Here is a 70,355-nt window from a genome sequence, read left to right as displayed (position 1 = left end):
TGAATTATTTTGGCGGGTTTTTAGAAGATTTAGGTTTGTTTTGATTTGTTTTGATTCTGTTTAGCCCAGTTTTTGATGTCTTTGGATTAGCTTTGGTGGGCTTTATCATGTTTTGTGAGGTTTTTTCGAATGTATTGATCACTTCTGTCTGGTTTTCTATTTTGGCGGGTTTGAAAATATTTTTGGATGAGTTTTGGCGGGTTTGAAAATATTTTGGCTCTTTGCGCAGAGATGACGGTGCTGGTTGCGGTGCGCTCCGGGGCGCTCCTTCTGCGGAAAGATGCCTGGCAGCGGCACTTGGGACAGCTCCGCGTCTCCGTATTCTGTGTTTCTTGCCTTCTGCATCTCAGCAAAATGCTTTCCCACTAGGTCTAGCAAGGAGAAACTGTGGCAGCTGAGTAGATGTAGCCCGGCCCGCCCTTTGAAGTTGACAAGTTCTTGGCATCTCAGAGCCTCAAGGGAAGAGCAAGGTTATCTATGGTAGGCTGGGGCAGAACTAGCAGCAAGCAGAGCAAAGTTGTCCAAGAATAGCTTCCATTGGAATGCTAATGGCAATTGAAGAGGCAGGCCAGTGGCAAGCCACTAGCTTCTAGCAGTTTGAAAGTTGCAGACACAGTGCAGGTGTTGTGCAGCTTCCTTCTTGGCCTCCTAGAAGGTGCCGCGCTCTCTGTCTCTTGCTTGCCAATATGTTGCCGTGTTCCTCTTATTGTTTGGTTTGTTTTGATTTGTTTTGATGATGTTTTGGTGGGTTTTCGGAATGTTTTGGTGGTGTTTTAGAATGTTTTGTTTTCTCTTGTGTTGTTTATATTGTCTTGGCCGGTTTTGGAATGTTTGGATTCCTTTTGGCGGGTTTTCAAATATTTTGGCGGGTATTTGGAATGTTTTGGTTTGCTTTCATTTGTTTTGATTATGTTTTGGCAAGTTATTGAAAGTTTGGATCACTTCTGACTGGTTTTCTAGTATTTTGGCATCTTTTCAGAATGTTTTGATGAGTTTTGGCGGGTTCTAAACTACTTTGTCGGGTTTTTGGAATGTTTCGGTTGGTTATGATTTGTTTTTATGATGTTTTGGCCGGATTTCGGAATATTTTGGCTGGTTTTTGGAATGTTTCGGTTGGTTTATGATTTGTTTTTATGATGTTTTGCAAAGTTTTTTGAATGTTTTGATCAGTTCAGGCTGGTTTTCTAATGTTTTGGCATCTTTTCAGAATGTTTTGATGAGTTTTGCGGGTCTAAATCATTTTGGCGGGATTTTGGAATATTTTGGTTGGTTTTGATTTGTTTTGATGATGTTTTGGCGGGTTTTCGGAATGTTTTGGTTGGGTTTTAGAATGTTTTGTTTTCTCTTGTGTTGTTTATATTGTCTTGGCAGGTTTTGGAATGTTTGGATTCCTTTTGGCGGGTTTTCAAATCTTTTGGCGGGTATTTGGAATGTTTTTTAACGGGTATTCGGAAGGTTTTGATTAGTTTTGACGGGTTTTGAATTATTTTGGCGGGTTTTTAGAAGATTTAGGTTTGTTTTGATTTGTTTTGATTCTGTTTAGCCCAGTTTTTGATGTCTTTGGATTAGCTTTGGTGGGCTTTATCATGTTTTGTGAGGTTTTTTCGAATGTATTGATCACTTCTGTCTGGTTTTCTATTTTGGCGGGTTTGAAAATATTTTTGGATGAGTTTTGGCGGGTTTGAAAATATTTTGGCTCTTTGCGCAGAGATGACGGTGCTGGTTGCGGTGCGCTCCGGGGCGCTCCTTCTGCGGAAAGATGCCTGGCAGCGGCACTTGGGACAGCTCCGCGTCTCCGTATTCTGTGTTTCTTGCCTTCTGCATCTCAGCAAAATGCTTTCCCACTAGGTCTAGCAAGGAGAAACTGTGGCAGCTGAGTAGATGTAGCCCGGCCCACCCTTTGAAGTTGACAAGTTCTTGGCATCTCAGAGCCTCAAGGGAAGAGCAAGGTTATCTATGGTAGGCTGGGGCAGAACTAGCAGCAAGCAGAGCAAAGTTGTCCAAGAATAGCTTCCATTGGAATGCTAATGGCAATTGAAGAGGCAGGCCAGTGGCAAGCCACTAGCTTCTAGCAGTTTGAAAGTTGCAGACACAGTGCAGGTGTTGTGCGATTTCCTTCTTGGCCTCCTAGAAGGTGCCGCGCTCTCTGTCTCTTGCTTGCCAATATGTTGCCGTGTTCCTCTTATTGTTTGGTTTGTTTTGATTTGTTTTGATGATGTTTTGGTGGGTTTTCGGAATGTTTTGGTGGTGTTTTAGAATGTTTTGTTTTCTCTTGTGTTGTTTATATTGTCTTGGCCGGTTTTGGAATGTTTGGATTCCTTTTGGCGGGTTTTCAAATATTTTGGCGGGTATTTGGAATGTTTTGGGTTGCTTTCATTTGTTTTGATTATGTTTTGGCAAGTTATTGAAAGTTTGGATCACTTCTGACTGGTTTTCTAGTATTTTGGCATCTTTTCAGAATGTTTTGATGAGTTTTGGCGGGTTCTAAACTACTTTGTCGGGTTTTTGGAATGTTTCGGTTGGTTATGATTTGTTTTTATGATGTTTTGGCCGGATTTCGGAATATTTTGGCTGGTTTTTGGAATGTTTCGGTTGGTTTATGATTTGTTTTTATGATGTTTTGCAAAGTTTTTTGAATGTTTTGATCAGTTCTGGCTGGTTTTCTAATGTTTTGGCATCTTTTCAGAATGTTTTGATGAGTTTTGCGGGTCTAAATCATTTTGGCGGGTTTTTGGAATATTTTGGTTGGTTTTGATTTGTTTTGATGATGTTTTGGCGGGTTTTCGGAATGTTTTGGTTGGGTTTTAGAATGTTTTGTATTCTCTTGAGTTGTTTTTATTGTGTTGGCAGGTTTTGGAATGTTTGGATTCATTTTTGCGTGTTTTAAAATCTTTTGGCGGGTATTTGGAATGTTTTGGCGGGTATTCGGAAGGTTTTGATTAGTTTTGACGGGTTTTGAATTATTTTGGCGGGTTTTTAGAAGGTTTAGGTTTGTTTTGATTTGTTTTGATTCTGTTTAGCCCAGTTTTTGATGTGTTTGGATTAGCTTTGGTGGGCTTTATCATGTTTTGTGAGGTTTTTTCGAATGTATTGATCACTTCTGTCTGGTTTTCTATTTTGGCGGGTTTGAAAATAGTTTTGGATGAGTTTTGGCGGGTTTGAAAATATTTTGGCTCTTTGCGCAGAGATGACGGTGCCGGTTGCGGTGCGCTGCGGGGCGCTCCTTCTGCGGAAAGACGCCTGGCAGCGGCACTTGGGACAGCTCCGCGTCTCCGTATTCTGCGTTTCTTGCCTTCTGCATCTCAGCAAAATGCTTTCCCACTAGGTCTAGCAAGGAGAAACTGTGGCAGCTGAGTAGATGTAGCCCGGCCCGCCCTTTGAAGTTGACAAGTTCTTGGCATCTCAGAGCCTCAAGGGAAGAGCAAGGTTATCTATGGTAGGCTGGGGCAGAACTAGCAGCAAGCAGAGCAAAGTTGTCCAAGAATAGCTTCCATTGGAATGCTAATGGCAATTGAAGAGGCAGGCCAGTGGCAAGCCACTAGCTTCTAGCAGTTTGAAAGTTGCAGACACAGTGCAGGTGTTGTGCGGCTTCCTTCTTGGCCTCCTAGAAGGTGCCGCGCTCTCTGTCTCTTGCTTGCCAATATGTTGCCGTGTTCCTCTTATTGTTTGGTTTGTTTTGATTTGTTTTGATGATGTTTTGGTGGGTTTTCGGAATGTTTTGGTGGTGTTTTAGAATGTTTTGTTTTCTCTTGTGTTGTTTATATTGTCTTGGCAGGTTTTGGAATGTTTGGATTCCTTTTGGCGGGTTTTCAAATCTTTTGGCGGGTATTTGGAATGTTTTGGGTTGCTTTCATTTGTTTTGATTATGTTTTGGCAAGTTATTGAAAGTTTGGATCACTTCTTACTGGTTTTCTAGTATTTTGGCATCTTTTCAGAATGTTTTGATGAGTTTTGGCGGGTTCTAAACTACTTTGTCGGGTTTTTGGAATGTTTCGGTTGGTTATGATTTGTTTTTATGATGTTTTGGCCGGATTTCGGAATATTTTGGCTGGTTTTTGGAATGTTTCGGTTGGTTTATGATTTGTTTTTATGATGTTTTGCAAAGTTTTTTGAATGTTTTGATCAGTTCTGGCTGGTTTTCTAATGTTTTGGCATCTTTTCAGAATGTTTTGATGAGTTTTGCGGGTCTAAATCATTTTGGCGGGTTTTTGGAATATTTTGGTTGGTTTTGATTTGTTTTGATGATGTTTTGGCGGGTTTTCGGAATGTTTTGGTTGGGTTTTAGAATGTTTTGTATTCTCTTGAGTTGTTTTTATTGTCTTGGCAGGTTTTGGAATGTTTGGATTTGTTTTGGTGGGTTTTAAAATCTTTTGGCGGGTATTTGGAATGTTTTTTAACGGGTATTCGGAAGGTTTTGATTAGTTTTGACGGGTTTTGAATTATTTTGGCGGGTTTTTAGAAGGTTTAGGTTTGTTTTGATTTGTTTTGATTCTGTTTAGCCCAGTTTTTGATGTGTTTGGATTAGCTTTGGTGGGCTTTATCATGTTTTGTGAGGTTTTTTCGAATGTATTGATCACTTCTGTCTGGTTTTCTATTTTGGCGGGTTTGAAAATATTTTTGGATGAGTTTTGGCGGGTTTGAAAATATTTTGGCTCTTTGCGCAGAGATGACGGTGCCGGTTGCGGTGCGCTCCGGGGCGCTCCTTCTGCGGAAAGACGCCTGGCAGCGGCACTTGGGACAGCTCCGCGTCTCCGTATTCTGTGTTTCTTGCCTTCTGCATCTCAGCAAAATGCTTTCCCACTAGGTCTAGCAAGGAGAAACTGTGGCAGCTGAGTAGATGTAGCCCGGCCCGCCCTTTGAAGTTGACAAGTTCTTGGCATCTCAGAGCCTCAAGGGAAGAGCAAGGTTATCTATGGTAGGCTGGGGCAGAACTAGCAGCAAGCAGAGCAAAGTTGTCCAAGAATAGCTTCCATTGGAATGCTAATGGCAATTGAAGAGGCAGGCCAGTGGCAAACCACTAGCTTCTAGCAGTTTGAAAGTTGCAGACACAGTGCAGGTGTTGTGCGGCTTCCTTCTTGGCCTCCTAGAAGGTGCCGCGCTCTCTGTCTCTTGCTTGCCAATATGTTGCCGTGTTCCTCTTATTGTTTGGTTTGTTTTGATTTGTTTTGATGATGTTTTGGTGGGTTTTCGGAATGTTTTGGTGGTGTTTTAGAATGTTTTGTTTTCTCTTGTGTTGTTTATATTGTCTTGGCCGGTTTTGGAATGTTTGGATTCCTTTTGGCGGGTTTTAAAATATTTTGGCGGGTATTTGGAATGTTTTGGTTTGCTTTCATTTGTTTTGATTATGTTTTGGCAAGTTATTGAAAGTTTCGATCACTTCAGACTGGTTTTCTAGTATTTTGGCATCTTTTCAGAATGTTTTGATCAGTTTTGGCGGGTTCTAAACTACTTTGTCGGGTTTTTGGAATGTTTTGGTTGGTTTTGACTTGTTTTTATGATGTTTTGCAAAGTTTTTTGAATGTTTTGATCAGTTCAGGCTGGTTTTCTAATGTTTTGGCATCTTTTCAGAATGTTTTGATGAGTTTTGCGGGTCTAAATCATTTTGGCGGGTTTTTGGAATATTTTGGTTGGTTTTGATTTGTTTTGATGATGTTTTGGCGGGTTTTTGGAATGTTTTGGTTGGGTTTTAGAATGTTTTGTTTTCTCTTGAGTTGTTTATATTGTCTTGGCAGGTTTTGGAATGTTTGGATTCCTTTTGGCGGGTTTTAAAATATTTTGGCGGGTATTTGGAATGTTTTGGCGGGTATTCGGAAGGTTTTGATTTGTTTTGACGGGTTTTGAAATATTTTGGCAGGTTTTTAGAAGGTTTAGATTTGTTTTGATTTCTTTTGATTATGTTTAGCCCAGTTTTTGGTGTGTTTGGATTAGCTTTGGTGGGCCTTACCATGTTTTGTCAGGTTTTTTTGAATGTATTGATCACTTCTGTCTGGTTTTCTATTTTGGCGGGTTTGAAAATATTTTTGGATGTGTTTTGGCGGGTTTGAAAATATTTTGACTCTTTGCGCAGAGATGACGGTGCCGGTTGCGGTGCACTCCGGGGCGCTCCTTCTGCGGAAAGACGCCTGGCAGTGGCACTTGGGACAGCTCCGCGTCTCCGTATTCTGTGTTTCTTGCCTTCTGCATCTCAGCAAAATGCTTTCCCACTAGGTCTAGCAAGGAGAAACTGTGGCAGCTGAGTAGATGTAGCCCGGCCCGCCCTTTGAAGTTGACAAGTTCTTGGCATCTCAGAGCCTCAAGGGAAGAGCAAGGTTATCTATGGTAGGCTGGGGCAGAACTAGCAGCAAGCAGAGCAAAGTTGTCCAAGAATAGCTTCCATTGGAATGCTAATGGCAATTGAAGAGGCAGGCCAGTGGCAAGCCACTAGCTTCTAGCAGTTTGAAAGTTGCAGACACAGTGCAGGTGTTGTGCGATTTCCTTCTTGGCCTCCTAGAAGGTGCCGCGCTCTCTGTCTCTTGCTTGCCAATATGTTGCCGTGTTCCTCCTATTGTTTGGTTTGTTTTGATTTGTTTTGATGATGTTTTGGTGGGTTTTCGGAATGTTTTGGTGGTGTTTTAGAATGTTTTGTTTTCTCTTGTGTTGTTTATATTGTCTTGGCCGGTTTTGGAATGTTTGGATTCCTTTTGGCGGGTTTTCAAATCTTTTGGCGGGTATTTGGAATGTTTTGGTTTGCTTTCATTTGTTTTGATTATGTTTTGGCAAGTTATTGAAAGTTTGGATCACTTCTTACTGGTTTTCTAGTATTTTGGCATCTTTTCAGAATGTTTTGATGAGTTTTGGCGGGTTCTAAACTACTTTGTCGGGTTTTTGGAATGTTTCGGTTGGTTATGATTTGTTTTTATGATGTTTTGGCCGGATTTCGGCATATTTTGGTTGGTTTTTGGAATGTTTCGGTTGGTTTATGATTTGTTTTTATGATGTTTTGCAAAGTTTTTTGAATGTTTTGATCAGTTCTGGCTGGTTTTCTAATGTTTTGGCATCTTTTCAGAATGTTTTGATGAGTTTTGCGGGTCTAAATCATTTTGGCGGGTTTTTGGAATATTTTGGTTGGTTTTGATTTGTTTTGATGATGTTTTGGCGGGTTTTCGGAATGTTTTGGTTGGGTTTTAGAATGTTTTGTATTCTCTTGAGTTGTTTTTATTGTCTTGGCAGGTTTTGGAATGTTTGGATTCATTTTTGCGTGTTTTAAAATCTTTTGGCGGGTATTTGGAATGTTTTTTAACGGGTATTCGGAAGGTTTTGATTAGTTTTGACGGGTTTTGAATTATTTTGGCGGGTTTTTAGAAGGTTTAGGTTTGTTTTGATTTGTTTTGATTCTGTTTAGCCCAGTTTTTGATGTGTTTGGATTAGCTTTGGTGGGCTTTATCATGTTTTGTGAGGTTTTTTCGAATGTATTGATCACTTCTGTCTGGTTTTCTATTTTGGCGGGTTTGAAAATAGTTTTGGATGAGTTTTGGCGGGTTTGAAAATATTTTGGCTCTTTGCGCAGAGATGATGGTGCCGGTTGCAGTGCGCTGCGGGGCGCTCCTTCTGCGGAAAGACGCCTGGCAGCGGCACTTGGGACAGCTCCGCGTCTCCGTATTCTGTGTTTCTTGCCTTCTGCATCTCAGCAAAATGCTTTCCCACTAGGTCTAGCAAGGAGAAACTGTGGCAGCTGAGTAGATGTAGCCCGGCCCGCCCTTTGAAGTTGACAAGTTCTTGGCATCTCAGAGCCTCAAGGGAAGAGCAAGGTTATCTATGGTAGGCTGGGGCAGAACTAGCAGCAAGCAGAGCAAAGTTGTCCAAGAATAGCTTCCATTGGAATGCTAATGGCAATTGAAGAGGCAGGCCAGTGGCAAGCCACTAGCTTCTAGCAGTTTGAAAGTTGCAGACACAGTGCAGGTGTTGTGCGATTTCCTTCTTGGCCTCCTAGAAGGTGCCGCGCTCTCTGTCTCTTGCTTGCCAATATGTTGCCGTGTTCCTCTTATTGTTTGGTTTGTTTTGATTTGTTTTGATGATGTTTTGGTGGGTTTTCGGAATGTTTTGGTGGTGTTTTAGAATGTTTTGTTTTCTCTTGTGTTGTTTATATTGTCTTGGCAGGTTTTGGAATGTTTGGATTCCTTTTGGCGGGTTTTCAAATATTTTGGCGGGTATTTGGAATGTTTTGGTTTGCTTTCATTTGTTTTGATTATGTTTTGGCAAGTTATTGAAAGTTTTGATCACTTCAGACTGGTTTTCTAGTATTTTGGCATCTTTTCAGAATGTTTTGATGAGTTTTGGCGGGTTCTAAACTACTTTGTCGGGTTTTTGGAATGTTTCGGTTGGTTATGATTTGTTTTTATGATGTTTTGGCCGGATTTCGGAATATTTTGGCTGGTTTTTGGAATGTTTCGGTTGGTTTATGATTTGTTTTTATGATGTTTTGCAAAGTTTTTTGAATGTTTTGATCAGTTCAGGCTGGTTTTCTAATGTTTTGGCATCTTTTCAGAATGTTTTGATGAGTTTTGCGAGTCTAAATCATTTTGGCGGGATTTTGGAATATTTTGGTTGGTTTTGATTTGTTTTGATGATGTTTTGGCGGGTTTTCGGAATGTTTTGGTTGGGTTTTAGAATGTTTTGTTTTCTCTTGTGTTGTTTATATTGTCTTGGCAGGTTTTGGAATGTTTGGATTCATTTTGGCGGGTTTTAAAATATTTTGGCGGGTATTTGGAATGTTTTGGTTTGCTTTCATTTGTTTTGATTATGTTTTGGCAAGTTATTGAAAGTTTTGATCACTTCAGACTGGTTTTCTAGTATTTTGGCATCTTTTCAGAATGTTTTGATCAGTTTTGGCGGGTTCTAAACTACTTTGTCGGGTTTTTGGAATGTTTTGGTTGGTTTTGACTTGTTTTTATGATGTTTTGCAAAGTTTTTTGAATGTTTTGATCAGTTCAGGCTGGTTTTCTAATGTTTTGGCATCTTTTCAGAATGTTTTGATGAGTTTTGCGGGTCTAAATCATTTTGGCGGGTTTTTGGAATATTTTGGTTGGTTTTGATTTGTTTTGATGATGTTTTGGCGGGTTTTTGGAATGTTTTGGTTGGGTTTTAGAATGTTTTGTTTTCTCTTGAGTTGTTTATATTGTCTTGGCAGGTTTTGGAATGTTTGGATTCCTTTTGGCGGGTTTTAAAATATTTTGGCGGGTATTTGGAATGTTTTGGCGGGTATTCGGAAGGTTTTGATTTGTTTTGACGGGTTTTGAAATATTTTGGCGGGTTTTTAGAAGGTTTTTTCGAATGTATTGATCACTTCTGTCTGGTTTTCTATTTTGGCGGGTTTGAAAATATTTTTGGATGAGTTTTGGCGGGTTTGAAAATATTTTGGCTCTTTGCGCAGAGATGACGGTGCCGGTTGCGGTGCGCTCCGGGGCGCTCCTTCTGCGGAAAGACGCCTGGCAGTGGCACTTGGGACAGCTCCGCGTCTCCGTATTCTGTGTTTCTTGCCTTCTGCATCTCAGCAAAATGCTTTCCCACTAGGTCTAGCAAGGAGAAACTGTGGCAGCTGAGTAGATGTAGCCCGGCCCGCCCTTTGAAGTTGACAAGTTCTTGGCATCTCAGAGCCTCAAGGGAAGAGCAAGGTTATCTATGGTAGGCTGGGGCAGAACTAGCAGCAAGCAGAGCAAAGTTGTCCAAGAATAGCTTCCATTGGAATGCTAATGGCAATTGAAGAGGCAGGCCAGTGGCAAGCCACTAGCTTCTAGCAGTTTGAAAGTTGCAGACACAGTGCAGGTGTTGTGCGATTTCCTTCTTGGCCTCCTAGAAGGTGCCGCGCTCTCTGTCTCTTGCTTGCCAATATGTTGCCGTGTTCCTCCTATTGTTTGGTTTGTTTTGATTTGTTTTGATGATGTTTTGGTGGGTTTTCGGAATGTTTTGGTGGTGTTTTAGAATGTTTTGTTTTCTCTTGTGTTGTTTATATTGTCTTGGCCGGTTTTGGAATGTTTGGATTCCTTTTGGCGGGTTTTCAAATCTTTTGGCGGGTATTTGGAATGTTTTGGTTTGCTTTCATTTGTTTTGATTATGTTTTGGCAAGTTATTGAAAGTTTGGATCACTTCTTACTGGTTTTCTAGTATTTTGGCATCTTTTCAGAATGTTTTGATGAGTTTTGGCGGGTTCTAAACTACTTTGTCGGGTTTTTGGAATGTTTCGGTTGGTTATGATTTGTTTTTATGATGTTTTGGCCGGATTTCGGCATATTTTGGTTGGTTTTTGGAATGTTTCGGTTGGTTTATGATTTGTTTTTATGATGTTTTGCAAAGTTTTTTGAATGTTTTGATCAGTTCTGGCTGGTTTTCTAATGTTTTGGCATCTTTTCAGAATGTTTTGATGAGTTTTGCGGGTCTAAATAATTTTGGCGGGTTTTTGGAATATTTTGGTTGGTTTTGATTTGTTTTGATGATGTTTTGGCGGGTTTTCGGAATGTTTTGGTTGGGTTTTAGAATGTTTTGTATTCTCTTGAGTTGTTTTTATTGTCTTGGCAGGTTTTGGAATGTTTGGATTCATTTTTGCGTGTTTTAAAATCTTTTGGCGGGTATTTGGAATGTTTTTTAACGGGTATTCGGAAGGTTTTGATTAGTTTTGACGGGTTTTGAATTATTTTGGCGGGTTTTTAGAAGGTTTAGGTTTGTTTTGATTTGTTTTGATTCTGTTTAGCCCAGTTTTTGATGTGTTTGGATTAGCTTTGGTGGGCTTTATCATGTTTTGTGAGGTTTTTTCGAATGTATTGATCACTTCTGTCTGGTTTTCTATTTTGGCGGGTTTGAAAATAGTTTTGGATGAGTTTTGGCGGGTTTGAAAATATTTTGGCTCTTTGCGCAGAGATGACGGTGCCGGTTGCGGTGCGCTCCGGGGCGCTCCTTCTGCGGAAAGACGCCTGGCAGCGGCACTTGGGACAGCTCCGCGTCTCCGTATTCTGTGTTTCTTGCCTTCTGCATCTCAGCAAAATGCTTTCCCACTAGGTCTAGCAAGGAGAAACTGTGGCAGCTGAGTAGATGTAGCCCGGCCCGCCCTTTGAAGTTGACAAGTTCTTGGCATCTCAGAGCCTCAAGGGAAGAGCAAGGTTATCTATGGTAGGCTGGGGCAGAACTAGCAGCAAGCAGAGCAAAGTTGTCCAAGAATAGCTTCCATTGGAATGCTAATGGCAATTGAAGAGGCAGGCCAGTGGCAAGCCACTAGCTTCTAGCAGTTTGAAAGTTGCAGACACAGTGCAGGTGTTGTGCGGCTTCCTTCTTGGCCTCCTAGAAGGTGCCGCGCTCTCTGTCTCTTGCTTGCCAATATGTTGCCGTGTTCCTCTTATTGTTTGGTTTGTTTTGATTTGTTTTGATGATGTTTTGGTGGGTTTTCGGAATGTTTTGGTGGTGTTTTAGAATGTTTTGTTTTCTCTTGTGTTGTTTATATTGTCTTGGCAGGTTTTGGAATGTTTGGATTCCTTTTGGCGGGTTTTCAAATATTTTGGCGGGTATTTGGAATGTTTTGGTTTGCTTTCATTTGTTTTGATTATGTTTTGGCAAGTTATTGAAAGTTTTGATCACTTCAGACTGGTTTTCTAGTATTTTGGCATCTTTTCAGAATGTTTTGATGAGTTTTGGCGGGTTCTAAACTACTTTGTCGGGTTTTTGGAATGTTTCGGTTGGTTATGATTTGTTTTTATGATGTTTTGGCCGGATTTCGGAATATTTTGGCTGGTTTTTGGAATGTTTCGGTTGGTTTATGATTTGTTTTTATGATGTTTTGCAAAGTTTTTTGAATGTTTTGATCAGTTCAGGCTGGTTTTCTAATGTTTTGGCATCTTTTCAGAATGTTTTGATGAGTTTTGCGGGTCTAAATCATTTTGGCGGGATTTTGGAATATTTTGGTTGGTTTTGATTTGTTTTGATGATGTTTTGGCGGGTTTTCGGAATGTTTTGGTTGGGTTTTAGAATGTTTTGTTTTCTCTTGTGTTGTTTATATTGTCTTGGCAGGTTTTGGAATGTTTGGATTCCTTTTGGCGGGTTTTAAAATCTTTTGGCGGGTATTTGGAATGTTTTTTAACGGGTATTCGGAAGGTTTTGATTAGTTTTGACGGGTTTTGAATTATTTTGGCGGGTTTTTAGAAGATTTAGGTTTGTTTTGATTTGTTTTGATTCTGTTTAGCCCAGTTTTTGATGTCTTTGGATTAGCTTTGGTGGGCTTTATCATGTTTTGTGAGGTTTTTTCGAATGTATTGATCACTTCTGTCTGGTTTTCTATTTTGGCGGGTTTGAAAATATTTTTGGATGAGTTTTGGAGGGTTTGAAAATATTTTGGCTCTTTGCGCAGAGATGACGGTGCTGGTTGCGGTGCGCTCCGGGGCGCTCCTTCTGCGGAAAGACGCCTGGCAGCGGCACTTGGGACAGCTCCGCGTCTCCGTATTCTGTGTTTCTTGCCTTCTGCATCTCAGCAAAATGCTTTCCCACTAGGTCTAGCAAGGAGAAACTGTGGCAGCTGAGTAGATGTAGCCCGGCCCACCCTTTGAAGTTGACAAGTTCTTGGCATCTCAGAGCCTCAAGGGAAGAGCAAGGTTATCTATGGTAGGCTGGGGCAGAACTAGCAGCAAGCAGAGCAAAGTTGTCCAAGAATAGCTTCCATTGGAATGCTAATGGCAATTGAAGAGGCAGGCCAGTGGCAAGCCACTAGCTTCTAGCAGTTTGAAAGTTGCAGACACAGTGCAGGTGTTGTGCGATTTCCTTCTTGGCCTCCTAGAAGGTGCCGCGCTCTCTGTCTCTTGCTTGCCAATATGTTGCCGTGTTCCTCTTATTGTTTGGTTTGTTTTGATTTGTTTTTATGATGTTTTGGTGGGTTTTCGGAATGTTTTGGTGGTGTTTTAGAATGTTTTGTTTTCTCTTGTGTTGTTTATATTGTCTTGGCAGGTTTTGGAATGTTTGGATTCCTTTTGGCGGGTTTTCAAATCTTTTGGCGGGTATTTGGAATGTTTTGGGTTGCTTTCATTTGTTTTGATTATGTTTTGGCAAGTTATTGAAAGTTTGGATCACTTCTGACTGGTTTTCTAGTATTTTGGCATCTTTTCAGAATGTTTTGATGAGTTTTGGCGGGTTCTAAACTACTTTGTCGGGTTTTTGGAATGTTTCGGTTGGTTATGATTTGTTTTTATGATGTTTTGGCCGGATTTCGGAATATTTTGGCTGGTTTTTGGAATGTTTCGGTTGGTTTATGATTTGTTTTTATGATGTTTTGCAAAGTTTTTTGAATGTTTTGATCAGTTCTGGCTGGTTTTCTAATGTTTTGGCATCTTTTCAGAATGTTTTGATGAGTTTTGCGGGTCTAAATCATTTTGGCGGGTTTTTGGAATATTTTGGTTGGTTTTGATTTGTTTTGATGATGTTTTGGCGGGTTTTCGGAATGTTTTGGTTGGGTTTTAGAATGTTTTGTATTCTCTTGAGTTGTTTTTATTGTGTTGGCAGGTTTTGGAATGTTTGGATTCATTTTTGCGTGTTTTAAAATCTTTTGGCGGGTATTTGGAATGTTTTGGCGGGTATTCGGAAGGTTTTGATTAGTTTTGACGGGTTTTGAATTATTTTGGCGGGTTTTTAGAAGATTTAGGTTTGTTTTGATTTGTTTTGATTCTGTTTAGCCCAGTTTTTGATGTGTTTGGATTAGCTTTGGTGGGCTTTATCATGTTTTGTGAGGTTTTTTCGAATGTATTGATCACTTCTGTCTGGTTTTCTATTTTGGCGGGTTTGAAAATAGTTTTGGATGAGTTTTGGCGGGTTTGAAAATATTTTGGCTCTTTGCGCAGAGATGACGGTGCCGGTTGCGGTGCGCTGCGGGGCGCTCCTTCTGCGGAAAGACGCCTGGCAGCGGCACTTGGGACAGCTCCGCGTCTCTGTATTCTGCGTTTCTTGCCTTCTGCATCTCAGCAAAATGCTTTCCCACTAGGTCTAGCAAGGAGAAACTGTGGCAGCTGAGTAGATGTAGCCCGGCCCGCCCTTTGAAGTTGACAAGTTCTTGGCATCTCAGAGCCTCAAGGGAAGAGCAAGGTTATCTATGGTAGGCTGGGGCAGAACTAGCAGCAAGCAGAGCAAAGTTGTCCAAGAATAGCTTCCATTGGAATGCTAATGGCAATTGAAGAGGCAGGCCAGTGGCAAGCCACTAGCTTCTAGCAGTTTGAAAGTTGCAGACACAGTGCAGGTGTTGTGCGGCTTCCTTCTTGGCCTCCTAGAAGGTGCCGCGCTCTCTGTCTCTTGCTTGCCAATATGTTGCCGTGTTCCTCTTATTGTTTGGTTTGTTTTGATTTGTTTTGATGATGTTTTGGTGGGTTTTCGGAATGTTTTGGTGGTGTTTTAGAATGTTTTGTTTTCTCTTGTGTTGTTTATATTGTCTTGGCAGGTTTTGGAATGTTTGGATTCCTTTTGGCGGGTTTTCAAATATTTTGGCGGGTATTTGGAATGTTTTGGTTTGCTTTCATTTGTTTTGATTATGTTTTGGCAAGTTATTGAAAGTTTTGATCACTTCAGACTGGTTTTCTAGTATTTTGGCATCTTTTCAGAATGTTTTGATGAGTTTTGGCGGGTTCTAAACTACTTTGTCGGGTTTTTGGAATGTTTCGGTTGGTTATGATTTGTTTTTATGATGTTTTGGCCGGATTTCGGAATATTTTGGCTGGTTTTTGGAATGTTTCGGTTGGTTTATGATTTGTTTTTATGATGTTTTGCAAAGTTTTTTGAATGTTTTGATCAGTTCTGGCTGGTTTTCTAATGTTTTGGCATCTTTTCAGAATGTTTTGATGAGTTTTGCGGGTCTAAATCATTTTGGCGGGTTTTTGGAATATTTTGGTTGGTTTTGATTTGTTTTGATGATGTTTTGGCGGGTTTTCGGAATGTTTTGGTTGGGTTTTAGAATGTTTTGTATTCTCTTGAGTTGTTTTTATTGTCTTGGCAGGTTTTGGAATGTTTGGATTTGTTTTGGTGGGTTTTAAAATCTTTTGGCGGGTATTTGGAATGTTTTTTAACGGGTATTCGGAAGGTTTTGATTAGTTTTGACGGGTTTTGAATTATTTTGGCGGGTTTTTAGAAGGTTTAGGTTTGTTTTGATTTGTTTTGATTCTGTTTAGCCCAGTTTTTGATGTGTTTGGATTAGCTTTGGTGGGCTTTATCATGTTTTGTGAGGTTTTTTCGAATGTATTGATCACTTCTGTCTGGTTTTCTATTTTGGCGGGTTTGAAAATATTTTTGGATGAGTTTTGGCGGGTTTGAAAATATTTTGGCTCTTTGCGCAGAGATGACGGTGCCGGTTGCGGTGCGCTGCGGGGCGCTCCTTCTGCGGAAAGACGCCTGGCAGCGGCACTTGGGACAGCTCCGCGTCTCCGTATTCTGTGTTTCTTGCCTTCTGCATCTCAGCAAAATGCTTTCCCACTAGGTCTAGCAAGGAGAAACTGTGGCAGCTGAGTAGATGTAGCCCGGCCCGCCCTTTGAAGTTGACAAGTTCTTGGCATCTCAGAGCCTCAAGGGAAGAGCAAGGTTATCTATGGTAGGCTGGGGCAGAACTAGCAGCAAGCAGAGCAAAGTTGTCCAAGAATAGCTTCCATTGGAATGCTAATGGCAATTGAAGAGGCAGGCCAGTGGCAAGCCACTAGCTTCTAGCAGTTTGAAAGTTGCAGACACAGTGCAGGTGTTGTGCAGCTTCCTTCTTGGCCTCCTAGAAGGTGCCGCGCTCTCTGTCTCTTGCTTGCCAATATGTTGCCGTGTTCCTCTTATTGTTTGGTTTGTTTTGATTTGTTTTGATGATGTTTTGGTGGGTTTTCGGAATGTTTTGGTGGTGTTTTAGAATGTTTTGTTTTCTCTTGTGTTGTTTATATTGTCTTGGCCGGTTTTGGAATGTTTGGATTCCTTTTGGCGGGTTTTCAAATATTTTGGCGGGTATTTGGAATGTTTTGGTTTGCTTTCATTTGTTTTGATTATGTTTTGGCAAGTTATTGAAAGTTTGGATCACTTCTGACTGGTTTTCTAGTATTTTGGCATCTTTTCAGAATGTTTTGATCAGTTTTGGCGGGTTCTAAACTACTTTGTCGGGTTTTTGGAATGTTTTGGTTGGTTTTGACTTGTTTTTATGATGTTTTGCAAAGTTTTTTGAATGTTTTGATCAGTTCAGGCTGGTTTTCTAATGTTTTGGCATCTTTTCAGAATGTTTTGATGAGTTTTGCGGGTCTAAATCATTTTGGCGGGTTTTTGGAATATTTTGGTTGGTTTTGATTTGTTTTGATGATGTTTTGGCGGGTTTTTGGAATGTTTTGGTTGGGTTTTAGAATGTTTTGTTTTCTCTTGAGTTGTTTATATTGTCTTGGCAGGTTTTGGAATGTTTGGATTCCTTTTGGCGGGTTTTAAAATATTTTGGCGGGTATTTGGAATGTTTTGGCGGGTATTCGGAAGGTTTTGATTTGTTTTGACGGGTTTTGAAATATTTTGGCAGGTTTTTAGAAGGTTTAGATTTGTTTTGATTTCTTTTGATTATGTTTAGCCCAGTTTTTGGTGTGTTTGGATTAGCTTTGGTGGGCCTTACCATGTTTTGTCAGGTTTTTTTGAATGTATTGATCACTTCTGTCTGGTTTTCTATTTTGGCGGGTTTGAAAATATTTTTGGATGTGTTTTGGCGGGTTTGAAAATATTTTGACTCTTTGCGCAGAGATGACGGTGCCGGTTGCGGTGCACTCCGGGGCGCTCCTTCTGCGGAAAGACGCCTGGCAGTGGCACTTGGGACAGCTCCGCGTCTCCGTATTCTGTGTTTCTTGCCTTCTGCATCTCAGCAAAATGCTTTCCCACTAGGTCTAGCAAGGAGAAACTGTGGCAGCTGAGTAGATGTAGCCCGGCCCGCCCTTTGAAGTTGACAAGTTCTTGGCATCTCAGAGCCTCAAGGGAAGAGCAAGGTTATCTATGGTAGGCTGGGGCAGAACTAGCAGCAAGCAGAGCAAAGTTGTCCAAGAATAGCTTCCATTGGAATGCTAATGGCAATTGAAGAGGCAGGCCAGTGGCAAGCCACTAGCTTCTAGCAGTTTGAAAGTTGCAGACACAGTGCAGGTGTTGTGCGATTTCCTTCTTGGCCTCCTAGAAGGTGCCACGCTCTCTGTCTCTTGCTTGCCAATATGTTGCCGTGTTCCTCCTATTGTTTGGTTTGTTTTGATTTGTTTTGATGATGTTTTGGTGGGTTTTCGGAATGTTTTGGTGGTGTTTTAGAATGTTTTGTTTTCTCTTGTGTTGTTTATATTGTCTTGGCCGGTTTTGGAATGTTTGGATTCCTTTTGGCGGGTTTTCAAATCTTTTGGCGGGTATTTGGAATGTTTTGGTTTGCTTTCATTTGTTTTGATTATGTTTTGGCAAGTTATTGAAAGTTTGGATCACTTCTTACTGGTTTTCTAGTATTTTGGCATCTTTTCAGAATGTTTTGATGAGTTTTGGCGGGTTCTAAACTACTTTGTCGGGTTTTTGGAATGTTTCGGTTGGTTATGATTTGTTTTTATGATGTTTTGGCCGGATTTCGGCATATTTTGGTTGGTTTTTGGAATGTTTCGGTTGGTTTATGATTTGTTTTTATGATGTTTTGCAAAGTTTTTTGAATGTTTTGATCAGTTCTGGCTGGTTTTCTAATGTTTTGGCATCTTTTCAGAATGTTTTGATGAGTTTTGCGGGTCTAAATCATTTTGGCGGGTTTTTGGAATATTTTGGTTGGTTTTGATTTGTTTTGATGATGTTTTGGCGGGTTTTCGGAATGTTTTGGTTGGGTTTTAGAATGTTTTGTATTCTCTTGAGTTGTTTTTATTGTCTTGGCAGGTTTTGGAATGTTTGGATTCATTTTTGCGTGTTTTAAAATCTTTTGGCGGGTATTTGGAATGTTTTTTAACGGGTATTCGGAAGGTTTTGATTAGTTTTGACGGGTTTTGAATTATTTTGGCGGGTTTTTAGAAGGTTTAGGTTTGTTTTGATTTGTTTTGATTCTGTTTAGCCCAGTTTTTGATGTGTTTGGATTAGCTTTGGTGGGCTTTATCATGTTTTGTGAGGTTTTTTCGAATGTATTGATCACTTCTGTCTGGTTTTCTATTTTGGCGGGTTTGAAAATAGTTTTGGATGAGTTTTGGCGGGTTTGAAAATATTTTGGCTCTTTGCGCAGAGATGACGGTGCCGGTTGCGGTGCGCTGCGGGGCGCTCCTTCTGCGGAAAGACGCCTGGCAGCGGCACTTGGGACAGCTCCGCGTCTCCGTATTCTGTGTTTCTTGCCTTCTGCATCTCAGCAAAATGCTTTCCCACTAGGTCTAGCAAGGAGAAACTGTGGCAGCTGAGTAGATGTAGCCCGGCCCGCCCTTTGAAGTTGACAAGTTCTTGGCATCTCAGAGCCTCAAGGGAAGAGCAAGGTTATCTATGGTAGGCTGGGGCAGAACTAGCAGCAAGCAGAGCAAAGTTGTCCAAGAATAGCTTCCATTGGAATGCTAATGGCAATTGAAGAGGCAGGCCAGTGGCAAGCCACTAGCTTCTAGCAGTTTGAAAGTTGCAGACACAGTGCAGGTGTTGTGCGGCTTCCTTCTTGGCCTCCTAGAAGGTGCCGCGCTCTCTGTCTCTTGCTTGCCAATATGTTGCCGTGTTCCTCTTATTGTTTGGTTTGTTTTGATTTGTTTTGATGATGTTTTGGTGGGTTTTCGGAATGTTTTGGTGGTGTTTTAGAATGTTTTGTTTTCTCTTGTGTTGTTTATATTGTCTTGGCAGGTTTTGGAATGTTTGGATTCCTTTTGGCGGGTTTTAAAATATTTTGGCGGGTATTTGGAATGTTTTGGTTTGCTTTCATTTGTTTTGATTATGTTTTGGCAAGTTATTGAAAGTTTTGATCACTTCAGACTGGTTTTCTAGTATTTTGGCATCTTTTCAGAATGTTTTGATGAGTTTTGGCGGGTTCTAAACTACTTTGTCGGGTTTTTGGAATGTTTCGGTTGGTTATGATTTGTTTTTATGATGTTTTGGCCGGATTTCGGAATATTTTGGCTGGTTTTTGGAATGTTTCGGTTGGTTTATGATTTGTTTTTATGATGTTTTGCAAAGTTTTTTGAATGTTTTGATCAGTTCAGGCTGGTTTTCTAATGTTTTGGCATCTTTTCAGAATGTTTTGATGAGTTTTGCGGGTCTAAATCATTTTGGCGGGATTTTGGAATATTTTGGTTGGTTTTGATTTGTTTTGATGATGTTTTGGCGGGTTTTCGGAATGTTTTGGTTGGGTTTTAGAATGTTTTGTTTTCTCTTGTGTTGTTTATATTGTCTTGGCAGGTTTTGGAATGTTTGGATTCCTTTTGGCGGGTTTTAAAATCTTTTGGCGGGTATTTGGAATGTTTTTTAACGGGTATTCGGAAGGTTTTGATTAGTTTTGACGGGTTTTGAATTATTTTGGCGGGTTTTTAGAAGATTTAGGTTTGTTTTGATTTGTTTTGATTCTGTTTAGCCCAGTTTTTGATGTCTTTGGATTAGCTTTGGTGGGCTTTATCATGTTTTGTGAGGTTTTTTCGAATGTATTGATCACTTCTGTCTGGTTTTCTATTTTGGCGGGTTTGAAAATATTTTTGGATGAGTTTTGGCGGGTTTGAAAATATTTTGGCTCTTTGCGCAGAGATGACGGTGCCGGTTGCGGTGCGCTGCGGGGCGCTCCTTCTGCGGAAAGACGCCTGGCAGCGGCACTTGGGACAGCTCCGCGTCTCCGTATTCTGTGTTTCTTGCCTTCTGCATCTCAGCAAAATGCTTTCCCACTAGGTCTAGCAAGGAGAAACTGTGGCAGCTGAGTAGATGTAGCCCGGCCCGCCCTTTGAAGTTGACAAGTTCTTGGCATCTCAGAGCCTCAAGGGAAGAGCAAGGTTATCTATGGTAGGCTGGGGCAGAACTAGCAGCAAGCAGAGCAAAGTTGTCCAAGAATAGCTTCCATTGGAATGCTAATGGCAATTGAAGAGGCAGGCCAGTGGCAAGCCACTAGCTTCTAGCAGTTTGAAAGTTGCAGACACAGTGCAGGTGTTGTGCGGCTTCCTTCTTGGCCTCCTAGAAGGTGCCGCGCTCTCTGTCTCTTGCTTGCCAATATGTTGCCGTGTTCCTCTTATTGTTTGGTTTGTTTTGATTTGTTTTGATGATGTTTTGGTGGGTTTTCAGAATGTTTTGGTGGTGTTTTAGAATGTTTTGTTTTCTCTTGTGTTGTTTATATTGTCTTGGCAGGTTTTGGAATGTTTGGATTCCTTTTGGCGGGTTTTCAAATCTTTTGGCGGGTATTTGGAATGTTTTGGGTTGCTTTCATTTGTTTTGATTATGTTTTGGCAAGTTATTGAAAGTTTGGATCACTTCTTACTGGTTTTCTAGTATTTTGGCATCTTTTCAGAATGTTTTGATGAGTTTTGGCGGGTTCTAAACTACTTTGTCGGGTTTTTGGAATGTTTCGGTTGGTTATGATTTGTTTTTATGATGTTTTGGCCGGATTTCGGAATATTTTGGCTGGTTTTTGGAATGTTTCGGTTGGTTTATGATTTGTTTTTATGATGTTTTGCAAAGTTTTTTGAATGTTTTGATCAGTTCTGGCTGGTTTTCTAATGTTTTGGCATCTTTTCAGAATGTTTTGATGAGTTTTGCGGGTCTAAATCATTTTGGCGGGTTTTTGGAATATTTTGGTTGGTTTTGATTTGTTTTGATGATGTTCTGGCGGGTTTTCGGAATGTTTTGGTTGGGTTTTAGAATGTTTTGTATTCTCTTGAGTTGTTTTTATTGTCTTGGCAGGTTTTGGAATGTTTGGATTTGTTTTGGTGGGTTTTAAAATCTTTTGGCGGGTATTTGGAATGTTTTTTAACGGGTATTCGGAAGGTTTTGATTAGTTTTGACGGGTTTTGAATTATTTTGGCGGGTTTTTAGAAGGTTTAGGTTTGTTTTGATTTGTTTTGATTCTGTTTAGCCCAGTTTTTGATGTGTTTGGATTAGCTTTGGTGGGCTTTATCATGTTTTGTGAGGTTTTTTCGAATGTATTGATCACTTCTGTCTGGTTTTCTATTTTGGCGGGTTTGAAAATATTTTTGGATGAGTTTTGGCGGGTTTGAAAATATTTTGGCTCTTTGCGCAGAGATGACGGTGCCGGTTGCGGTGCGCTGCGGGGCGCTCCTTCTGCGGAAAGACGCCTGGCAGCGGCACTTGGGACAGCTCCGCGTCTCCGTATTCTGTGTTTCTTGCCTTCTGCATCTCAGCAAAATGCTTTCCCACTAGGTCTAGCAAGGAGAAACTGTGGCAGCTGAGTAGATGTAGCCCGGCCCGCCCTTTGAAGTTGACAAGTTCTTGGCATCTCAGAGCCTCAAGGGAAGAGCAAGGTTATCTATGGTAGGCTGGGGCAGAACTAGCAGCAAGCAGAGCAAAGTTGTCCAAGAATAGCTTCCATTGGAATGCTAATGGCAATTGAAGAGGCAGGCCAGTGGCAAGCCACTAGCTTCTAGCAGTTTGAAAGTTGCAGACACAGTGCAGGTGTTGTGCAGCTTCCTTCTTGGCCTCCTAGAAGGTGCCGCGCTCTCTGTCTCTTGCTTGCCAATATGTTGCCGTGTTCCTCTTATTGTTTGGTTTGTTTTGATTTGTTTTGATGATGTTTTGGTGGGTTTTCGGAATGTTTTGGTGGTGTTTTAGAATGTTTTGTTTTCTCTTGTGTTGTTTATATTGTCTTGGCCGGTTTTGGAATGTTTGGATTCCTTTTGGCGGGTTTTCAAATATTTTGGCGGGTATTTGGAATGTTTTGGTTTGCTTTCATTTGTTTTGATTATGTTTTGGCAAGTTATTGAAAGTTTGGATCACTTCTGACTGGTTTTCTAGTATTTTGGCATCTTTTCAGAATGTTTTGATGAGTTTTGGCGGGTTCTAAACTACTTTGTCGGGTTTTTGGAATGTTTCGGTTGGTTATGATTTGTTTTTATGATGTTTTGGCCGGATTTCGGAATATTTTGGCTGGTTTTTGGAATGTTTCGGTTGGTTTATGATTTGTTTTTATGATGTTTTGCAAAGTTTTTTGAATGTTTTGATCAGTTCAGGCTGGTTTTCTAATGTTTTGGCATCTTTTCAGAATGTTTTGATGAGTTTTGCGGGTCTAAATCATTTTGGCGGGTTTTTGGAATATTTTGGTTGGTTTTGATTTGTTTTGATGATGTTTTGGCGGGATTTCGGAATGTTTTGGTTGGGTTTTAGAATGTTTTGTTTTCTCTTGTGTTGTTTATATTGTCTTGGCAGGTTTTGGAATGTTTGGATTCCTTTTGGCGGGTTTTAAAATCTTTTGGCGGGTATTTGGAATGTTTTTTAACGGGTATTCGGAAGGTTTTGATTAGTTTTGACGGGTTTTGAATTATTTTGGCGGGTTTTTAGAAGATTTAGGTTTGTTTTGATTTGTTTTGATTCTGTTGAGCCCAGTTTTTGATGTGTTTGGATTAGCTTTGGTGGGCTTTATCATGTTTTGTGAGGTTTTTTCGAATGTATTGATCACTTCTGTCTGGTTTTCTATTTTGGCGGGTTTGAAAATATTTTTGGATGAGTTTTGGCGGGTTTGAAAATATTTTGGCTCTTTGCGCAGAGATGACGGTGCCGGTTGCGGTGCGCTGCGGGGCGCTCCTTCTGCGGAAAGACGCCTGGCAGCGGCACTTGGGACAGCTCCGCGTCTCCGTATTCTGTGTTTCTTGCCTTCTGCATCTCAGCAAAATGTTTTCCCACTAGGTCTAGCAAGGAGAAACTGTGCCAGCTGAGTAGATGTAGCCCGGCCCGCCCTTTGAAGTTGACAAGTTCTTGGCATCTCAGAGCCTCAAGGGAAGAGCAAGGTTATCTATGGTAGGCTGGGGCAGAACTAGCAGCAAGCAGAGCAAAGTTGTCCAAGAATAGCTTCCATTGGAATGCTAATGGCAATTGAAGAGGCAGGCCAGTGGCAAACCACTAGCTTCTAGCAGTTTGAAAGTTGCAGACACAGTGCAGGTGTTGTGCAGCTTCCTTCTTGGCCTCCTAGAAGGTGCCGCGTTCTCCGTCTCTTGCTTGCCAATATGTTGCCGTGTTCCTCTTATTTTTTGGTTGGTTTTGAATTGTTTTTATGATGTTTTGGCGGGTTTTCAGAATGTTTTGGTGGTGTTTTAGAATGTTTTGTTTTCTCTTGTGTTGTTTATATTGTCTTGGCAGGTTTTGGAATGTTTGGATTCCTTTTGGCGGGTTTTCAAATATTTTGGCGGGTATTTGGAATGTTTTGGGTTGCTTTCATTTGTTTTGATTATGTTTTGGCAAGTTATTGAAAGTTTGGATCACTTCTGACTGGTTTTCTAGTATTTTGGCATCTTTTCAGAATGTTTTGATGAGTTTTGGCGGGTTCTAAACTACTTTGTCGGGTTTTTGGAATGTTTCGGTTGGTTATGATTTGTTTTTATGATGTTTTGGCCGGATTTCGGAATATTTTGGCTGGTTTTTGGAATGTTTCGGTTGGTTTATGATTTGTTTTTATGATGTTTTGCAAAGTTTTTTGAATGTTTTGATCAGTTCTGGCTGGTTTTCTAATGTTTTGGCATCTTTTCAGAATGTTTTGATGAGTTTTGCGGGTCTAAATCATTTTGGCGGGTTTTTAGAAGGTTTAGATTTGTTTTGATTTGTTTTGATGATGTTTTGGCGGGTTTTCGGAATGTTTTGGTTGGGTTTTAGAATGTTTTGTATTCTCTTGAGTTGTTTTTATTGTCTTGGCAGGTTTTGGAATGTTTGGATTCCTTTTGGCGGGTTTTAAAATATTTTGGCGGGTATTTGGAATGTTTTTTAACGGGTATTCGGAAGGTTTTGATTAGTTTTGACGGGTTTTGAATTATTTTGGCGGGTTTTTAGAAGATTTAGGTTTGTTTTGATTTGTTTTGATTCTGTTTAGCCCAGTTTTTGATGTCTTTGGATTAGCTTTGGTGGGCTTTATCATGTTTTGTGAGGTTTTTTTGAATGTATTGATCACTTCTGTCTGGTTTTCTATTTTGGCGGGTTTGAAAATATTTTTGGATGAGTTTTGGCGGGTTTGAAAATATTTTGGCTCTTTGCGCAGAGACGACGGTGCCGGTTGCGGTGCGCTCCGGGGCGCTCCTTCTGCGGAAAGACGCCTGGCAGCGGCACTTGGGACAGCTCCACGTCTCCGTATTCTGCGTTTCTTGCCTTCTGCATCTCAGCAAAATGCTTTCCCACTAGGTCTAGCAAGGAGAAACTGTGGCAGCTGAGTAGATGTAGCCCGGCCCGCCCTTTGAAGTTGACAAGTTCTTGGCATCTCAGAGCCTCAAGGGAAGAGCAAGGTTATCTATGGTAGGCTGGGGCAGAACTAGCAGCAAGCAGAGCAAAGTTGTCCAAGAATAGCTTCCATTGGAATGCTAATGGCAATTGAAGAGGCAGGCCAGTGGCAAGCCACTATCTTCTAGCAGTTTGAAAGTTGCAGACACAGTGCAGGTGTTGTGCGATTTCCTTCTTGGCCTCCTAGAAGGTGCCGCGCTCTCTGTCTCTTGCTTGCCAATATGTTGCCGTGTTCCTCTTATTGTTTGGTTTGTTTTGATTTGTTTTTATGATGTTTTGGCGGGTTTTCGGAATGTTTTGGTGGTGTTTTAGAATGTTTTGTTTTCTCTTGTATTGTTTATATTGTCTTGGCAGGTTTTGGAATGTTTGGATTTGTTTTGGCGGGTTTTAAAATCTTTTGGCGGGTATTTGGAATGTTTTGGTTTGCTTTCATTTGTTTTGATTATGTTTTGGCAAGTTATTGAAAGTTTCGATCACTTCAGACTGGTTTTCTAGTATTTTGGCATCTTTTCAGAATGTTTTGATCAGTTTTGGCGGGTTCTATAATATTTTGTCGGGTTTTTGGAATGTTTTGGTTGGTTTTGAGTCGTTTTTATTTTGATTTTGCGGGTTTTCAGAATGTTTTGGTTGGTTTTGATTTCTTTTAAATATTATTTTGTGGGTTTTGGAATGTTTTGATTTGTTTTGTCTAGTTTAAAATATTTTGGCATGTATTTGGAAGGTTTTGTTTGTTTTCATTTTTTTTGGTTATGTTTTGGCAAGGTTTTTTTTTGGTTTGATCAGTTCTGGCTGGGTTTCTAATATGTTGGCCGATTTTCAGAATGTTTTGATCAGTTTTGGCGAGTTTTAAGATATTTTAGAGGTTGTTTATAATATTGTGGTTTCTTTAGATTGTTTTTACTATATTTTGGCGGGTTTTTTTGAATGTTTCGATCACTTCTGGCTGGTTTTATATTTTGGCGTGTTTTTAGAATTTTTAATATTTTGGCTCTTCTCGCAGAGATTATGGTGCCAGTTTCGGGGCGCTTCGTGGCGCTTCTGTGGCATGACGCCTGGCAGTAGTACTTATGTTCTAATGCTCTGTATCCAGGTGCAATGTGCCTCCAGACGCCACTGTGTCTACTTTGACAGTGCCACGTGCCTCCTGTAAACTGACATCAGGAACATAGGCACATGAGTTTTTTTTTCCCAGGGAAAATGGTCGCGTCCCTGTCCATGGGAAAGAGTTCTGGAGTCAATGGCTGCCTGCTGAAATTCCAAAGATCACAGGATGCCTCCCAGATGCAGCTGCCACCAAATGCAACCTTGGCTGTGTTGCAGTCCATTTTGGGAGGGGGCACCCCGGGGAGTTACCGGAGGGCCCCCTAGGCTGTGAGTGCACTGGCAGCAGCAGGCAGGCAAGGAGATTCCACAGGGATTCTGAGGGTGCAGATTAAATGAGGGTTTATTGGGGGTCCCATCCCCGGGAACAGCACGGTTTCTGAGGGAAAAAGGGGGAAGGGGGAGGGGGAAGGAGGGGGAGCCTAGGGGAGGGAAGGGCCAACAGGGTAGGAAGGCGAATAGGGAGGAAAGGATAAGAGAGCAACTGGTCTCACTCGCACGGTTTATAAGGCAGATTGAAAGTGGGCACGGAATGAGACTTGGATTACAGATACAGGATGCCAAAGGATTACAGATACGGGATGCTCCAGGACAGGACCACAGGCTTGGGATAGACAATAACTTTTGGAGGGGTGAGACAGAGAATACCGTTTAAATAAAATGCAATACTACATGGATGGTTTGACAGTGCCAAGTGTCTCCTGCAAATTGACATCAGGAACCTGGACTGGTAAGTTTTGTTTCCCAGTTAAAAGGGCCAGCAGTTGTGTAAAACGGCCAGTGGCAGGGAGTGGCCTGCTGCCTGCTGAAATTCCAAAGGTAGGAGGATGCCGCCAGGACACAAAGTGCAAACATCAGCAAGTCTGGCTGGTATGACAGTAATACGTGCCTCCTGCGAACTATCAGGAAACTGGGCGGATGAGTTTTATTTCCCAGGGAAAAGGGCCAGCATTTGGGCCCAACCACCAGTGGCCCAGACAGGCCGGATGCCTGCTGAAATTCCAAAAGTCGCAGGATGCCACCCAGACCAATGTGCCACCATCAGCAATGGTGGCTGGTTTGAAAGATCCAAGTGCCTCCTGCAAACTGACATCAGGAACCTGGCCTGGTGACTTTTGTTTCTCTGGGGAAAGTCCATCATTCATGTCCAGGGCCCTGTGGCCTGGAGTGGCCGGCTGCCTGCTGAAATTCCGCACGGATGATGATACCTCCCAGATGCAAGGTGCCCCCAGAGGCAACTGTGGCTGGTTTGACAGTGCCAAGTGCCACCTGCAAACTGACATCAGGAACCTGGCCTGCTGACTTTTGTTTCTCTGGGGAAAGGCCACGGTTCATGTCCAGGGCCTTGCGGCCCGGAGTTGCCGGCTTCCTGCTGAAATTCCGCAAGGATCAGGATAACTCCAGGACCGAAAGTACCACCACAGGAAACTGTGGCTAGTTTGACAGTGCCAAGTGCCTCCTGCAAACTGACATCAGGAACCTGGCCTGGTGACTTTTGTTTCTCTGGGGAAAAGCCATGGATCACGTCCAGGGCCTGGTGGCCCGGAGTGGCCGACTGCCTGCTGAAATTCCTCACGGTGGAGGATTCCGCCTAGATGCAAGGTGCCGCCACTGGCAACTGTGGCTGGTTTGACAGTGCCAAGTGCCTCCTGCAAACTGACATCAGGAACCTGGCCTGGTGAATTTTGTTTCCCTGGGGAAAGGCCACCATTCATGGCCAGGGCAGTGTGGCCCGGAGTGGCCGGATGCCTGCTGAAATTCCGAATGGATCCGTATACCGCCGAGATGCAAGGTGCCCCCAGAGGCAACAGTGGCTGGTTTGACAGTGCCATGTGCCTCCTGCAAACTGATATCGGGAACCTGGCCTGGTGACTTTTGTTTCTCTGGGGAAAGGCCATCATTCTTGTTCGAGGCCTGCAGGCCCGGATTGGCCGGCTGCCTGCTGAAATTCCGAACGGATCAGGATACCGCCGAGATTCAAGGTGCCCCCACAGGCAACTGTGGCTGGTTTGACAGTGCCAAGTGCCTCCTGCAAACTGACATCAGGAACCTGGCCTGGTGACTTTTGTTTCTCTGGGGAAAGGCAATGGTTCCTCTCCAGGGCCCGGTGGCTCGAGTGGCCGGCTGCCTGCTGAAATTCCGAAGGGATCAGAATACCGCCTAGATGGAAGGTGCCGCCACAGGCAACAGTGGCTGGTTTGACAGTGCCAAGTGCCTCCTGCAAACTGACATCAGGAACCTGGCCTGGTGACTTTTGTTTCTCTGATGAAAGGCCACCGTTCATGGCCCTAACCGGGTGGCCCAGAGTGGCCGGCTGCCTGCTGAAATTCCGAACGGATCAGGATACCTCCGAGATTCAAGGTGCTCCCACAGGCAACTGTGGCTGGTTTGACAGTGCCAAGTGCCTCCTGCAAACAGATATCGGGAAACTGGCCTGGCGACTTTTGTTTCTCTGATGAAAGGCCATCATTCTAGTTCGAGGCCTGCAGGCCCGGATTGGCCGGCTGCCTGCTGAAATTCCGAACGGATCAGGATACCGCCGAGATTCAAGGTGCCCCCACAGGCAACTGTGGCTGGTTCGACAGTGCCAAGTGCCTCCTGCAAACTGATATCGGGAACCTGGCCTGGTGACTTTTGTTTCTCTGGGGAAAGGCCATCATTCTTGTTCGAGGCCTGCAGGCCCGGATTGGCCGGCTGCCTGCTGAAATTCTGCACGGATCAGGATACCTCCCAGATGAAATGTGCCCACACAGGCACCTGTGGCTGGTTTGACAGTGCCAAGTGCCCCCTGCAAACTGATATCGGGAACCTGGCCTGGTGACTTTTGTTTCTCTGGGGAAAGGCCATCATTTTTGTTCGAGGCCTGCTGGCCCGGATTGGCCGGCTGCCTGGTGAATTTCCGCACAGTTGAGGATACCTCCCAGATGCAACATGCTCCCACAGGCAACTGCGGCTGGTTTGACAGTGCCAAGTGCCTCCTGCAAACTGACATCAGGAACCTGGCCTGGTGACTTTTGTTTCTCTGGGGAAATGCCATGGTTCCTCTCCAGGGCCCGGTGGCTCGAGTGGCCGGCTGCCTGCTGAAATTCCGCACGGATCAGGATATCTCCCAGATGCGAGGTGCTCCCACAGGCAACTGTGGCTGGTTTGACAGTGCCAAGTGCCTCCTGCAAACTGACATCAGGAACGTGGCCTGGTGATTTTTGTTTCTCTTTGGAAAGGCCATTGTTCGTGTGCAGGGCAAGCTTCCCGGAGTGGCTGGCCGCCTGCTGAAATTCAGCACGGATCAGGGTACCTACGAGACAGATAGTACCACCACAGGCAACAGTGGCTGGTTTGACAGTGCCAAGTGCCTGCTGCAAACTGACATCAGGAACCCGGCCTGGTGACTTTTGTTTCTCTGGGGAAAGGCCATGGTTCGTGTCCAGTGCCCGGTGGCCTGGAGTGGCCAGCTCCCTGCTGAAATTCCGCATGGATCAGAATACCGCCGAGATGTAAGGTGCCGCCACAGGCAACAGTGGCTGGTTTGACAGTGCCAAGTGCCTCCTGCAAACTGACATCAGGAACCTGGCCTGGTGATTTTTGTTTCTCTTTGGAATGACCATTGTACGTCTCCAGGGCCTGGTGGCCCGGAGAGGCCGGCTGCCAGCTGAAATTCCGCACGGTTGAGGTTACGCCCCAGATGCAAGGTGCCCCCACAGGCAACTGTGGCTGGTTTGACAGTGCCAAGTGCCTCCTGCAAACTGACATCAGGTACCTGGCCTGGTGAGTTTTGTTTCCCAGGGAAAAGGGTCAGGGTTCATGTTGAGGGGCAAGGGGCATGGAATGGACAACTGCCTGCTGAAATTCCAAAGGTGGCAGGATGCATCTCAGACGCAAGGTGCCACCAGAGGCAACTGCGGCTGGACTGACAGTGTCACGTGCCTCCTGCAAACGGACATCAAGAACCAGGGATGATCAGTTTTGTTCCCCAGCAAAAAGGTCCACTGTTTTTTGCAAGGTGCCAATGGCGCAGGATGGCCAGCTGCCTCCAAAAATTCCGAATGTCGCATGATGCCTCCCAGACGAAGGTACCAACATGAGCAACTGTGGCTGGTTTGACAGTGCCAAGTGCCTCCTGCAAACTGACATCAGGCATCTGGCCTGGTCAGATTTGTTTCCAAGGCAAAAGGCCCAGTGTTCGTTTGCAGGTGACAGTGGCCCAGAGTGGCTGACTGACTACCAAAATTCCGAACATCGCAGGATGCCTCCGAGCGGCAAGCTGCCAGAAAATGCAACTGTGGCTGATTTTTACAGTGAAAAGTGCCTCCTGCAAACAGACAACAGGAACCTGGCCTGGTGACTTTTGTTTCTCTGGGGAAAGGCCATGGTTCGTGTCCAGTGTCCGGGGGCCTGGAGTGGCCGGCTGCCTGCTGAAATTCCGCACGGATGAGGATACATCCCAGATGCAAGTTGCCCCCACAGGCAACTGTGGCTGGTTTGACACTGCCAAGTGCCACCTGTAAACTGACATCAGGAACCTGGCCTGGTGACTTTTGTTTCTCTGGGGAAAGTCCATCATTCATGTCCAGGGCCCTGTGGCCTGGAGTGGCCGGCTGCCTGCTGAAATTCCGCACGGATGATGATACCTCCCAGATGCAAGGTGCCCCCAGAGGCAACTGTGGCTGGTTTGACAGTGCCAAGTGCCACCTGCAAACTGACATCAGGAACCTGGCCTGCTGACTTTTGTTTCTCTGGGGAAAGGCCACGGTTCATGTCCAGGGCCTTGCGGCCCGGAGTTGCCGGCTTCCTGCTGAAATTCCGCAAGGATCAGGATAACTCCAGGACCGAAAGTACCACCACAGGAAACTGTGGCTAGTTTGACAGTGCCAAGTGCCTCCTGCAAACTGACATCAGGAACCTGGCCTGGTGACTTTTGTTTCTCTGGGGAAAAGCCATGGATCACGTCCAGGGCCTGGTGGCCCGGAGTGGCCGACTGCCTGCTGAAATTCCTCACGGTGGAGGATTCCGCCTAGATGCAAGGTGCCGCCACTGGCAACTGTGGCTGGTTTGACAGTGCCAAGTGCCTCCTGCAAACTGACATCAGGAACGTGGCCTGGTGATTTTTGTTTCTCTTTGGAAAGGCCATTGTACGTGTGCAGGGCAAGCTTCCCGGAGTGGCTGGCCGCCTGCTGAAATTCAGCACGGATCAGGGTACCTACGAGACAGATAATACCACCACAGGCAACAGTGGCTGGTTTGACAGTGCCAAGAGCCTGCTGCAAACTGACATCAGGAACCCGGCCTGGTGACTTTTGTTTCTCTGGGGAAAGGCCATGGTTCGTGTCCAGTGCCCGGTGGCCTGGAGTGGCCAGCTCCCTGCTGAAATTCCGCATGGATCAGAATACCGCCGAGATGTAAGGTGCCGCCACAGGCAACAGTGGCTGGTTTGACAGTGCCAAGTGCCTCCTGCAAACTGACATCAGGAACCTGGCCTGGTGATTTTTGTTTCTCTTTGGAATGACCATTGTACGTGTCCAGGGCCTGGTGGCCCGGAGAGGCCGGCTGCCAGCTGAAATTCCGCACGGTTGAGGTTACGCCCCAGATGCAAGGTGCCCCCACTGGCAACTGTGGCTGGTTTGACAGTGCCAAGTGCCTCCTGCAAACTGACATAAGCAACCTGGCCTGGTGAATTTTGTTTCCCTGGGGAAAGGCCACCATTCATGGCCAGGGCAGTGTGGCCCGGAGTGGCCGGCTGCCTGCTGAAATTCCGAATGGATCCGTATACCGCCGAGATGCAAGGTGCCCACACAGGCAACAGTGGCTGGTTTGACAGTGCCATGTGCCTCCTGCAAACTGATATCGGGAACCTGGCCTGGTGACTTTTGTTTCTCTGGGGAAAGGCCATCATTCTTGTTCGAGGCCTGCAGGCCCGGATTGGCCGGCTGCCTGCTGAAATTCCGAACGGATCAGGATACCGCCGAGATTCAAGGTGCCCCCACAGGCAACTGTGGCTGGTTTGACAGTGCCAAGTGCCTCCTGCAAACTGACATCAGGAACCTGGCCTGGTGACTTTTGTTTCTCTGGGGAAAGGCAATGGTTCCTCTCCAGGGCCCGGTGGCTCGAGTGGCCGGCTGCCTGCTGAAATTCCGAAGGGATCAGAATACCGCCTAGATGGAAGGTGCCGCCACAGGCAACAGTGGCTGGTTTGACAGTGCCAAGTGCCTCCTGCAAACTGACATCAGGAACCTGGCCTGGTGACTTTTGTTTCTCTGATGAAAGGCCACCGTTCATGGCCCTAACTGGGTGGCCCAGAGTGGCCGGCTGCCTGCTGAAATTCCGAACGGATCAGGATACCTCCGAGATTCAAGGTGCTCCCACAGGCAACTGTGGCTGGTTTGACAGTGCCAAGTGCCTCCTGCAAACAGATATCGGGAAACTGGCCTGGCGACTTTTGTTTCTCTGATGAAAGGCCATCATTCTAGTTCGAGGCCTGCAGGCCCGGATTGGCCGGCTGCCTGCTGAAATTCCGAACGGATCAGGATACCGCCGAGATTCAAGGTGCCCCCACAGGCAACTGTGGCTGGTTCGACAGTGCCAAGTGCCTCCTGCAAACTGACATCAGGAACCTGGCCTGGTGACTTTTGTTTCTCTGGGGAAAAGCCATGGATCACGTCCAGGGCCTGGTGGCCCGGAGTGGCCGACTGCCTGCTGAAATTCCTCACGGTGGAGGATTCCGCCTAGATGCAAGGTGCCGCCACTGGCAACTGTGGCTGGTTTGACAGTGCCAAGTGCCTCCTGCAAACTGACATAAGCAACCTGGCCTGGTGAATTTTGTTTCCCTGGGGAAAGGCCACCATTCATGGCCAGGGCAGTGTGGCCCGGAGTGGCCGGATGCCTGCTGAAATTCCGAATGGATCCGTATACCGCCGAGATGCAAGGTGCCCCCAGAGGCAACAGTGGCTGGTTTGACAGTGCCATGTGCCTCCTGCAAACTGATATCGGGAACCTGGCCTGGTGACTTTTGTTTCTCTGGGGAAAGGCCATCATTCTTGTTCGAGGCCTGCAGGCCCGGATTGGCCGGCTGCCTGCTGAAATTCCGAACGGATCAGGATACCGCCGAGATTCAAGGTGCCCCCACAGGCAACTGTGGCTGGTTTGACAGTGCCAAGTGCCTCCTGCAAACTGACATCAGGAACCTGGCCTGGTGACTTTTGTTTCTCTGGGGAAAGGCAATGGTTCCTCTCCAGGGCCCGGTGGCTCGAGTGGCCGGCTGCCTGCTGAAATTCCGAAGGGATCAGAATACCGCCTAGATGGAAGGTGCCGCCACAGGCAACAGTGGCTGGTTTGACAGTGCCAAGTGCCTCCTGCAAACTGACATCAGGAACCTGGCCTGGTGACTTTTGTTTCTCTGATGAAAGGCCACCGTTCATGGCCCTAACTGGGTGGCCCAGAGTGGCCGGCTGCCTGCTGAAATTCCGAACGGATCAGGATACCTCCGAGATTCAAGGTGCTCCCACAGGCAACTGTGGCTGGTTTGACAGTGCCAAGTGCCTCCTGCCAACAGATATCGGGAAACTGGCCTGGCGACTTTTCTTTCTCTGATGAAAGGCCATCATTCTAGTTCGAGGCCTGCAGGCCCGGATTGGCCGGCTGCCTGCTGAAATTCCGAACGGATCAGGATACCGCCGAGATTCAAGGTGCCCCCACAGGCAACTGTGGCTGGTTCGACAGTGCCAAGTGCCTCCTGCAAACTGATATCGGGAACCTGGCCTGGTGACTTTTGTTTCTCTGGGGAAAGGCCATCATTCTTGTTCGAGGCCTGCAGGCCCGGATTGGCCGGCTGCCTGCTGAAATTCTGCACGGATCAGGATACCTCCCAGATGAAATGTGCCCACACAGGCACCTGTGGCTGGTTTGACAGTGCCAAGTGCCCCCTGCAAACTGATATCGGGAACCTGGCCTGGTGACTTTTGTTTCTCTGGGGAAAGGCCATCATTTTTGTTCGAGGCCTGCTGGCCCGGATTGGCCGGCTGCCTGGTGAATTTCCGCACAGTTGAGGATACCTCCCAGATGCAACATGCTCCCACAGGCAACTGCGGCTGGTTTGACAGTGCCAAGTGCCTCCTGCAAACTGACATCAGGAACCTGGCCTGGTGACTTTTGTTTCTCTGGGGAAAGGCCATGGTTCCTCTCCAGGGCCCGGTGGCTCGAGTGGCCGGCTGCCTGCTGAAATTCCGCACGGATCAGGATATCTCCCAGATGCGAGGTGCTCCCACAGGCAACTGTGGCTGGTTTGACAGTGCCAAGTGCCTCCTGCAAACTGACATCAGGAACGTGGCCTGGTGATTTTTGTTTCTCTTTGGAAAGGCCATTGTACGTGTGCAGGGCAAGCTTCCCGGAGTGGCTGGCCGCCTGCTGAAATTCAGCACGGATCAGGGTACCTACGAGACAGATAGTACCACCACAGGCAACAGTGGCTGGTTTGACAGTGCCAAGTGCCTGCTGCAAACTGACATCAGGAACCCGGCCTGGTGACTTTTGTTTCTCTGGGGAAAGGCCATGGTTCGTGTCCAGTGCCCGGTGGCCTGGAGTGGCCAGCTCCCTGCTGAAATTCCGCATGGATCAGAATACCGCCGAGATGTAAGGTGCCGCCACAGGCAACAGTGGCTGGTTTGACAGTGCCAAGTGCCTCCTGCAAACTGACATCAGGAACCTGGCCTGGTGATTTTTGTTTCTCTTTGGAATGACCATTGTACGTGTCCAGGGCCTGGTGGCCCGGAGAGGCCGGCTGCCAGCTGAAATTCCGCACGGTTGAGGTTACGCCCCAGATGCAAGGTGCCCCCACAGGCAACTGTGGCTGGTTTGACAGTGCCAAGTGCCTCCTGCAAACTGACATCAGGTACCTGGCCTGGTGAGTTTTGTTTCCCAGGGAAAAGGGTCAGGGTTCATGTTGAGGGGCAAGGGGCATGGAATGGACAACTGCCTGCTGAAATTCCAAAGGTGGCAGGATGCATCTCAGACGCAAGGTGCCACCAGAGGCAACTGCGGCTGGACTGACAGTGTCACGTGCCTCCTGCAAACGGACATCAAGAACCAGGGATGATCAGTTTTGTTCCCCAGCAAAAAGGTCCACTGTTTTTTGCAAGGTGCCAATGGCGCAGGATGGCCAGCTGCCTCCAAAAATTCCGAATGTCGCATGATGCCTCCCAGACGAAGGTACCAACATGAGCAACTGTGGCTGGTTTGACAGTGCCAAGTGCCTCCTGCAAACTGACATCAGGCATCTGGCCTGGTCAGATTTGTTTCCAAGGCAAAAGGCCCAGTGTTCGTTTGCAGGTGACAGTGGCCCAGAGTGGCTGACTGACTACCAAAATTCCGAACATCGCAGGATGCCTCCGAGCGGCAAGCTGCCAGAAAATGCAACTGTGGCTGATTTTTACAGTGAAAAGTGCCTCCTGCAAACAGACAACAGGAACCTGGCCTGGTGACTTTTGTTTCTCTGGGGAAAGGCCATGGTTCGTGTCCAGTGTCCGGGGGCCTGGAGTGGCCGGCTGCCTGCTGAAATTCCGCACGGATGAGGATACATCCCAGATGCAAGTTGCCCCCACAGGCAACTGTGGCTGGTTTGACACTGCCAAGTGCCACCTGTAAACTGACATCAGGAACCTGGCCTGGTGACTTTTGTTTCTCTGGGGAAAGGCCACGGTTCATGTCCAGGGCCTTGCGGCCCGGAGTTGCCGGCTTCCTGCTGAAATTCCGCAAGGATCAGGATAACTCCAGGACCGAAAGTACCACCACAGGAAACTGTGGCTAGTTTGACAGTGCCAAGTGCCTCCTGCAAACTGACATCAGGAACCTGGCCTGGTGACTTTTGTTTCTCTGGGGAAAAGCCATGGATCACGTCCAGGGCCTGGTGGCCCGGAGTGGCCGACTGCCTGCTGAAATTCCTCACGGTGGAGGATTCCGCCTAGATGCAAGGTGCCGCCACAGGCAACTGTGGCTGGTTTGACAGTGCCAAGTGCCTCCTGCAAACTGACATCAGCAACCTGGCCTGGTGAATTTTGTTTCGCTGGGGAAAGGCCACCATTCATGGCCAGGGCAGTGTGGCCCGGAGTGGCCGGATGCCTGCTGAAATTCCGAATGGATCCGTATACCGCCGAGATGCAAGGTGCCCCCAGAGGCAACAGTGGCTGGTTTGACAGTGCCATGTGCCTCCTGCAAACTGATATCGGGAACCTGGCCTGGTGACTTTTGTTTCTCTGGGGAAAGGCCATCATTCTTGTTCGAGGCCTGCTGGCCCGGATTGGCTGGCTGCCTGCTGAATTTCCGCACAGTTGAGGATGCCTCCCAGATGCAAGGTGCTCCCAGAGGCAACTGTGGCTGGTTTGACAGTGCCAAGCGCCTCCTGCAAACTGACATCAGGAACCTGGCCTGGTGACTTTTGTTTCTCTGGGGAAAGGCAATGGTTCCTCTCCAGGGCCCGGTGGCTCGAGTGGCCGGCTGCCTGCTGAAATTCCGAAGGGATCAGAATACCGCCTAGATGGAAGGTGCCGCCACAGGCAACAGTGGCTGGTTTGACAGTGCCAAGTGCCTCCTGCAAACTGACATCAGGAACGTGGCCTGGTGACTTTTGTTTCTCTGATGAAAGGCCACCGTTCATGTCCCTAACCGGGTGGCCCAGAGTGGCCGGCTGCCTGCTGAAATTCCGAACGGATCAGGATACCGCCGAGATTCAAGGTGCCCCCACAGGCAACTGTGGCTGGTTTGACAGTGCCAAGTGCCTCCTGCAAACTGATATCGGGAACCTGGCCTGGTGACTTTTGTTTCTCTGGGGAAAGGCCATCATTCTTGTTCGAGGCCTGCAGGCCCGGATTGGCCGGCTGCCTGCTGAAATTCTGCACGGATCAGGATACCTCCCAGATGAAATGTGCCCACACAGGCACCTGTGGCTGGTTTGACAGTGCCAAGTGCCTCCTGCAAACTGACATCAGGAACCTGGCCTGGTGACTTTTGTTTCTCTGGGGAAAGGCCATGGTTCCTCTCCAGGGCCCGGTGGCTCGAGTGGCCGGCTGCCTGCTGAAATTCCGCACGGATCAGGATATCTCCCAGATGCGAGGTGCTCCCACAGGCAACTGTGGCTGGTTTGACAGTGCCAAGTGCCTCCTGCAAACTGACATCAGGAACGTGGCCTGGTGATTTTTGTTTCTCTTTGGAAAGGCCATTGTACGTGTGCAGGGCAAGCTTCCCGGAGTGGCTGGCCGCCTGCTGAAATTCAGCACGGATCAGGGTACCTACGAGACAGATAGTACCACCACAGGCAACAGTGGCTGGTTTGACAGTGCCAAGTGCCTGCTGCAAACTGACATCAGGAACCCGGCCTGGTGACTTTTGTTTCTCTGGGGAAAGGCCATGGTTCGTGTCCAGTGCCCGGTGGCCTGGAGTGGCCAGCTCCCTGCTGAAATTCTGCATGGATCAGAATACCGCCGAGATGTAAGGTGCCGCCACAGGCAACAGTGGCTGGTTTGACAGTGCCAAGTGCCTCCTGCAAACTGACATCAGGAACCTGGCCTGGTGATTTTTGTTTCTCTTTGGAATGACCATTGTACGTGTCCAGGGCCTGGTGGCCCGGAGAGGCCGGCCGCCAGCTGAAATTCCGCACGGTTGAGGTTACGCCCCAGATGCAAGGTGCCCCCACAGGCAACTGTGGCTGGTTTGACAGTGCCAAGTGCCTCCTGCAAACTGACATCAGGAACCTGGCCTGGTGACTTTTGTTTCTCTGGGGAAAGGCCATGTTTCGTGTCCATTGTCCGGTGGCCTGGAGTGGCCGGCTGCATGCTGAAATTTCGCACGGATGAGGATATATCCCAGATGCAATTTGCCCCCACAGGCAACTGTGGCTGGTTTGACAGTGCCAAGTGCCTCCTGTAAACTGACATCAGGAACCTGGCCTGGTGACTTTTGTTTCTCTGGGGAAAGGCCACGGTTCATGTCCAGGGCCTTGCGGCCCGGAGTGGCCAGCTGCCTGCTGAAATTCCGCACGGTTGAGGATACCTCCCAGATGCAAGGTGCCCCCAGAGGCAACTGTGGCTGGTTTGACAGTGCCAAGTGCCTCCTGCAAACTGACATCAGGAACCTGGCCTGGTGACTTTTGTTTCTCTATGGAATGGCCATCATTCTTTTCCGGGGCCCAGAGTGGCCGGAGTGTCCGGCTGCCTGCTGAAATTCCACACGGTTGAGGATACCTCCCAGATGCAAGGTGTCCCCACAGGCAACTGTGGCTTGTTTGACAGTGCCAAGTGCCTCCTGCCAACTGACATCAGGAACCTGGCCTGGTGACTTTTGTTTCTCTGGGGAAAGGCCATCGTTCATCTCCAGGGCCCGCTGGCCCGGAGTGGCCGGCTGCCTGCTGAAATTCCGCATGGATCAGGATGCCTCCCAGATGAAAAATGCCCCCAGGGGCAACTGCGTCTGGTTTGACAGTGCCAAGTGCCTCCTGCAAACTGACATCAGGAACCTGGCCTGGTGACTTTTGTTTCTCTGGGGATTGGCCATCATTCTTGTCCGGGGCACGGTGGCCCGGAGTGGCCGGCTGCCTGCTGAAATTCCGCAAGGATCACGATACCTTCTAGACCGAAAGTACCAAACAAGGCAACTGCGTCTGGTTTGACAGTGCCAAGTGCCTCCTGCAAACTGACGTCAGGAACGTGGCCTGGTGACTTTTGTTTCTCTGGGGAAAGGCCATGGTTCGTGTCCAGTGCCCTGTGTCCTGGAGTGGCTGGCTGCCTGCTGAAATTCCGCACGGATGATGATACCTCCCAGATGCAAGGTGCCCCCACAGGCAACTGCGGCTGGTTTGACAGTGCCAAGTGCCTCCTGCAAACTGACATCAGAACCTGGCCTGGTGACTTTTGTTTCTCTGGGGAAAGGCCATCATTCTTTTCCATGGCCTTGCGGCCCGGAGCTGCCGGCTCCCTGCTGAAATTCAGCACGGATCAGGATACCTCCCAGACAGATGGTACCACCCAAGGCAAATGTGGCTGGTTTGACAGTGCCAAGTGCCTCCTGCAAACTGACATCAGGAACCTGGCCTGGTGACTTTTGTTTCTCTGGGGAAAGGCCATCGATCCTCTCTAGGGCCCGGTGGCCCGGAGTGGCCGGCTGCCTGCTGAAATTCCGAAGGGATCAGAATACCACCTTGATGTAAGGTGCGGCCACAGGCAACAGTGGCTGGTTTGACAGTGCCAAGTGCCTCCTGCAAACTGACATCAGCAACCTGGCCTGGTGGCTTTTGTTTCTCTGGGTAAAGGCCATGGTTCATGTCCAGGGCCTGGTGGCCAGGAGTGGCCGGCTGCCTGCTGAAATTCTGCATGGATCAGGATGCCTCCCAGATGAATAATGCCCCCAGAGGAAACTGTGGCTGGTTTGACAGTGCCAAGTGCCTCCTGCAAACTGACATCAGGAACCTGGCCTGTTGACTTTTGTTTCTCTGGGTATTGGCCATCATTCTTGTCCGGGGCACGGTGGACCGGGGTGGCTGGCTGCCTGCTGAAATTCCGCACGGTTGAGGATACCTCCCACATGCAAGGTGCCCCCACAGTCAACTGTGGCTGGTTTGACAGTGCCAAGTGCCTCCTGCAAACTGACATCAGGAACCTGGCCAGGTGACTTTTGTTTCTCTGGGGAAAGGCCATGGTTCATGTCCAGGGCCTGGTGGCCCGGAGTGGCCGGCTGCCTGCTGAAATTCCGCATGGATCAGGATGCCTCCCAGAGGAAAAATGTCCCCAGAGGAAACTGCGTCAGGTTTGACAGTGCCAAGTGCCTCCTGCAAACTGACATCAGGAAACTGGCCTGGTGACTTTTGTTTCTCTGGGGAAAGGGCATCATTCTTGTCCGGGGCCCAGAGTGGCCGGAGTAGCCGGCTGCCTGCTGAAATTTCTCACGGTTGAGGATACCTCCCAGATGCAAGGTGTCCCACAGGAAACTGTGGCTGGTTTGACAGTGCCAAGTGCCTCCTGCAAACTGACATCAGGAACCTGGCCTGGTGACTTTTGTTTCTCTGGGGAAAAGCCATGGTCCATGTCCAGGGCCTGGTGGCCCGGATTGGCCGGCTGCCTCCTGAAATTCTGCAAGGATCAGGATACATCCCAGACCGAAAGTACCAAACAAGGCAACTGTGCTTGGTTTGACAGTGCCAAGTGCCTCCTGCAAACTGACGTCAGGAACCTGGCCTGGTGACTTTTGTTTCTCTGGGGAAAGGCCATGGTTCGTGTCCAGTGCCCTGAGGCCTGGAGTGGCTGGCTGCCTGCTGAATTTCCGCACGGTTGAGGATACCTCCCAGATGCAAGGTGCCCCCACAGTCAACTGTGGCTGGTTTGACAGTGCCAAGTGCCTCCTGCAAACTGACATCAGGAACCTGGCCAGGTGACTTTTGTTTCTCTGGGGAAAGGCCATGGTTCATGTCCAGGGCCTGGTGGCCCGGAGTGGCCGGCTGCCTGCTGAAATTCCGCATGGATCAGGATGCCTCCCAGAGGAAAAATGTCCCCAGAGGAAACTGCATCAGGTTTGACAGTGCCAAGTGCCTCCTGCAAACTGACATCAGGAAACTGGCCTGGTGACTTTTGTTTCTCTGGGGAAAGGGCATCATTCTTGTCCGGGGCCCAGAGTGGCCGGAGTAGCCGGCTGCCTGCTGAAATTTCTCACGGTTGAGGATACCTCCCAGATGCAAGGTGTCCCACAGGAAACTGTGGCTGGTTTGACAGTGCCAAGTGCCTCCTGCAAACTGACATCAGGAACCTGGCCTGGTGACTTTTGTTTCTCTGGGGAAAAGCCATGGTCCATGTCCAGGGCCTGGTGGCCCGGATTGGCCGGCTGCCTCCTGAAATTCTGCAAGGATCAGGATACATCCCAGACCGAAAGTACCAAACAAGGCAACTGTGCCTGGTTTGACAGTGCCAAGTGCCTCCTGCAAACTGACGTCAGGAACCTGGCCTGGTGACTTTTGTTTCTCTGGGGAAAGGCCATGGTTCGTGTCCAGTGCCCTGAGGCCTGGAGTGGCTGGCTGCCTGCTGAAATTCCTCACGGTTGAGGATACCTCCCAGATGCAAGGTGCCCCCACAGGCAACTGTGGTTGGTTTGACAGTGCCAAGTGCCTCCTGCAAACTGACATCAGGAACCTGGCCTGGTGACTTCTGTTTCTCTGATGAAAGGCCACTGTTCATGGCCCTGACCGGGTGGCCCGGAGTGGACGGTTGCCTGCTGTAATTCCGAACGGATCAGGATACCGCTGAAATTCAAGCTGCTCCCACAGGCAACAGTGGCCTGTTTGACAGTGCCAAGTGCCTCCTGCAAACAGATATCGGGAACCTGGCCTCGTGACTTTTGTTTCTCTGGGGAAAGGCCATCATTCTAGTTCGAGGCCTGCAGGCCAGGGTTGGCCGGCTGCCTGCTGAAATTCCGAACGGATCAGGGTACCGCCGAGATTCAAGGTGCTCCCACAGGCAACTGTGGCTGGTTTGACAGTGCCAAGTGCCTCCTGCAAACTGACATCAGGAACCTGGCCTGGTAACTTTTGTTTCTCTGGGGAAAGGCCACCTTTCATGGCCAGGGCAGTGTGGCCCGGAGTGGCCGGATTCCTGCTGAAATTCCGAACGGATCCGTATACCGCCGAGATGAAAGGTGCCGCCACAGGCAACTGCGGCTGGTTTGACAGTGCCAAGTGCCTCCTGCAAACTGATATCGGGAACCTGGCCTGCTGAGTTTTGTTTCTCAGGGGAAAGGCCATCATTCTTGTCCGGGGCACGGTGGCCGGGAGTGGCCGGCTGCCTGCTGAAATTCCGCACGGATGATGATACCTCCCAGACGCAAGGTACCCCCACAGGCAACTGCGTCTGGTTTGACAGTGCCAAGTGCCTCCTGCAAACAGATATCGGGAAACTGGCCTGGCGACTTTTGTTTCTCTGATGAAAGGCCATCATTCTAGTTCGAGGCCTGCAGGCCCGGATTGGCCGGCTGCCTGCTGAAATTCCGAACGGATCAGGATACCGCCGAGATTCAAGGTGCCCCCACAGGCAACTGTGGCTGGTTCGACAGTGCCAAGTGCCTCCTGCAAACTGACATCAGGAACCTGGCCTGGTGACTTTTGTTTCTCTGGGGAAAAGCCATGGATCACGTCCAGGGCCTGGTGGCCCGGAGTGGCCGACTGCCTGCTGAAATTCCTCACGGTGGAGGATTCCGCCTAGATGCAAGGTGCCGCCACTGGCAACTGTGGCTGGTTTGACAGTGCCAAGTGCCTCCTGCAAACTGACATAAGCAACCTGGCCTGGTGAATTTTGTTTCCCTGGGGAAAGGCCACCATTCATGGCCAGGGCAGTGTGGCCAGGAGTGGCCGGATGCCTGCTGAAATTCCGAATGGATCCGTATACCGCCGAGATGCAAGGTGCCCCCAGAGGCAACAGTGGCTGGTTTGACAGTGCCATGTGCCTCCTGCAAACTGATATCGGGAACCTGGCCTGGTGACTTTTGTTTCTCTGGGGAAAGGCCATCATTTTTGTTCGAGGCCTGCTGGCCCGGATTGGCCGGCTGCCTGCTGAAATTCCGAACGGATCAGGATACCGCCGAGATTCAAGGTGCCCCCACAGGCAACTGTGGCTGGTTTGACAGTGCCAAGTGCCTCCTGCAAACTGACATCAGGAACCTGGCCTGGTGACTTTTGTTTCTCTGGGGAAAGGCAATGGTTCCTCTCCAGGGCCCGGTGGCTCGAGTGGCCGGCTGCCTGCTGAAATTCCGAAGGGATCAGAATACCGCCTAGATGGAAGGTGCCGCCACAGGCAACAGTGGCTGGTTTGACAGTGCCAAGTGCCTCCTGCAAACTGACATCAGGAACCTGGCCTGGTGACTTTTGTTTCTCTGATGAAAGGCCACCGTTCATGGCCCTAACTGGGTGGCCCAGAGTGGCCGGCTGCCTGCTGAAATTCCGAACGGATCAGGATACCTCCGAGATTCAAGGTGCTCCCACAGGCAACTGTGGCTGGTTTGACAGTGCCAAGTGCCTCCTGCCAACAGATATCGGGAAACTGGCCTGGCGACTTTTCTTTCTCTGATGAAAGGCCATCATTCTAGTTCGAGGCCTGCAGGCCCGGATTGGCCGGCTGCCTGCTGAAATTCCGAACGGATCAGGATACCGCCGAGATTCAAGGTGCCCCCACAGGCAACTGTGGCTGGTTCGACAGTGCCAAGTGCCTCCTGCAAACTGATATCGGGAACCTGGCCTGGTGACTTTTGTTTCTCTGGGGAAAGGCCATCATTCTTGTTCGAGGCCTGCAGGCCCGGATTGGCCGGCTGCCTGCTGAAATTCTGCACGGATCAGGATACCTCCCAGATGAAATGTGCCCACACAGGCACCTGTGGCTGGTTTGACAGTGCCAAGTGCCCCCTGCAAACTGATATCGGGAACCTGGCCTGGTGACTTTTGTTTCTCTGGGGAAAGGCCATCATTTTTGTTCGAGGCCTGCTGGCCCGGATTGGCCGGCTGCCTGGTGAATTTCCGCACAGTTGAGGATACCTCCCAGATGCAACATGCTCCCACAGGCAACTGCGGCTGGTTTGACAGTGCCAAGTGCCTCCTGCAAACTGACATCAGGAACCTGGCCTGGTGACTTTTGTTTCTCTGGGGAAAGGCCATGGTTCCTCTCCAGGGCCCGGTGGCTCGAGTGGCCGGCTGCCTGCTGAAATTCCGCACGGATCAGGATATCTCCCAGATGCGAGGTGCTCCCACAGGCAACTGTGGCTGGTTTGACAGTGCCAAGTGCCTCCTGCAAACTGACATCAGGAACGTGGCCTGGTGATTTTTGTTTCTCTTTGGAAAGGCCATTGTACGTGTGCAGGGCAAGCTTCCCGGAGTGGCTGGCCGCCTGCTGAAATTCAGCACGGATCAGGGTACCTACGAGACAGATAGTACCACCACAGGCAACAGTGGCTGGTTTGACAGTGCCAAGTGCCTGCTGCAAACTGACATCAGGAACCCGGCCTGGTGACTTTTGTTTCTCTGGGGAAAGGCCATGGTTCGTGTCCAGTGCCCGGTGGCCTGGAGTGGCCAGCTCCCTGCTGAAATTCCGCATGGATCAGAATACCGCCGAGATGTAAGGTGCCGCCACAGGCAACAGTGGCTGGTTTGACAGTGCCAAGTGCCTCCTGCAAACTGACATCAGGAACCTGGCCTGGTGATTTTTGTTTCTCTTTGGAATGACCATTGTACGTGTCCAGGGCCTGGTGGCCCGGAGAGGCCGGCTGCCAGCTGAAATTCCGCACGGTTGAGGTTACGCCCCAGATGCAAGGTGCCCCCACAGGCAACTGTGGCTGGTTTGACAGTGCCAAGTGCCTCCTGCAAACTGACATCAGGTACCTGGCCTGGTGAGTTTTGTTTCCCAGGGAAAAGGGTCAGGGTTCATGTTGAGGGGCAAGGGGCATGGAATGGACAACTGCCTGCTGAAATTCCAAAGGTGGCAGGATGCATCTCAGACGCAAGGTGCCACCAGAGGCAACTGCGGCTGGACTGACAGTGTCACGTGCCTCCTGCAAACGGACATCAAGAACCAGGGATGATCAGTTTTGTTCCCCAGCAAAAAGGTCCACTGTTTTTTGCAAGGTGCCAATGGCGCAGGATGGCCAGCTGCCTCCAAAAATTCCGAATGTCGCATGATGCCTCCCAGACGAAGGTACCAACATGAGCAACTGTGGCTGGTTTGACAGTGCCAAGTGCCTCCTGCAAACTGACATCAGGCATCTGGCCTGGTCAGATTTGTTTCCAAGGCAAAAGGCCCAGTGTTCGTTTGCAGGTGACAGTGGCCCAGAGTGGCTGACTGACTACCAAAATTCCGAACATTGCAGGATGCCTCCGAGCGGCAAGCTGCCAGAAAATGCAACTGTGGCTGATTTTTACAGTGAAAAGTGCCTCCTGCAAACAGACAACAGGAACCTGGCCTGGTGACTTTTGTTTCTCTGGGGAAAGGCCATGGTTCGTGTCCAGTGTCCGGGGGCCTGGAGTGGCCGGCTGCCTGCTGAAATTCCGCACGGATGAGGATACATCCCAGATGCAAGTTGCCCCCACAGGCAACTGTGGCTGGTTTGACAGTGCCAAGTGCCACCTGTAAACTGACATCAGGAACCTGGCCTGGTGACTTTTGTTTCTCTGGGGAAAGTCCATCATTCATGTCCAGGGCCCTGTGGCCTGGAGTGGCCGGCTGCCTGCTGAAATTCCGCACGGATGATGATACCTCCCAGATGCAAGGTGCCCCCAGAGGCAACTGTGGCTGGTTTGACAGTGCCAAGTGCCACCTGCAAACTGACATCAGGAACCTGGCCTGCTGACTTTTGTTTCTCTGGGGAAAGGCCACGGTTCATGTCCAGGGCCTTGCGGCCCGGAGTTGCCGGCTTCCTGCTGAAATTCCGCAAGGATCAGGATAACTCCAGGACCGAAAGTACCACCACAGGAAACTGTGGCTAGTTTGACAGTGCCAAGTGCCTCCTGCAAACTGACATCAGGAACCTGGCCTGGTGACTTTTGTTTCTCTGGGGAAAAGCCATGGATCACGTCCAGGGCCTGGTGGCCCGGAGTGGCCGACTGCCTGCTGAAATTCCTCACGGTGGAGGATTCCGCCTAGATGCAAGGTGCCGCCACTGGCAACTGTGGCTGGTTTGACAGTGCCAAGTGCCTCCTGCAAACTGACATAAGCAACCTGGCCTGGTGAATTTTGTTTCCCTGGGGAAAGGCCACCATTCATGGCCAGGGCAGTGTGGCCCGGAGTGGCCGGATGCCTGCTGAAATTCCGAATGGATCCGTATACCGCCGAGATGCAAGGTGCCCCCAGAGGCAACAGTGGCTGGTTTGACAGTGCCATGTGCCTCCTGCAAACTGATATCGGGAACCTGGCCTGGTGACTTTTGTTTCTCTGGGGAAAGGCCATCATTCTTGTTCGAGGCCTGCTGGCCCGGATTGGCTGGCTGCCTGCTGAATTTCCGCACAGTTGAGGATGCCTCCCAGATGCAAGGTGCTCCCAGAGGCAACTGTGGCTGGTTTGACAGTGCCAAGCGCCTCCTGCAAACTGACATCAGGAACCTGGCCTGGTGACTTTTGTTTCTCTGGGGAAAGGCAATGGTTCCTCTCCAGGGCCCGGTGGCTCGAGTGGCCGGCTGCCTGCTGAAATTCCGAAGGGATCAGAATACCGCCTAGATGGAAGGTGCCGCCACAGGCAACAGTGGCTGGTTTGACAGTGCCAAGTGCCTCCTGCAAACTGACATCAGGAACCTGGCCTGGTGACTTTTGTTTCTCTGATGAAAGGCCACCGTTCATGGCCCTAACCGGGTGGCCCAGAGTGGCCGGCTGCCTGCTGAAATTCCGAACGGATCAGGATACCGCCGAGATTCAAGGTGCCCCCACAGGCAACTGTGGCTGGTTTGACAGTGCCAAGTGCCTCCTGCAAACTGACATCAGGAACGTGGCCTGGTGATTTTTGTTTCTCTTTGGAAAGGCCATTGTACGTGTGCAGGGCAAGCTTCCCGGAGTGGCTGGCCGCCTGCTGAAATTCAGCACGGATCAGGGTACCTACGAGACAGATAGTACCACCACAGGCAACAGTGGCTGGTTTGACAGTGCCAAGTGCCTGCTGCAAACTGACATCAGGAACCCGGCCTGGTGACTTTTGTTTCTCTGGGGAAAGGCCATGGTTCGTGTCCAGTGCCCGGTGGCCTGGAGTGGCCAGCTCCCTGCTGAAATTCCGCATGGATCAGAATACCGCCGAGATGTAAGGTGCCGCCACAGGCAACAGTGGCTGGTTTGACAGTGCCAAGTGCCTCCTGCAAACTGACATCAGGAACCTGGCCTGGTGATTTTTGTTTCTCTTTGGAATGACCATTGTACGTGTCCAGGGCCTGGTGGCCCGGAGAGGCCGGCTGCCAGCTGAAATTCCGCACGGTTGAGGTTACGCCCCAGATGCAAGGTGCCCCCACAGGCAACTGTGGCTGGTTTGACAGTGCCAAGTGCCTCCTGCAAACTGACATCAGGTACCTGGCCTGGTGAGTTTTGTTTCCCAGGGAAAAGGGTCAGGGTTCATGTTGAGGGGCAAGGGGCATGGAATGGACAACTGCCTGCTGAAATTCCAAAGGTGGCAGGATGCATCTCAGACGCAAGGTGCCACCAGAGGCAACTGCGGCTGGACTGACAGTGTCACGTGCCTCCTGCAAACGGACATCAAGAACCAGGGATGATCAGTTTTGTTCCCCAGCAAAAAGGTCCACTGTTTTTTGCAAGGTGCCAATGGCGCAGGATGGCCAGCTGCCTCCAAAAATTCCGAATGTCGCATGATGCCTCCCAGACGAAGGTACCAACATGAGCAACTGTGGCTGGTTTGACAGTGCCAAGTGCCTCCTGCAAACTGACATCAGGCATCTGGCCTGGTCAGATTTGTTTCCAAGGCAAAAGGCCCAGTGTTCGTTTGCAGGTGACAGTGGCCCAGAGTGGCTGACTGACTACCAAAATTCCGAACATCGCAGGATGCCTCCGAGCGGCAAGCTGCCAGAAAATGCAACTGTGGCTGATTTTTACAGTGAAAAGTGCCTCCTGCAAACAGACAACAGGAACCTGGCCTGTTGACTTTTGTTTCTCTGGGGAAAGGCCATGGTTCGTGTCCAGTGTCCGGGGGCCTGGAGTGGCCGGCTGCCTGCTGAAATTCCGCACGGACGAGGATACATCCCAGATGCAAGTTGCCCCCACAGGCAACTGTGGCTGGTTTGACACTGCCAAGTGCCACCTGTAAACTGACATCAGGAACCTGGCCTGGTGACTTTTGTTTCTCTGGGGAAAGTCCATCATTCATGTCCAGGGCCCTGTGGCCTGGAGTGGCCGGCTGCCTGCTGAAATTCCGCACGGATGATGATACCTCCCAGATGCAAGGTGCCCCCAGAGGCAACTGTGGCTGGTTTGACAGTGCCAAGTGCCACCTGCAAACTGACATCAGGAACCTGGCCTGCTGACTTTTGTTTCTCTGGGGAAAGGCCACGGTTCATGTCCAGGGCCTTGCGGCCCGGAGTTGCCGGCTTCCTGCTGAAATTCCGCAAGGATCAGGATAACTCCAGGACCGAAAGTACCACCACAGGAAACTGTGGCTAGTTTGACAGTGCCAAGTGCCTCCTGCAAACTGACATCAGGAACCTGGCTTGGTGACTTTTGTTTCTCTGGGGAAAAGCCATGGATCACGTCCAGGGCCTGGTGGCCCGGAGTGGCCGACTGCCTGCTGAAATTCCTCACGGTGGAGGATTCCGCCTAGATGCAAGGTGCCGCCACAGGCAACTGTGGCTGGTTTGACAGTGCCAAGTGCCTCCTGCAAACAGACATCAGCAACCTGGCCTGGTGAATTTTGTTTCGCTGGGGAAAGGCCACCATTCATGGCCAGGGCAGTGTGGCCCGGAGTGGCCGGATGCCTGCTGAAATTCCGAATGGATCCGTATACCGCCGAGATGCAAGGTGCCCCCAGAGGCAACAGTGGCGGGTTTGACAGTGCCATGTGCCTCCTGCAAACTGATATCGGGAACCTGGCCTGGTGACTTTTGTTTCTCTGGGGAAAGGCCATCATTCTTGTTCGAGGCCTGCTGGCCCGGATTGGCTGGCTGCCTGCTGAATTTCCGCACAGTTGAGGATGCCTCCCAGATGCAAGGTGCTCCCACAGGCAACTGTGGCTGGTTTGACAGTGCCAAGCGCCTCCTGCAAACTGACATCAGGAACCTGGCCTGGTGACTTTTGTTTCTCTGGGGAAAGGCAATGGTTCCTCTCCAGGGCCCGGTGGCTCGAGTGGCCGGCTGCCTGCTGAAATTCCGAAGGGATCAGAATACCGCCTAGATGGAAGGTGCCGCCACAGGCAACAGTGGCTGGTTTGACAGTGCCAAGTGCCTCCTGCAAACTGACATCAGGAACCTGGCCTGGTGACTTTTGTTTCTCTGATGAAAGGCCACCGTTCATGGCCCTAACCGGGTGGCCCAGAGTGGCCGGCTGCCTGCTGAAATTCCGAACGGATCAGGATACCGCCGAGATTCAAGGTGCCCCCACAGGCAACTGTGGCTGGTTTGACAGTGCCAAGTGCCTCCTGCAAACTGATATCGGGAACCTGGCCTGGTGACTTTTGTTTCTCTGGGGAAAGGCCATCATTCTTGTTCGAGGCCTGCAGGCCCGGATTGGCCGGCTGCCTGCTGAAATTCTGCACGGATCAGGATACCTCCCAGATGAAATGTGCCCACACAGGCACCTGTGGCTGGTTTGACAGTGCCAAGTGCCTCCTGCAAACTGATATCGGGAACCTGGCCTGGTGACTTTTGTTTCTCTGGGGAAAGGCCATCATTTTTGTTCGAGGCCTGCTGGCCCGGATTGGCTGGCTGCCTGGTGAATTTCCGCACAGTTGAGGATACCTCCCAGATGCAACATGCTCCCACAGGCAACTGCGGCTGGTTTGACAGTGCCAAGTGCCTCCTGCAAACTGACATCAGGAACCTGGCCTGGTGACTTTTGTTTCTCTGGGGAAAGGCCATGGTTCCTCTCCAGGGCCCGGTGGCTCGAGTGGCCGGCTGCCTGCTGAAATTCCGCACGGATCAGGATATCTCCCAGATGCGAGGTGCTCCCACAGGCAACTGTGGCTGGTTTGACAGTGCCAAGTGCCTCCTGCAAACTGACATCAGGAACGTGGCCTGGTGATTTTTGTTTCTCTTTGGAAAGGCCATTGTACGTGTGCAGGGCAAGCTTCCCGGAGTGGCTGGCCGCCTGCTGAAATTCAGCACGGATCAGGGTACCTACGAGACAGATAGTACCACCACAGGCAACAGTGGCTGGTTTGACAGTGCCAAGTGCCTGCTGCAAACTGACATCAGGAACCCGGCCTGGTGACTTTTGTTTCTCTGGGGAAAGGCCATGGTTCGTGTCCAGTGCCCGGTGGCCTGGAGTGGCCAGCTCCCTGCTGAAATTCCGCATGGATCAGAATACCGCCGAGATGTAAGGTGCCGCCACAGGCAACAGTGGCTGGATTGACAGTGCCAAGTGCCTCCTGCAAACTGACATCAGGAACCTGGCCTGGTGATTTTTGTTTCTCTTTGGAATGACCATTGTACGTGTCCAGGGCCTGGTGGCCCGGAGAGGCCGGCCGCCAGCTGAAATTCCGCACGGTTGAGGTTACGCCCCAGATGCAAGGTGCCCCCACAGGCAACTGTGGCTGGTTTGACAGTGCCAAGTGCCTCCTGCAAACTGACATCAGGAACCTGGCCTGGTGACTTTTGTTTCTCTGGGGAAAGGCCATGTTTCGTGTCCATTGTCCGGTGGCGTGGAGTGGCCGGCTGCATGCTGAAATTTCGCACGGATGAGGATATATCCCAGATGCAATTTGCCCCCACAGGCAACTGTGGCTGGTTTGACAGTGCCAAGTGCCTCCTGTAAACTGACATCAGGAACCTGGCCTGGTGACTTTTGTTTCTCTGGGGAAAGGCCACGGTTCATGTCCAGGGCCTTGCGGCCCGGAGTGGCCAGCTGCCTGCTGAAATTCCGCACGGTTGAGGATACCTCCCAGATGCAAGGTGCCCCCAGAGGCAACTGTGGCTGGTTTGACAGTGCCAAGTGCCTCCTGCAAACTGACATCAGGAACCTGGCCTGGTGACTTTTGTTTCTCTGGGGAATGGCCATCATTCTTTTCCAGGGCCCAGAGTGGCCGGAGTGTCCGGCTGCCTGCTGAAATTCCACACGGTTGAGGATACCTCCCAGATGCAAGGTGTCCCCACAGGCAACTGTGGCTTGTTTGACAGTGCCAAGTGCCTCCTGCCAACTGACATCAGGAACCTGGCCTGGTGACTTTTGTTTCTCTGGGGAAAGGCCATCGTTCATCTCCAGGGCCCGCTGGCCCGGAGTGGCCGGCTGCCTGCTGAAATTCCGCATGGATCAGGATGCCTCCCAGATGAAAAATGCCCCCAGGGGCAACTGCGTCTGGTTTGACAGTGCCAAGTGCCTCCTGCAAACTGACATCAGGAACCTGGCCTGGTGACTTTTGTTTCTCTGGGGATTGGCCATCATTCTTGTCCGGGGCACGGTGGCCTGGAGTGGCCGGCTGCCTGCTGAAATTCCGCAAGGATCACGATACCTTCTAGACCGAAAGTACCAAACAAGGCAACTGCGTCTGGTTTGACAGTGCCAAGTGCCTCCTGCAAACTGACGTCAGGAACGTGGCCTGGTGACTTTTGTTTCTCTGGGGAAAGGCCATGGTTCGTGTCCAGTGCCCTGTGTCCTGGAGTGGCTGGCTGCCTGCTGAAATTCCGCACGGATGATGATACCTCCCAGATGCAAGGTGCCCCCACAGGCAACTGCGGCTGGTTTGACAGTGCCAAGTGCCTCCTGCAAACTGACATCAGAACCTGGCCTGGTGACTTTTGTTTCTCTGGGGAAAGGCCATCATTCATGTCCATGGCCTTGCGGCCCGGAGCTGCCGGCTCCCTGCTGAAATTCAGCACGGATCAGGATACCTCCCAGACAGATGGTACCACCCAAGGCAAATGTGGCTGGTTTGACAGTGCCAAGTGCCTCCTGCAAACTGACATCAGGAACCTGGCCTGGTGACTTTTGTTTCTCTGGGGAAAGGCCATCGATCCTCTCTAGGGCCCGGTGGCCCGGAGTGGCCGGCTGCCTGCTGAAATTCCGAAGGGATCAGAATACCACCTTGATGTAAGGTGCGGCCACAGGCAACAGTGGCTGGTTTGACAGTGCCAAGTGCCTCCTGCAAACTGACATCAGCAACCTGGCCTGGTGGCTTTTGTTTCTCTGGGTAAAGGCCATGGTTCATGTCCAGGGCCTGGTGGCCAGGAGTGGCCGGCTGCCTGCTGAAATTCTGCATGGATCAGGATGCCTCCCAGATGAATAATGCCCCCAGAGGAAACTGTGGCTGGTTTGACAGTGCCAAGTGCCTCCTGCAAACTGACATCAGGAACCTGGCCTGTTGACTTTTGTTTCTCTGGGTATTGGCCATCATTCTTGTCCGGGGCACGGTGGACCGGGGTGGCTGGCTGCCTGCTGAAATTCCGCACGGTTGAGGATACCTCCCACATGCAAGGTGCCCCCACAGTCAACTGTGGCTGGTTTGACAGTGCCAAGTGCCTCCTGCAAACTGACATCAGGAACCTGGCCAGGTGACTTTTGTTTCTCTGGGGAAAGGCCATGGTTCATGTCCAGGGCCTGGTGGCCCGGAGTGGCCGGCTGCCTGCTGAAATTCCGCATGGATCAGGATGCCTCCCAGAGGAAAAATGTCCCCAGAGGAAACTGCGTCAGGTTTGACAGTGCCAAGTGCCTCCTGCAAACTGACATCAGGAAACTGGCCTGGTGACTTTTGTTTCTCTGGGGAAAGGGCATCATTCTTGTCCGGGGCCCAGAGTGGCCGGAGTAGCCGGCTGCCTGCTGAAATTTCTCACGGTTGAGGATACCTCCCAGATGCAAGGTGTCCCACAGGAAACTGTGGCTGGTTTGACAGTGCCAAGTGCCTCCTGCAAACTGACATCAGGAACCTGGCCTGGTGACTTTTGTTTCTCTGGGGAAAAGCCATGGTCCATGTCCAGGGCCTGGTGGCCCGGATTGGCCGGCTGCCTCCTGAAATTCTGCAAGGATCAGGATACATCCCAGACCGAAAGTACCAAACAAGGCAACTGTGCTTGGTTTGACAGTGCCAAGTGCCTCCTGCAAACTGACGTCAGGAACCTGGCCTGGTGACTTTTGTTTCTCTGGGGAAAGGCCATGGTTCGTGTCCAGTGCCCTGAGGCCTGGAGTGGCTGGCTGCCTGCTGAAATTCCTCACGGTTGAGGATACCTCCCAGATGCAAGGTGCCCCCACAGTCAACTGTGGCTGGTTTGACAGTGCCAAGTGCCTCCTGCAAACTGACATCAGGAACCTGGCCAGGTGACTTTTGTTTCTCTGGGGAAAGGCCATGGTTCATGTCCAGGGCCTGGTGGCCCGGAGTGGCCGGCTGCCTGCTGAAATTCCGCATGGATCAGGATGCCTCCCAGAGGAAAAATGTCCCCAGAGGAAACTGCATCAGGTTTGACAGTGCCAAGTGCCTCCTGCAAACTGACATCAGGAAACTGGCCTGGTGACTTTTGTTTCTCTGGGGAAAGGGCATCATTCTTGTCCGGGGCCCAGAGTGGCCGGAGTAGCCGGCTGCCTGCTGAAATTTCTCACGGTTGAGGATACCTCCCAGATGCAAGGTGTCCCACAGGAAACTGTGGCTGGTTTGACAGTGCCAAGTGCCTCCTGCAAACTGACATCAGGAACCTGGCCTGGTGACTTTTGTTTCTCTGGGGAAAAGCCATGGTCCATGTCCAGGGCCTGGTGGCCCGGATTGGCCGGCTGCCTCCTGAAATTCTGCAAGGATCAGGATACATCCCAGACCGAAAGTACCAAACAAGGCAACTGTGCCTGGTTTGACAGTGCCAAGTGCCTCCTGCAAACTGACGTCAGGAACCTGGCCTGGTGACTTTTGTTTCTCTGGGGAAAGGCCATGGTTCGTGTCCAGTGCCCTGAGGCCTGGAGTGGCTGGCTGCCTGCTGAAATTCCTCACGGTTGAGGATACCTCCCAGATGCAAGGTGCCCCCACAGGCAACTGTGGTTGGTTTGACAGTGCCAAGTGCCTCCTGCAAACTGACATCAGGAACCTGGCCTGGTGACTTCTGTTTCTCTGATGAAAGACCACTGTTCATGGCCCTGACCGGGTGGCCCGGAGTGGACGGTTGCCTGCTGTAATTCCGAACGGATCAGGATACCGCTGAAATTCAAGCTGCTCCCACAGGCAACAGTGGCCTGTTTGACAGTGCCAAGTGCCTCCTGCAAACAGATATCGGGAACCTGGCCTCGTGACTTTTGTTTCTCTGGGGAAAGGCCATCATTCTAGTTCGAGGCCTGCAGGCCAGGGTTGGCCGGCTGCCTGCTGAAATTCCGAACGGATCAGTGTACCGCCGAGATTCAAGGTGCTCCCACAGGCAACTGTGGCTGGTTTGACAGTGCCAAGTGCCTCCTGCAAACTGACATCAGGAACCTGGCCTGGTAACTTTTGTTTCTCTGGGGAAAGGCCACCTTTCATGGCCAGGGCAGTGTGGCCCGGAGTGGCCGGATTCCTGCTGAAATTCCGAACGGATCCGTATACCGCCGAGATGAAAGGTGCCGCCACAGGCAACTGCGGCTGGTTTGACAGTGCCAAGTGCCTCCTGCAAACTGATATCGGGAACCTGGCCTGCTGAGTTTTGTTTCTCAGGGGAAAGGCCATCATTCTTGTCCGGGGCACAGTGGCCGGGAGTGGCCGGCTGCCTGCTGAAATTCCGCACGGATGATGATACCTCCCAGACGCAAGGTACCCCCACAGGCAACTGCGTCTGGTTTGACAGTGCCAAGTGCCTCCTGCAAACTGACATCAGGAACCTGGCCCGGTGACTTTTGTTTCTCTGGGGAAAGGCCACGGTTCATGTCCAGGGCCTGTTAGCCCGGAGCTGCCAGCTCTCTGCTGAAATTCCGCACGGATCAGGATACCTCCCAGACAGATGGTACCACCACAGGCAACTGTGGCTGGTTTGACAGTGCCAAGTGCCTCCTGCAAACTGACATCAGGAACCTGGCCAGGTGACTTTTGTTTCTCTGGGGAAAGGCCATCGATCCTCTCTAGGGCCCGGTGGCTCGGAGTGGCCGGCTGCCTGCTGAAATTCCGAAGGGATCAGAATACCGCCTAGATGTAAGGTGCGGCCACAGGCAACAGTGGCTGGTTTGACAGTGCCAAGTGCCTCCTGCAAACTGACATCAGGAACCTGGCCTGGTGACTTTTGTTTCTCTGGGGAAAGGCCATCATTCTTGTTCGAGGCCTGCTGGCCCGGATTGGCTGGCTGCCTGCTGAATTTCCGCACAGTTGAGGATGCCTCCCAGATGCAAGGTGCTCCCAGAGGCAACTGTGGCTGGTTTGACAGTGCCAAGCGCCTCCTGCAAACTGACATCAGGAACCTGGCCTGGTGACTTTTGTTTCTCTGGGGAAAGGCAATGGTTCCTCTCCAGGGCCCGGTGGCTCGAGTGGCCGGCTGCCTGCTGAAATTCCGAAGGGATCAGAATACCGCCTAGATGGAAGGTGCCGCCACAGGCAACAGTGGCTGGTTTGACAGTGCCAAGTGCCTCCTGCAAACTGACATCAGGAACCTGGCCTGGTGACTTTTGTTTCTCTGATGAAAGGCCACCGTTCATGGCCCTAACCGGGTGGCCCAGAGTGGCCGGCTGCCTGCTGAAATTCCGAACGGATCAGGATACCGCCGAGATTCAAGGTGCCCCCACAGGCAACTGTGGCTGGTTTGACAGTGCCAAGTGCCTCCTGCAAACTGACATCAGGAACGTGGCCTGGTGATTTTTGTTTCTCTTTGGAAAGGCCATTGTACGTGTGCAGGGCAAGCTTCCCGGAGTGGCTGGCCGCCTGCTGAAATTCAGCACGGATCAGGGTACCTACGAGACAGATAGTACCACCACAGGCAACAGTGGCTGGTTTGACAGTGCCAAGTGCCTGCTGCAAACTGACATCAGGAACCCGGCCTGGTGACTTTTGTTTCTCTGGGGAAAGGCCATGGTTCGTGTCCAGTGCCCGGTGGCCTGGAGTGGCCAGCTCCCTGCTGAAATTCCGCATGGATCAGAATACCGCCGAGATGTAAGGTGCCGCCACAGGCAACAGTGGCTGGTTTGACAGTGCCAAGTGCCTCCTGCAAACTGACATCAGGAACCTGGCCTGGTGATTTTTGTTTCTCTTTGGAATGACCATTGTACGTGTCCAGGGCCTGGTGGCCCGGAGAGGCCGGCTGCCAGCTGAAATTCCGCACGGTTGAGGTTACGCCCCAGATGCAAGGTGCCCCCACAGGCAACTGTGGCTGGTTTGACAGTGCCAAGTGCCTCCTGCAAACTGACATCAGGTACCTGGCCTGGTGAGTTTTGTTTCCCAGGGAAAAGGGTCAGGGTTCATGTTGAGGGGCAAGGGGCATGGAATGGACAACTGCCTGCTGAAATTCCAAAGGTGGCAGGATGCATCTCAGACGCAAGGTGCCACCAGAGGCAACTGCGGCTGGACTGACAGTGTCACGTGCCTCCTGCAAACGGACATCAAGAACCAGGGATGATCAGTTTTGTTCCCCAGCAAAAAGGTCCACTGTTTTTTGCAAGGTGCCAATGGCGCAGGATGGCCAGCTGCCTCCAAAAATTCCGAATGTCGCATGATGCCTCCCAGACGAAGGTACCAACATGAGCAACTGTGGCTGGTTTGACAGTGCCAAGTGCCTCCTGCAAACTGACATCAGGCATCTGGTCTGGTCAGATTTGTTTCCAAGGCAAAAGGCCCAGTGTTCGTTTGCAGGTGACAGTGGCCCAGAGTGGCTGACTGACTACCAAAATTCCGAACATCGCAGGATGCCTCCGAGCGGCAAGCTGCCAGAAAATGCAACTGTGGCTGATTTTTACAGTGAAAAGTGCCTCCTGCAAACAGACAACAGGAACCTGGCCTGGTGACTTTTGTTTCTCTGGGGAAAGGCCATGGTTCGTGTCCAGTGTCCGGGGGCCTGGAGTGGCCGGCTGCCTGCTGAAATTCCGCACGGATGAGGATACATCCCAGATGCAAGTTGCCCCCACAGGCAACTGTGGCTGGTTTGACACTGCCAAGTGCCACCTGTAAACTGACATCAGGAACCTGGCCTGGTGACTTTTGTTTCTCTGGGGAAAGGCCACGGTTCATGTCCAGGGCCTTGCGGCCCGGAGTTGCCGGCTTCCTGCTGAAATTCCGCAAGGATCAGGATAACTCCAGGACCGAAAGTACCACCACAGGAAACTGTGGCTAGTTTGACAGTGCCAAGTGCCTCCTGCAAACTGACATCAGGAACCTGGCCTGGTGACTTTTGTTTCTCTGGGGAAAAGCCATGGATCACGTCCAGGGCCTGGTGGCCCGGAGTGGCCGACTGCCTGCTGAAATTCCTCACGGTGGAGGATTCCGCCTAGATGCAAGGTGCCGCCACAGGCAACTGTGGCTGGTTTGACAGTGCCAAGTGCCTCCTGCAAACTGACATCAGCAACCTGGCCTGGTGAATTTTGTTTCGCTGGGGAAAGGCCACCATTCATGGCCAGGGCAGTGTGGCCCGGAGTGGCCGGATGCCTGCTGAAATTCCGAATGGATCCGTATACCGCCGAGATGCAAGGTGCCCCCAGAGGCAACAGTGGCTGGTTTGACAGTGCCATGTGCCTCCTGCAAACTGATATCGGGAACCTGGCCTGGTGACTTTTGTTTCTCTGGGGAAAGGCCATCATTCTTGTTCGAGGCCTGCTGGCCCGGATTGGCTGGCTGCCTGCTGAATTTCCGCACAGTTGAGGATGCCTCCCAGATGCAAGGTGCTCCCAGAGGCAACTGTGGCTGGTTTGACAGTGCCAAGCGCCTCCTGCAAACTGACATCAGGAACCTGGCCTGGTGACTTTTGTTTCTCTGGGGAAAGGCAATGGTTCCTCTCCAGGGCCCGGTGGCTCGAGTGGCCGGCTGCCTGCTGAAATTCCGAAGGGATCAGAATACCGCCTAGATGGAAGGTGCCGCCACAGGCAACAGTGGCTGGTTTGACAGTGCCAAGTGCCTCCTGCAAACTGACATCAGGAACGTGGCCTGGTGACTTTTGTTTCTCTGATGAAAGGCCACCGTTCATGGCCCTAACCGGGTGGCCCAGAGTGGCCGGCTGCCTGCTGAAATTCCGAACGGATCAGGATACCGCCGAGATTCAAGGTGCCCCCACAGGCAACTGTGGCTGGTTTGACAGTGCCAAGTGCCTCCTGCAAACTGATATCGGGAACCTGGCCTGGTGACTTTTGTTTCTCTGGGGAAAGGCCATCATTCTTGTTCGAGGCCTGCAGGCCCGGATTGGCCGGCTGCCTGCTGAAATTCTGCACGGATCAGGATACCTCCCAGATGAAATGTGCCCACACAGGCACCTGTGGCTGGTTTGACAGTGCCAAGTGCCTCCTGCAAACTGATATCGGGAACCTGGCCTGGTGACTTTTGTTTCTCTGGGGAAAGGCCATCATTTTTGTTCGAGGCCTGCTGGCCCGGATTGGCTGGCTGCCTTGTGAATTTCCGCACAGTTGAGGATACCTCCCAGATGCAACATGCTCCCACAGGCAACTGCGGCTGGTTTGACAGTGCCAAGTGCCTCCTGCAAACTGACATCAGGAACCTGGCCTGGTGACTTTTGTTTCTCTGGGGAAAGGCCATGGTTCCTCTCCAGGGCCCGGTGGCTCGAGTGGCCGGCTGCCTGCTGAAATTCCGCACGGATCAGGATATCTCCCAGATGCGAGGTGCTCCCACAGGCAACTGTGGCTGGTTTGACAGTGCCAAGTGCCTCCTGCAAACTGACATCAGGAACGTGGCCTGGTGATTTTTGTTTCTCTTTGGAAAGGCCATTGTACGTGTGCAGGGCAAGCTTCCCGGAGTGGCTGGCCGCCTGCTGAAATTCAGCACGGATCAGGGTACCTACGAGACAGATAGTACCACCACAGGCAACAGTGGCTGGTTTGACAGTGCCAAGTGCCTGCTGCAAACTGACATCAGGAACCCGGCCTGGTGACTTTTGTTTCTCTGGGGAAAGGCCATGGTTCGTGTCCAGTGCCCGGTGGCCTGGAGTGGCCAGCTCCCTGCTGAAATTCTGCATGGATCAGAATACCGCCGAGATGTAAGGTGCCGCCACAGGCAACAGTGGCTGGTTTGACAGTGCCAAGTGCCTCCTGCAAACTGACATCAGGAACCTGGCCTGGTGATTTTTGTTTCTCTTTGGAATGACCATTGTACGTGTCCAGGGCCTGGTGGCCCGGAGAGGCCGGCCGCCAGCTGAAATTCCGCACGGTTGAGGTTACGCCCCAGATGCAAGGTGCCCCCACAGGCAACTGTGGCTGGTTTGACAGTGCCAAGTGCCTCCTGCAAACTGACATCAGGAACCTGGCCTGGTGACTTTTGTTTCTCTGGGGAAAGGCCATGTTTCGTGTCCATTGTCCGGTGGCCTGGAGTGGCCGGCTGCATGCTGAAATTTCGCACGGATGAGGATATATCCCAGATGCAATTTGCCCCCACAGGCAACTGTGGCTGGTTTGACAGTGCCAAGTGCCTCCTGTAAACTGACATCAGGAACCTGGCCTGGTGACTTTTGTTTCTCTGGGGAAAGGCCACGGTTCATGTCCAGGGCCTTGCGGCCCGGAGTGGCCAGCTGCCTGCTGAAATTCCGCACGGTTGAGGATACCTCCCAGATGCAAGGTGCCCCCAGAGGCAACTGTGGCTGGTTTGACAGTGCCAAGTGCCTCCTGCAAACTGACATCAGGAACCTGGCCTGGTGACTTTTGTTTCTCTATGGAATGGCCATCATTCTTTTCCGGGGCCCAGAGTGGCCGGAGTGTCCGGCTGCCTGCTGAAATTCCACACGGTTGAGGATACCTCCCAGATGCAAGGTGTCCCCACAGGCAACTGTGGCTTGTTTGACAGTGCCAAGTGCCTCCTGCCAACTGACATCAGGAACCTGGCCTGGTGACTTTTGTTTCTCTGGGGAAAGGCCATCGTTCATCTCCAGGGCCCGCTGGCCCGGAGTGGCCGGCTGCCTGCTGAAATTCCGCATGGATCAGGATGCCTCCCAGATGAAAAATGCCCCCAGGGGCAACTGCGTCTGGTTTGACAGTGCCAAGTGCCTCCTGCAAACTGACATCAGGAACCTGGCCTGGTGACTTTTGTTTCTCTGGGGATTGGCCATCATTCTTGTCCGGGGCACGGTGGCCCGGAGTGGCCGGCTGCCTGCTGAAATTCCGCAAGGATCACGATACCTTCTAGACCGAAAGTACCAAACAAGGCAACTGCGTCTGGTTTGACAGTGCCAAGTGCCTCCTGCAAACTGACGTCAGGAACGTGGCCTGGTGACTTTTGTTTCTCTGGGGAAAGGCCATGGTTCGTGTCCAGTGCCCTGTGTCCTGGAGTGGCTGGCTGCCTGCTGAAATTCCGCACGGATGATGATACCTCCCAGATGCAAGGTGCCCCCACAGGCAACTGCGGCTGGTTTGACAGTGCCAAGTGCCTCCTGCAAACTGACATCAGAACCTGGCCTGGTGACTTTTGTTTCTCTGGGGAAAGGCCATCATTCTTTTCCATGGCCTTGCGGCCCGGAGCTGCCGGCTCCCTGCTGAAATTCAGCACGGATCAGGATACCTCCCAGACAGATGGTACCACCCAAGGCAAATGTGGCTGGTTTGACAGTGCCAAGTGCCTCCTGCAAACTGACATCAGGAACCTGGCCTGGTGACTTTTGTTTCTCTGGGGAAAGGCCATCGATCCTCTCTAGGGCCCGGTGGCCCGGAGTGGCCGGCTGCCTGCTGAAATTCCGAAGGGATCAGAATACCACCTTGATGTAAGGTGCGGCCACAGGCAACAGTGGCTGGTTTGACAGTGCCAAGTGCCTCCTGCAAACTGACATCAGCAACCTGGCCTGGTGGCTTTTGTTTCTCTGGGTAAAGGCCATGGTTCATGTCCCGGGCCTGGTGGCCAGGAGTGGCCGGCTGCCTGCTGAAATTCTGCATGGATCAGGATGCCTCCCAGATGAATAATGCCCCCAGAGGAAACTGTGGCTGGTTTGACAGTGCCAAGTGCCTCCTGCAAACTGACATCAGGAACCTGGCCTGTTGACTTTTGTTTCTCTGGGTATTGGCCATCATTCTTGTCCGGGGCACGGTGGACCGGGGTGGCTGGCTGCCTGCTGAAATTCCGCACGGTTGAGGATACCTCCCACATGCAAGGTGCCCCCACAGTCAACTGTGGCTGGTTTGACAGTGCCAAGTGCCTCCTGCAAACTGACATCAGGAACCTGGCCAGGTGACTTTTGTTTCTCTGGGGAAAGGCCATGGTTCATGTCCAGGGCCTGGTGGCCCGGAGTGGCCGGCTGCCTGCTGAAATTCCGCATGGATCAGGATGCCTCCCAGAGGAAAAATGTCCCCAGAGGAAACTGCGTCAGGTTTGACAGTGCCAAGTGCCTCCTGCAAACTGACATCAGGAAACTGGCCTGGTGACTTTTGTTTCTCTGGGGAAAGGGCATCATTCTTGTCCGGGGCCCAGAGTGGCCGGAGTAGCCGGCTGCCTGCTGAAATTTCTCACGGTTGAGGATACCTCCCAGATGCAAGGTGTCCCACAGGAAACTGTGGCTGGTTTGACAGTGCCAAGTGCCTCCTGCAAACTGACATCAGGAACCTGGCCTGGTGACTTTTGTTTCTCTGGGGAAAAGCCATGGTCCATGTCCAGGGCCTGGTGGCCCGGATTGGCCGGCTGCCTCCTGAAATTCTGCAAGGATCAGGATACATCCCAGACCGAAAGTACCAAACAAGGCAACTGTGCTTGGTTTGACAGTGCCAAGTGCCTCCTGCAAACTGACGTCAGGAACCTGGCCTGGTGACTTTTGTTTCTCTGGGGAAAGGCCATGGTTCGTGTCCAGTGCCCTGAGGCCTGGAGTGGCTGGCTGCCTGCTGAATTTCCGCACGGTTGAGGATACCTCCCAGATGCAAGGTGCCCCCACAGTCAACTGTGGCTGGTTTGACAGTGCCAAGTGCCTCCTGCAAACTGACATCAGGAACCTGGCCAGGTGACTTTTGTTTCTCTGGGGAAAGGCCATGGTTCATGTCCAGGGCCTGGTGGCCCGGAGTGGCCGGCTGCCTGCTGAAATTCCGCATGGATCAGGATGCCTCCCAGAGGAAAAATGTCCCCAGAGGAAACTGCATCAGGTTTGACAGTGCCAAGTGCCTCCTGCAAACTGACATCAGGAAACTGGCCTGGTGACTTTTGTTTCTCTGGGGAAAGGGCATCATTCTTGTCCGGGGCCCAGAGTGGCCGGAGTAGCCGGCTGCCTGCTGAAATTTCTCACGGTTGAGGATACCTCCCAGATGCAAGGTGTCCCACAGGAAACTGTGGCTGGTTTGACAGTGCCAAGTGCCTCCTGCAAACTGACATCAGGAACCTGGCCTGGTGACTTTTGTTTCTCTGGGGAAAAGCCATGGTCCATGTCCAGGGCCTGGTGGCCCGGATTGGCCGGCTGCCTCCTGAAATTCTGCAAGGATCAGGATACATCCCAGACCGAAAGTACCAAACAAGGCAACTGTGCCTGGTTTGACAGTGCCAAGTGCCTCCTGCAAACTGACGTCAGGAACCTGGCCTGGTGACTTTTGTTTCTCTGGGGAAAGGCCATGGTTCGTGTCCAGTGCCCTGAGGCCTGGAGTGGCTGGCTGCCTGCTGAAATTCCTCACGGTTGAGGATACCTCCCAGATGCAAGGTGCCCCCACAGGCAACTGTGGTTGGTTTGACAGTGCCAAGTGCCTCCTGCAAACTGACATCAGGAACCTGGCCTGGTGACTTCTGTTTCTCTGATGAAAGGCCACTGTTCATGGCCCTGACCGGGTGGCCCGGAGTGGACGGTTGCCTGCTGTAATTCCGAACGGATCAGGATACCGCTGAAATTCAAGCTGCTCCCACAGGCAACAGTGGCCTGTTTGACAGTGCCAAGTGCCTCCTGCAAACAGATATCGGGAACCTGGCCTCGTGACTTTTGTTTCTCTGGGGAAAGGCCATCATTCTAGTTCGAGGCCTGCAGGCCAGGGTTGGCCGGCTGCCTGCTGAAATTCCGAACGGATCAGGGTACCGCCGAGATTCAAGGTGCTCCCACAGGCAACTGTGGCTGGTTTGACAGTGCCAAGTGCCTCCTGCAAACTGACATCAGGAACCTGGCCTGGTAACTTTTGTTTCTCTGGGGAAAGGCCACCTTTCATGGCCAGGGCAGTGTGGCCCGGAGTGGCCGGATTCCTGCTGAAATTCCGAACGGATCCGTATACCGCCGAGATGAAAGGTGCCGCCACAGGCAACTGCGGCTGGTTTGACAGTGCCATGTGCCTCCTGCAAACTGATATCGGGAACCTGGCCTGCTGAGTTTTGTTTCTCAGGGGAAAGGCCATCATTCTTGTCCGGGGCACGGTGGCCGGGAGTGGCCGGCTGCCTGCTGAAATTCCGCAGGGATCGGGATACATCCCAGTTGCAAGGTGCCACCACAGGCAACTGTGGCTGGTTTGACAGTGCCAAGAGCCACCTGCAAACTGACATCAGGAACCTGGCCTGGTGACTTTTGTTTCTCTGGGGAAAGGCCATTATTCTTGTCCGGGTCCCGGTGGCCCGGAGTGGCCGGCTGCCTGCTGAAATTCCTCACGGTTGAGGATACCTCCCAGATGCAAGGTGCCCCCAGAGGCAACAGCGTCTGGTTTGACAGTGCCAAGTGCCTCCTGCAAACTGACATCAGGAACCTGGCCTGGTGACTTTTGTTTCTCAGGGGAAAGGCCATGGTTCACGTCCAGGGCTTGGTGGCCCGGAGTGGCCGGCTGCCTGCTGAAATTCAGCATGGATCAGGATACCTCCCAGACCGAAAGTACCACCACAGGCAACTGTGGCTGGTTTGACAGTGCCAAGTGCCTCCTGCAAACTGACATCAGGAACCTGGCCTGCTGACTTTTGTTTCTCAGGGGAAAGGCCATGGTTCATGTCCAGGGCCTGGGGGCTCGGAGTGGCCGGCTGCCTGCTGAAATTCCGCATGGATCAGGATGCCTCCAACATGAAAAATGCCCCCACAGGCAACTGCGTCTGGTTTGACAGTGCCAAGTGCCTCCTGCAAACTGACATCAGGAACCTGGCCTGGTGACTTTTGTTTCTGTGTGTAAAGGCCATCATTCTTTTCTAGGGTACTGTGGCCCGGAGTGGCCGGCTGCCTGCTGAAATTCCGCACGGATCAGGATGCCTCCCAGACCGAAAGTACCACCCAAGGCAAATGTGGCTGGTTTGACAGTGCCAAGTGCCTCCTGCAAACAGACATCAGCGACCTGGCCTGCTGAGTTCTGTTTCTCTGGGGAAAGGCCATCGTTCCTATCCAGGGCCCGGTGGCTCGAGTGGCAGGCTGCCTGCTGAAATTCCACATGGATCAGGATGCCTCCCAGATGAAAGGTGCCCCCACAGGCAACTGTGGCTGGTTTGACAGTGCCAAGTGCCTCCTGCAAACTGACATCAGGAACCTGGCCTGCTGACTTTTGTTTCTCTGGGGAAAGGCCATGGTTCATGTCCAGGGCCTGCGGGCCCGGAGTGGCCGGCTGCCTGCTGAAATTCTGCATGGATCCGGATGCCGCCGAGATGGAAGGTGCCACCACAGGCAACTGTGGCTGGTTTGACACTGCCAAGTGCCTCCTGCAAACTGACATCAGGAACCTGGCCTGCTGACTTTTGTTTCTCTGGGGAAAGGCCATGGTTCATGTCCAGGGCCTGGGGGCCCGCAGTGGCCGGCTGCCTGCTGAAATTCCACATGGATCAGGATGCCTCCCAGATGAAAAATGCCCCCAGAGGAAACTGAGTCAGGTTTGACAGTGCCAAGTGCCTCCTGCAAACTGACATCAGGAACCTGGCCTGGTGACTTTTGTTTCTCTGGGGAAAGGCCATGGTTCATGTCCAGGGCCTGGGGGCTCGGAGTGGCCGGCTGCCTGCTGAAATTCCACATGGATCAGGATGCCTCCCAGATGAAAAATGCCCTCAGAGGAAACTGCGTCAGGTTTGACAGTGCCAAGTGCCTCCTGCAAACTGACATCAGGAACCTGGCCTGGTGACTTTTGTTTCTCTGGGGAAAGGCCATGGTTCATGTCCAGGGCCTGGGGGCTCGGAGTGGCCGGCTGCCTGCTGAAATTCCGCATGGATCAGGATGCCTCCCACATGAAAAATGCCCCCATAGGCAACTGCGTCTGGTTTGACAGAGCCAAGTGCCTCCTGCCAACTGACATCAGGAACCTGGCCTGGTGACTTTTGTTTCTCTGTGGAAAGGCCATCATTCTTTTCCAGGGTACTGTGGCCCGGAGTGGCTGGCTGCCTGCTGAAATTCCGCACGGATCAGGATGCCTCCCAGACCGAAAGTACCACCCAAGGCAAATGTGGCTGGTTTGACAGTGCCAAGTGCCTCCTGCAAACAGACATCTGCGACCTGGCCTGCTGAGTTCTGTTTCTCTGGGGAAAGGCCATCGTTCCTCTCCAGGGGCCGGTGGCTCGAGTGGCAGGCTGCCTGCTGAAATTCCAAACGGATTAGGATGCCTCCCAGATGAAAGGTGCCCCCACAGGCAACTGTGGCTGGTTTGACAGTGCCAAGTGCCTCCTGCAAACTGACATCAGGAACCTGGCCTGGTGACTTTTGTTTCCCTGGGTAAAGCCCATCATTCGTGTCCACTGCCCCGCGGCCTGGAGTGGCCGGCTGCCTGCTGAAATTCCTCACGGTTGAGGACACCTCCCAGATGAAAGGTGCCCCCACAGGTAACTGTGGCTGGTTTGACACTGCCAAGTGCCTCCTGCAAACTGACATCAGGAACCTGGCCTGGTGGCTTTTGTTTCTCTGGGGAAAAGCCATGGTTCATGTCCATGGCCTGGTGGCCCGGAGTGGCCGGCTGCCTGCTGAAATTCCGCATGGATCAGGATGCCTCCCAGACCGAAAGTACCACCCAAGGCAAATGTGGCTGGTTTGACAGTGCCAAGTGCCTCCTGCAAACTGACATCAGGAACCTGGCCTGGTGACTTTTGTTTCTCTGGGGAAAAGCCATGGTTCATGTCCAGGGCCTGGTGGCCCGGAGTGGCCGGCTGCCTGCTGAAATTCCGCACGGATGAGGATACATGCCAGTTGCAAGGTGCCCCCACAGGCAACTGCGTCTGGTTTGACAGTGCCAAGTGCCACCTGCAAACTGACATCAGGAACCTGGCCTGGTGACTTTTGTTTCTCTGGGGAAAGGCCATCATTCTTGTCCGGGGCCCAGAGTGGCCTGGGGTGGCCGGCTGCCTGCTGAAATTCCGCACGGTTGAGGATACCTCCCAGATGAAAGGTGCCCCCACAGGCAACTGTGGCTGGTTTGACAGTGCCAAGTGCCCCCTGCAAACTGACATCAGCAACCTGGCCTGGTGACTTTTGTTTCTCTGGGGAAAGGCCATCATTCTTGTCCATGGCCTGGTAGCCCGGAGTGGCCGACTGACTGCTGAAATTCCGCATGGATCAGGATGCCTCCCACATGAAAAATGCCCCCACAGGCAACTGCGTCTGGTTTGACAGAGCCAAGTGCCTCCTGCCAACTGACATCAGGAACCTGGCCTGGTGACTTTTGTTTCTCTGGGGAAAGGCCATGGTTCATATCCTGAGCCTGGTGTCCTGGAGTGGCCGGCTGCCTGCTGAAATTCTGCACGGACCAGGATGCCGCCCAGGTGAAAGGTACCACCAGAGGCAATTGCGGCTGGTTTGACAGTGCCAAGTGCCACCTGCAAACTGACATCAGGTACCTGGCCTGCTGACTTTTGTTTCTCTGGGGAAAGGCCATGATTCTTTTCCGGGGTACGGTGGCCCGGAGTGGCCGGCTGCCTGCTGAAATTCCAAAAGGATCAGGATGCCTCCCAGACCGAAAGTACCACCCAAGGCAAATGTGGCTGGTTTGACAGTGCCAAGTGCCTCCTGCAAACAGACATCAGCGACCTGGCCTGCTGAGTTCTGTTTCTCTGGGGAAAGGCCATGGTTCATGTCCAGGGCCCGGTGGCTCGAGTGGCCGGCTGCCTGCTGAAATTCCGCACGGTTGAGGATACCTCCCAGATGAAAGGTGCCCCCACAGGCAACTGTGGCTGGTTTGACAGTGCCAAGTGCCTCCTGCAAACTGACATCAGCAACCTGGCCGGGTGACTTTTCTTTCTCTGGGGAACGGCCATGGTTCATGTCCAGGGCCTGGGGGCCCGGAGTGGCCGGCTGCCTGCTGAAATTCTGCATGGATCCGGATGCCGCCGAGATGGAAGGCGCCACCACAGGCAACTGTGGCTGGTTTGACAGTGCCAAGTGCCTCCTGCAAACTGACATCAGGAACCTGGCCTGGTGACTTTTGTTTCTCTGGGGAAAGGCCATGGTTCATGTCCAGGGCCTGGTAGCCCGGAGTGGCCGGCTGCCTGCTGAAATTCCACATGGATCAGGATGCCTCCCAGATGAAAAATGCCCCCAGAGGAAACTGTGTCTGGTTTGACAGTGCCAAGTGCCTCCTGCAAACTGACATCAGGAACCTGGCCGGGTGACTTTTGTTTCTCTGGGGAAAGGCCATGGTTCATGTCCAGGGCCTGGGGGCTCGGAGTGGCCGGCTGCCTGCTGAAATTCCACATGGATCAGGATGCCTCCCAGATGAAAAATGCCCTCAGAGGAAACTGCGTCAGGTTTGACAGTGCCAAGTGCCTCCTGCAAACTGACATCAGGAACCTGGCCTGGTGACTTTTGTTTCTCTGTGGAAAGGCCATCATTCTTTTCCAGGGTACGGTGGCCCGGAGTGGCTGGCTGCCTGCTGAAATTCCGCACGGATCAGGATGCCTCCCAGACCGAAAGTACCACCCAAGGCAAATGTGGCTGGTTTGACAGTGCCAAGTGCCTCCTGCAAACAGACATCTGCGACCTGGCCTGCTGAGTTCTGTTTCTCTGGGGAAAGGCCATCGTTCTTGTCCAGGGCCCGGTGGCTCGAGTGGCAGGCTGCCTGCTGAAATTCCAAACGGATCAGGATGCCTCCCAGATGAAAGGTGTCCCCACAGGCAACTGTGGCTGGTTTGACAGTGCCAAGTGCCTCCTGCCAACTGACATCAGGAACCTGGCCTGGTGACTTTTATTTCTCTGGGTAAAGGCCATCATTCGTGTCCAGTGCCCCGCGGCCTGGAGTGGCCGGCTGCCTGCTGAAATTCCTCACGGTTGAGGACACCTCCCAGATGAAAGGTGCCCCCACAGGTAACTGTGGCTGGTTTGACACTGCCAAGTGCCTCCTGCAAACTGACATCAGGAACCTGGCCTGGTGACTTTTGTTTCTCTGGGGGAAAGCCATGGTTCATGTCCATGGCCCAGAGTGGCCAGGGGTGGCCGGCTGCCTGCTGAAATTCCGCATGGATTAGGATGCCTCCCAGACCGAAAGTACCACCCAAGGCAAATGTGGCTGGTTTGACAGTGCCAAGTGCCTCCTGCAAACTGACATCAGGAACCTGGCCTGGTGACTTTTGTTTCTCTGGGGAAAAGCCATGGTTCATGTCCAGGGCCTGGTGGCCCGGAGTGGCCGGCTGCCTGCTGAAATTCCGCGCGGATGAGGATACATGCCAGTTGCAAGGTGCCCCTACAGGCAACTGCGTCTGGTTTGACAGTGCCAAGTGCCTCCTGCAAACTGACATCAGGTACCTGGCCTGCTGACTTTTGTTTCTCTGGGGAAAGGCCATCATTCTTTTCTAGGGTACGGTGGCCCAGAGTGGCCGGCTGCCTGCTGTAATTCCGCACGGATCAGGATGCCTCCCAGACCGAAAGTACCACCCAAGGCAAATGTGGCTGGTTTGACAGTGCCAAGTGCCTCCTGCAAACAGACATCAGCGACCTGGCCTGCTGAATTCTGTTTCTCTGGGGAAAGGCCATCGTTCCTCTCCAGGGCCCGGTGGCTCGAGTGGCAGGCTGCCTGCTGAAATTCCACATGGATCCGGATGCCTCCCAGATGAAAGGTGCCCCCACAGGCAACTGTGGCTGGTTTGACAGTGCCAAGTGCCTCCTGCAAACTGACATCAGGAACCTGGCCTGGTGACTTTTATTTCTCTGGGTAAAGGCCCTCATTCGTGTCCAGTGCCCCGCGGCCTGGAGTGGCCGGCTGCCTGCTGAAATTCCTCACGGTTGAGGATACCTCCCAGATGAAAGGTGTCCCCACAGGTAACTGTGGCTGGTTTGACACTGCCAAGTGCCTCCTGCAAACTGACATCAGGAACCTGGCCTGGTGACTTTTGTTTGTCTGGGTAAAGGCCGTGGTTCATGTCCATGGCCTGGGGGCCCGGAGTGCCCGGCTGCCTGCTGAAATTCCGCACGGTTGAGGATACCTCCCAGATGCAAGGTGCCACCACAGGCAACTGTGGCTGGTTTGACAGTGCCAAGTGCCTCCTGCAAACTGACATCAGGAACCTGGCCTGGTGACTTTTGTTTCTCTGAGGAAAGGCCATGGTTCGTGTCCTGTGTCCGGTGGCCTGGAGAGGCCGGCTGCCTGCTGAAATTCCGCACAAATGAGGATATATCCCAGATGAAAGGTACCCCCACAGGCAACTGTGGCTGGTTTGACATCGCCAAGTGCCACCTGTAAACTGACATCAGGAACCTGGCCTGGTGACTTTTGTTTCTCTGGGGAAAAGCCATGGTTCATGTCCCGGGCCTGGTGGACCGGAGTGGCCGGCTGCCTGCTGTAATTCCGCATGGATCAGGATACCTCCCAGACCGATAGTACCACCACAGGCAACTGTGGCTGGTTTGACAGTGCCAAGTGCCTCCTGCAAACTGAAATCAGGAACCGAGCCTGGTGACTTTTGTTTCTCTGGGGAAAGGCCATGGTTCTTGTCCGGGGTACGGTGGCCCGGAGTGGCCGGCTGCCTGCTGAAATTCCGCATGGATCAGTATGCCTCTCAGATGAAATATGCCCCCACAAGCAACTGTGGCTGGTTTGACAGTGCCAAGTGCCTCCTGCAAACTGACATCAGGAACCTGGCCTGGTGACTTTTGTTACTCAGGGGAATGGACATGGCTCATGTCCAGGGCCTGGTGGCCCGGAGTGGCAGGCTGCCTGCTGAAATTCCGCATGGATCAGGATGCCTCCCAGATGAAAAATGCCCCCATAGGAAACTGCGTCTGGTTTGACAGTGCCAAGTGCCTCCTGCAAACTGACATCAGGAACCTGGCCTGGTGACTTTTGTTTCTCTGGGAAAAGGCCATGGTTCATGTCCAGGGCTTGCTGGCCGGGAGTGGCTGGCTGCCTGCTGAAATTCCGCATGGATCAGGATACCTCCCAGACCGAAAGTACCACCACAGGCAACTGTGGCTGGTTTGACAGTGCCAAGTGCCTCCTGCAAACAGACATCAGCGACCTGGCCTGCTGAGTTCTGTTTCTCAGGGGAAAGGCCATCGTTCCACTCCAGGGCCCGGTGGCTCGAATGGCAGGCTGCCTGCTGAAATTCCACATGGATCAGGATGCCTCCCAGATGAATAATGCCCCCAGAGGAAACTGTGGCTGGTTTGACAGTGCCAAGTGCCTCCTGCAAACTGACATCAGGCACCTGGCCTGGTGACTTTTGTTTCTCTGGGGAAAAGCCATGGTTCATGTCCAGGGCCTCGTGGCCTGGAGTGGCCGGCCGCCTGCTGAAATTCTGCATGGACCAGGATGCCGCCGAGATGGAAGGTGCCACCACAGGCAACTGTGGCTGGTTTGACAGTGCCAAGTGCCTCCTGCAAACTGACATCAGGAACCTGGCCTGGTGACTTTTGTTACTCAGGGGAATGGACATGGCTCATGTCCAGGGCCTGGTGGCCCGGAGTGGCCGGCTGCCTGCTGAAATTCCGCATGGATCAGGATGCCTCCCAGATGAAAAATGCCCCCAGAGGCAACTGTGGCTGGTTTGACAGTGCCAAGTGCCTCCTGCAAACAGGCATCAGCGACCTGGCCTGCTGAGTTCTGTTTCTCTGGGGAAAGGCCATCGTTCTTGTCCGGGGCACTGTTGCCCGGAGTGGCTGGCTGCCTGCTGAAATTCCACACGGTTGAGGATACCTCCCAGATGCAAGGTGGCCCCACAGACAACTGTGGCTGGTTTGACAGTGCCAAGAGCCACCTGCAAACTGACATCAGGATCCTGGCCTGGTGACTTTTGTTTCTCTGGGGAAAGGCCATCATTCTTGTCCAGGGCCTGGTGGCCCGGAGTGGCCGGCTGCCTGCTGAAATTCCGCATGGATCAGGATGC

The sequence above is a fragment of the Passer domesticus genome, chromosome 9 (genome assembly GCF_036417665.1).
Source record: "Passer domesticus isolate bPasDom1 chromosome 9, bPasDom1.hap1, whole genome shotgun sequence".
In the NCBI taxonomy this organism is placed as follows: domain Eukaryota; kingdom Metazoa; phylum Chordata; class Aves; order Passeriformes; family Passeridae; genus Passer; species Passer domesticus.
This window is presented reverse-complemented; position numbering follows the sequence as displayed.